We start from the raw sequence: 72,089 nt of genomic DNA on the forward strand, positions 1-72,089 counted from the left end.
ATTGCTCTCAGAATACCAAGTTAGTGTCCATGTTCCTGGTTGTTCGTTTTCCGACAGTCGCTTTATTCTCGGTAAGTCCCTCTCCAACTGGTAGACGGCTGAACTGTCGTGGATTAAATATGTACTACGCCTTTTAGAAAAAAAGCTGAATTAAATCATTTGTTTTCCGGTCCTCAAGTGTTGATGAGCACAACTAATATTCTAGTTTCACCCATCATAGAAAAATCAACGAGGCGTTTCTCTTGCAATGCTTCAAAGTCCTATAACCCAGTTCTGCCTAAAATGGGATACCAATAAAAAATTCTGTTTTACTAGGGAATTATGTGTTTAATAGAACTTTTCATGGACGTGTCACATCTGGGTTGGTTTACTCTTTCTAATCAGCGCAGTTGTTCCTTACACTGCTTGATTTTTTCGTAGCATCTTACCATCCATGGTAAATGTTCAATTTATCACTTTTCCATGTTTTAGATAGAATGAAACTTTAACTTCAAAACCAGTAAGAATGATTATTATTGTTAAGCTTATTACATTTCAATACCGCTTCTTTTTTTAAAACTAATCGATCGACCAGGAATCACGTATTTTAGGCATCTGGATGGTGCTTTCACCTTCCAAATAAGGTGTTAAAGTGTTTGTGACTCCAGCATCTAAACTAAAGTTTAACCACTTCTTAATAATTGGTCAATTCAGTTTTTGAAATGTGATTCTTAAAATCGAGGTTGTATTTATATATATGTATATAGTTTTTAATTGTCTGTTTTCATTTTACTACAAAATTTACCAGCCTTATTAGCTTATCATCGTCAAATCGATCGTCAAGGGTTCTATGTTTTCTTCGTTGAGCTTAGGGAAATAACACTTTTATCTCCTGTTGTTCAGTTATGTGAAGAGTATCAAATGTTCGTAGTTGTGGTTAAACAAGGTGCTCAACCTACTTAGCTTTATTGTCACATCATTATGGAAGCCTCAGGAGAGTTCTGCGTTTACGAGGTAATTAGAGCAGCATATTAAATATGTCATTCAGGTAAAACCTGGAGATTCACTGTCGGCTATCGCCGCCCAGTTGGGTTTTGTAACCCCAACTCAGATTGCTAGAGCAAATCATTTGCCCCTCATGAGTTACGGCCTCCCTCCTGTTTTTCCTGGTCAACGTTTAATTATTCCAACAGCTGCACGTGCAAATTGCAGTGTAAGTTTATTATAATCTATTTTTTGGAGTGTGATGATTGACTTTGCTTATAAATGGCCATTAAAATATAGGACTAGTTGGAGAATAAGGAAAATTAATAGTAGTCTCAATGCTATATATGGACATCTATACTCTAATGAGCACTCTAGATTTAGCTTTGTTAGAAAATATTTCAATTAAACCATATAAATCAATGAGCCGTGTCTCTTTTGATGGATTTCATTAATATTATTTGTAGTTGAATAAATAAAAAGTTAATGATCAACTGGGCATCTATATATAAATCAAAAGGACTGTAAGTTAGTTCAGTGGGACTCATTTGCATGTAGAATTCTTCGATGTGCTTGGAAAAATCCCACATTAAAATTTATCGCAATCGTATCCTGAGCTCAATCTTTGTAGTTAAAAAGTTTCACATAAAATTTCATTGCTACTACATTGAGCACAGAATAAATGAAGTGTTTATCATCACTTGTAGTTTATAAAGGAATTTATTACTTACGCCTGTTACTCCTCGTCGAGGAGCATAGGGCGCTCACCAGCATTCTCCATCAAACTCTGTCCTGGGCAATCCTCTCCAGTTGTGTCCAGTCGCTATTCATCCTTTCAATGTCTGCTTCCAGTTCTCGACGTAGTGTGTTGTTTGGTCTTCCTGTTTTCAGTTTCCATTCAAGTTACCAAGTTAGAGCTTGCCTCGTGATGCAGTCTGATGATTTATGTAACGTATGTTCTATCAAATTTCAACGTATTTTCCTTATTTCCTCTTATGGTTGTGGTAGTTCTCCAAGTTTCAGCCCCATACAGTAGAACTGTGTTGACGTTTGTATTAAAGATTGTAACTTTGATGTTGGGTGACAGAAAGTTAAGCTTTGTATGTTGTTCAACTGTAGAAACGCAGCCCTTACTTCGCTAATCATTTCCTTTACATCTGCATCGGGTACTCCTTGTTCATCGATGATGCTGTTCAGGTACGTGAAAGATTCCACCACTCCCGTGTTGTATTTGAGGATCCCGGTTTTCCCCTTGTGTATGTTGAGGCCTACTGATGCAGACGCTACTGATACACTGTTTTTCATCTGCATTTATTTGTGTGTATGGGATGGAAAGGCTAGGTCATCTTCGAAGTCCGAATCGTTTTGTTATATCTAAGCCGTCCATTGTATTCCGTGCTTTTCTTCAGATGTGGAGGTCTTCATAATCCAGCCAACCACTAGAAAAAACAAAAAGAACAAGAGTGATCGGCCTTGTGAGATTTCAGTCTGTCAGCTGTCCTCCATACACGACTTTTCGCTGTAGTCCGTCTTATGAATTCCGGATGGTGTTGACGATTTTCTCACCTACACCGTAGTGTTGAAGAAGGTTCCATGAGGTTCTCCCATCCACACTATCAATACTTCCTCATAGTCAATGAAGTTGGTGTGTGGTGTCGAATTCAATTCAATTGATTGTTCAACGATGATCTGTAGTGTAGCAGTTCGGTCTGTGCACGACCAGTCCTTATGGAATCCGTCCTGTTGATCTCGAAGCTGTACGTCTACTGAATCTTTCATCCGATTCAGCAACACTCTGTTGAAAACTTTTCCTGGCACTGACGGTAGTGTGATGCCTCTATAGTTCTCACATTCGCTCGAATCTACTTTCTTTGGTATCTTGATGAGATATCCTTCTTTTCAGTCTGTCACCGGTATTTTTTCTTCCTCCCAAATCCTCCTGAGTAGAATATGAAGCATGTTCGCAGTCACTTCTATGTATGACTTCAGTGCTTTGACTAGTATATTGTCAGGTCCTACTGCTTTCTCACTCTTGATTTGTCTGATTGCCATCCTGATTTCTTCGATTGTTGGTGGAGTGACATCAATAGGAAGGTCTGTGGGTGCTGCTTTGATATCCTGTGGACTCAATGGAACTGGTCTTTTCAAGAGTTCCTCAAAGTGTTCCTGACATCCGTTCCTCTGTCCTTGAATTCCAGTGATTGTCCTACCTCCTTTGTCCTTGACCGGTCTCTCTGGTTTTCTATTATTCCGTCAGTTTCTTCGTTGTGTCATATAGTTGTCCTATATTTCCTTCTCTTGCAGCTTTTCCTGCTGTTGTTGCTAGGTCGTCCACATATTTCTGCCTATTAGCTCTAGTGTTCTTCACGTGCTTGTTTACTTCTCTGTATTCAGCCTGTGCCTTGAATTTCTCTGTTCTTTTCCTACTGTTGTTAATTGCCGTCATATTCTTATTATTATTTCCTTCTTGAATCTTGTCTAAGGTTTCGATACAGATGGATTCCTTATGCTGATGTTTGTTGTGACCAAGCACCTCCTGACGCATTGAAGTCAATGCTTCTTTCATCCCTTTCCAGTTGTCCCCCACAATAGTTTCTTCTTTGAGTAGATATTGTAAGGCTTCGAACCTATTGTTGAGAGTTGTCTTGAATTCGTTGAGTTTGTTAGTATCTCACAGGAAGTCTGTATTAAACCTTTGTAGTGTTGTTTCCTCAGTTTCCCAGTGCTTTTTCAGCCTCAGTTTCGTCCTAGCAACCATCAGGCGGTGATCTCAAGTTATGTCAGCTCCTCTCCTGGTTCTCACATCTTCCATTGACCTTCTAATTTTTTTTAGTGATGCAAATATGACCGATCCGATTCTGTGTAGTGTGATCAGATGAGACCCATGTAGCTTTGTTTATGCGTTTATGTGGGAATATTATGCCGCCTATAACAATTTTTTTAAATGCACATAAATTTTCAAATGTCACTACTCTCGTTCCTTTCTCCTAGTCAATCCATGTCATCCGATGATATCTTGATACCTGGTGTTTTCCATTCCGACTTTCGCGTTTAGGTCTCCTCTCAGAATGGCCAGGTCGTTTCCTGATCACTTCGCTATGATCGATTACAGCCTCTCATAAAACATGTTTATCGTGGTCGTTGCTATTATTGGTGGGTGCATAACACTGGATGACATTTATTGTAATTCCCTCCTTTTTTGTTTCGAAAAATGACGATGATTCTGAGTCCATGAGATCCCCATCATACCAGTGCATTACACGCTTCTTTGAAAAGCATTTTCTTCTTCGTGGCCAGAGTACATCAGCATCTCTCCTGAATCTATCCTTTTCTGTCCAGCTTGGGTCCAATGGGTTTCACTTATTCCGAGCGCCGTCAAGCTGTTCCCTGATTTCCACAACTATTTGATCAGTCCTCCCGGTCTCCTACATTGTTCGACTATTCCATGTATTTGTGTTAATTGTTGCTTTAGCTATTAGAAGGGTAATCGGCCTCGTGACTTTCGGAGAATCTCGGCTTTCACCATGAGGCGTGATAATTGTTCTTAATGAAGATCGTTTAACTCGGAGAACAGAGTTTAAATGTTTTGTTCTAATTAGCGTTTTTTAGCAAGGTTTTTTCTACGGGATGGGTTTTCTGACTTCATACCCATCCTTCCTCCTTCATTTGTGCTTGGGACTGACAGTAACTCTAGAAGAGCCACGGGTGGAGTTAAAGGAATTTATTGGGACATCTGAAATTTTAACATACTTGCACTAATGTGTATAAATTCACAAAAGCATTGAAGTCCAACCAATTGAGAATGAATGTATTTTTTTACAGTTGATTCAATACTTCCTTTTATTTATCTTTTAAAATTTCTCTTTACATATTAATATGGAGTGTAACAATTTAACAGAATGGGGGTTTGTGGAGATTGTAGTAATTTAATAGTTGAATTCATGATTTGACCACCATGGAAAACCTGGAAGCACTGGAAGGCCGTGTCGTCCTAGTATGGGACTCCTCAGCGGTGTGCATCCACGACCCCGCATGCGGGACTCGAATCCAGAACCTTCAGTTCTAACGACTTAAGCCAACTCACATGTTCATCATATCCTACACCTTATTAAATCATTTAGCCAATGAAGTTGATCATAGCGTCAGGTCGTTGCTTTCATATTTTAATCTCTCTTAAATCTCTTTCAATTAGCTTTCTTATCTGAAATAATCTTTCTAAATGAATATTCAGCACATACGCATAATAATACACACATCTCATCAATAAATTCTGATCATTTAACTGAATAGAGACCTTCCCTTAATAAGCACCACAAGTCAAACCCTGTTGTTTTTGGTGTAGTTTTTTCACCAGCATTAGTGGTCAAACCTTTTCTATATCATTTTTATGCAGGTCCATTTAATAGGATTGCATACTATTGTCTTGATGGTTTTGTCTGCTCTGCAATTTTCAGATGCTGATGAGGCTTATGACCTTTTAATTCGTTACATTATATTTAACGACATGGTTTACTCGACTGCAAATAAATACTTGCCATTAATTTTTTTCAATAACTAGTTAAGATGCAGTTAAGGATACATTCATATTTATGTGAATATTTTAAGTTTTAATATAGGTTCCTCATTTAATAAAGAATATTTACATATCTTTCATTTGAACTAAGAATGATGGTTTTATAACTATACGAGCATTACAGTTAGGTAATATTTTAAAACAGATTTCACTCAGGATTCAGCATAAGAAGATTATTTTCATACACTCCATCCTTTATTTTGTGATTCCAGTCAACTAAAATAAAGCATCTTCCTGGTGTTGCGTTGCGCATAGAGGATATGGATAAGCAAAATGTCGATACTACAAGTGCGGGATTTCTAGCTGTTCAGCCCTTCTTTTATACAACACGTGTTTTGAATCCTAATAAATCTTATCCCATTGATGATGATGCCCTAGAACGCCAATTTGTTAAAGTGAATGCCTTTCGTGTTCTAAAAAGTCTTGATGTGAGTTTTACCAGTATCTAAATTTTTATCTTTCTGTTATATGGCTGGACACTTCATTACTGTCAATATGCTCTTAAGAATCTGTAGTCCTAGGAATTCTCATCAGTGGTAATCTAGGAATCATATCTGTTGTTCATAATAAGAAATGCTAGTTGTAAGTTACAAAGAAATGGGATACGACGGAGTGTTAAGTGAATGCCATAACATCTGGAATATTAACTGGAACTTTATTGTGATTCAATGTCGATCTCATCTTTTTTACAACCCATCAGGTTTGCGATGCTTTTTTATACGTAATGGTAATTCACAACTCCAGATAATTGGACCCGATTAGTGGGCATTAAATAACTAGCATTTAATATCTATTTTCATTCATTATGAAAGCTTGCAGTCTTATGGATGCTCATTATCCTTTTGAAATTCAAAGTCTTGTAGTTCAATGTCATAGCTCATGGTTTTAAGTTTAAGTTGCTTGATTCATGGCCGAACTTTTCAGGAGTAGATTATTTATCTAAATCGATTTTATGACTATTGTCCCGTCATCCACTTTAGTGGGCATATTTAACTTTTGGCTATCAAAATTCAGAAATAAACACCCGGAATTTAACATTTGGTTCCTGATTTAATATTAATAATTAATGTATAATAGCAGAATATCGACTAAACAAAAATCGTTCTCTTATTTAAATTATCCAATATCGAAGTTTTTGGATTGTATCTGTGGTTTTTTTTATTTCTCTCTCTCTCTAGAATTTGATAGATGGTGTTTTGTTGGTTACACCTGAATCTTTATGTTTCGACGCAAGTCAAACTGCAGTAGCACAAAAGCAGGCTTATATAGCTTCTCATTCTGAATTATCTTCAAGTGATTATAACATTGATGCTACTCATAACAAAACGATTGAATCATATCATGACTCTGAAGATAAATCATCCACCTGCCATGATAATAATGCTGAGCTTTCTTGTTGTCACATTCCTCAAGAACTACTAAATTTAGGATTATGCATTCCATTAGATTCAATTGTTGCTATGAAAACGCTTGTTGAAAACGATGTTATACATATTTTAAAGTCAGTGTTTGTTTATATGCTTTAATTATTATCACTTTCATACCACGTACTTATTATATTTAAATAAAACGATAGGTCATATGGAACGTAAAATCCAAAGTACAAAGCCACAGTATAAATCACTTGTATGAAATCAATATGCCTAACCCGAAGTAGATGGAATAGATGTGAACCTTTAATTATATGATTGTTGGTTGGATACTCTATTCCAATAGACCATATAAATGAATATTTAGAATTCTCTTTCCTTATTTTATTTTGTACAGTATCTGACACAAATATTTATTAGTTCAAGTCATATAGTTCAATTCACATAGGCATAACAATGATAGATTGACAAGACAAACAATAGAACAGTAGATTTAGTTATTCTAATAGTAACAGGACACTAAACAACCCATAAAGACAAAATAGATGAATCGAAATAGTGAGGGGAAAAAAGAAGTAGAATGATTATTGTGTTCTAGATTTAGAGAACTATTTTTTCTAAAGCCATATCATTAGATTTAATCATCAAGAGTAAATGGTGTAACTACTAAGATAAATGCTTCACCATCGGGATTGTTACAAAAAAGGATTATAAGTATGATATATCGTGTTACAATCTCAATATGTTTTTATTCTTATTATTAAGACTAACATTCTGTTGACAGTATTTATTCATATTTAAATCATTTTTTCTGTCATTATGCGTCAGTAAATAAAATTCATCTTTAATCTTCATCCAAAACAGTTGTAGGCTGAAAAAATGCATGAAATTTAAGCTTAAGTATCTATATAATAGTCTATTTACTCTTTGTTTTTTCGTTGACCTTATAAATATCATATATAGTTGTTCAATCGATCTAAAATAAACATAGGTTTCTTTAATGTTAAAAATTGGTGTAAAACTCAACAACTAAGTATAAATGTTGGCAATCACCTTTTGAGATACATCTTTTAGATGGAATGAGGTTTGAGATTGGAATATAAGGATTAAAAGTCAAATCAGTCAGTCAGTCACAACGTAGAACTTCGTACGTACGTACATCAGTTCAAGTTGCCATACCATATTAGCACAGAGATGCAGTTGTCGATTCAAATCCCATGGTGGTAGAAGTAGTAAAAGTATAAGCATTATGTGAAAAATTAGGGTTTAAAGATGTTATTGAAGGAGTATAATCCAATGAAATAAATTTGGAAAGAGAAAGAAGATAGGGACATGAAGAATCCAGAAGATTAGAATTTGGTAGGACACAAAGAGTGGATGCACCTTCGCCATTGCAAACGATTTTGATCCATGTCAAATGCCATCTAATAAAGGATTTAGTCGCATTTTGAATAACTTATGGTGTAATTATGCGAACTGTAAACATATTCAAAGAGATAGTGATAACATATAGACTGGGGATGCTTTCATTTCTTCATTTTACCAACATTACTGTGTAATGATTATTGAGCGACTTGAACGCATGGTATTTTTGTTATATTTAACTACATGTCATTTTTATCAAGGGTCATTGTTAGTAAAACTATTAACTCATTATTAGTCCAAGCATTTTTAGTTTCAAACATTAGGCCATAGATTATAAAGTATTCCATTTTCTTAAAATAGTAACCGGGTAGTACGTTAATCCTTACATAGCAATCTATTCATCAACTCACACATAATAGATTTATCAAGATAAATAAAATATCCTTTTGAAAACTAGAGAAAATTAAAACTTAGATAACTAGTAATACGAAATGGGCTTTTTATTAACTCTCAAAGTTTTTGTGTTGTATGGTATTATGTGAGTAAATATCTACCTTTGAATTCTCAAGAACTCATTTCTCTACGTCATTATTTTTTAAGTCAATTAAAATATTCACATAACGTAGTCCTGTTGCACTAAGCTGCTGTAAAAAGAAGACTTGTGAACTTTATAATTATCATATGAGGATGTCCTAGAAGCTTATCAAAGAGGAAAAAGTGTTTGTTTTGCAATTATTCTACACGAGTTCATTTTAAGCATAATTTGTTTCAATATACTAGCCGCGTTACGTCAAACATGATGCTCATACAAGGCAACATTTCTACCCGTTCTCTGTTCAATATCGAACAAGAGAAGTTATTCATTATCTGAAGAAGCAACTTACGCTAAGTTCTTAATTGTCAGGGATTTAGTTCTTATGCCCACCGGTATACTACAAATATATTATTTTATTATCACAAAAGTTGTGATATATTATTTATTTATTTATTTAAACACATAAATATTATTACAAAGGGGCACCGAATAAATATGCGCCACATAAGTTACTTGGTTTGTGTGTGGGCTGTGATGCTACTCGGGTCTCCAAACCGAAGCAGGTGGTTTTTTCAGGGGGCCACACCCCAAGCCTTCAACCTCAAGGTCTGATCCACAAGGCAGTGGAGCAACGTAAAGAGATGCAGTCCCATGGTATCCAGTGACCAACGATAGTTCCTCACGCCATTTGTTCCCTCAGGATCTTGGAGCCCGTGTACACCATTGGTTTTTAATCAGGGTTTCCCAACTCAGTTCAAGCTGTTTATAGAACTCGCTTTCTCTTGTATGTTTATCATCAAATAGAAAAGCAATTATTAGAGACTAAACGATATGATATGAGGCCGATCTCATTGAGGCTTTGAATATTAAACATGTTTTATTATCTTTCATTTAACATTCTTTGTTTTATAGTGTTTGTAGTTCTTTTTTACTGTCTTCATTACTGTGTACTGTTCCTTCGCCTTGCTATGTTGTCCTCAAAGCCAGTAACTTGGAACTGTGTGCTTTTTTAACAAATTTATTTTTGATTTTCCAAGCTCAATATCTTGAGCGGACAATCATGTTCTTTTCCTGAGAAGTGCGTTACTTCTAATTGATTTCAACAGATAAGGTCACAGAATTCTTAGTAAAATTAATATTGTGAGGAAGTAGTTCAGATAGCAATAGTAGCACTGGTACTGGTAGTCTTAAATAACTAGTATAGAAAGATCTTGAAGGTTCCCATGAAAGAGGCTATATATGATTAGTCGTATGAAAGAATGTCGAGAGGTAAAGTCAAGCCTCCCAACTTTTGGCTGTACCGCTACATTTTAGGATTGTTAATAATAGTGCTCTACTGGGCAATTTCAAATGAAAAAAGTCTTTTTTTTACTTTTACTCACCACTAGGTAGTTTACTGATTTGGGAAATAGTCTTTGAACACGCTGAAATTCGTTGGGTTGTCTTTTCTGTAGGCTGATGAAACACATCCTAATGTTTATAGATGAATTAAAAAATTTTCATTATTAAATTTGTGAATTATCCATTTCCTTAGTTTCTCACCTAAATTTATCGCTATAAGGATTTGTCACCTTTTTTGTAGGTCCGAAAGTAACGATAAATTAAATTTATTATCCAACTCAACTTTGCAAAATGAAAGGGCAGAAGAACATGACAATATGCAAAGTATAAATGAAAATGAGAAGTCAACTAATGAAAATACTGGCAAGTTTTCCATTTGTATATTGTTCATAGAGTTCAATTTTTACCTAAACAAGTCAAATGAATGAAAGAATATTTTATACTAAAAGACTATAAATGCATTTCAGCCTATTGGTGAATCACTTAAAATCGGTATCAATGAAGTGGGGCTAGATAGTTGCCCCAACCAGATGCAGACTACCTGGTTGGGGTCCGCGTGACTATCGTAACCAATGGTTGGAGACTCTAGGTGACATGACTCAGAATCGATCACAATGGCGTCGGTGTATACACTCTTTATCTTCCCTTAAACTATGAGATTAAAATTGCTTCATATCTGTCTTCCTTCCTATACTATATCCTTATATACAACTTATCTTTTATACACTACCACCACTAAATTAACTATTTCTATGAATCCGGTGTTCATTTTGTTGTGCTAACGAGGTATGGCAACTTGGACCGATGCATAAATGTGCCTGGTCCTACGTTGTAGCTGACTGACTGACTGACAACACTATGGAGTAGGATACTACGATGCAATGAACAAATTTGATTTTGTTCTTATAAGATGACATAGTATCTCAATTAAAGCACTTTATTTCTTCATTTGTATGTTTTTGATTATAATTCTATAAGTAGATTTATTTCAAACCATACGATATTCATAATTTTAATCATATGATGAAAATATTATCTATGGTTTTCCAATCTTTGTAAGTTAGATTTTCAATTATTCGTCTAAAGGTCGTTTGTACAGTCACTAACATACTACATGATTAATGATAACAAAGTTGTATGGTGTCTTTGTAACTGTTAAAACATATATGTATATACATACATATTGATAGGGTTGTTTTAGTTAAATAATTATAGATTGCGGACAGTAAATTCATAAGTGTTTTTTATCTGCAGAAAAAGTTAGGGATAAGTAACTCACAACGAAATTAACATAGAAGGTGGTCATTTAAAATCGTTCATGCATGTGTAACTAATCCTTTCACCTCACTATTAGCAGTTGACTTCATTGTATCGGACTATGGGGCTCCTATTCATCTATCAATTTGTCTGTTTGATAAAGATCATTTAAAAGCAGTTTAGTAAGTATAAATGAGATATCGCGATATTTTGATTGTAATGTATAGATCTAAATTAGCGTTTCCTTATTTAAAACTTGGAATAACTGCCCTGGTACGGCCGAGAGTGGGGAGAGTACGCTCTCCCTCTCCAAATGCTCTCACATGGCCACGCGTATATAACCTCTGCCAGGGAAGTCCTACTCACTGCCTTCTCGTGGTGGGGGTATTGTTTACGAAATTGAGAGGACGAAAAACAAATGTCCGGCACTTTAATCGGGTTGGTGGACACGGCGCGTCCACCTAGAGGAGTTGGAAAACCCTGATTCCAAACCATTGGTGCACATGAGCTCTAGTATCCTGAGGGAACAAATGGCGTATGAATCAATCGTCGGTCACCGGCTACCATGGGACTGCATCTCCTCATGATGCTCCACTGCCTTGTGGATCAGACCTTCAGGTCGAAGGCTCCGGGTGTGGGCTTCTAAGAAAACCACCTGTTTCAGTTTGGGCACCTGGTCAGTATCATAGCCCTCACACAAATCGAATGAGATTTGTGGGGCGCATATATATCTTGTACTTTTTTGTACCAATATTTATGTGTTTAAGTAAATAAATAAATTTATTTAGGCTATATATTCGCGTGGCCATGTGAGAGCATTTCGAGAGGGAGAGCGGACTCTCCCCACTCTTGGCCGTACCAGGGCATTTGGGGGCAAATAAATAAATAGATAAATAAATAACTGAAATCAAAACCAAAACATTGGCTAGTGTGGACAGCTAGTAAATTGGGAATTTATAATGAATGCCGTTTTGTCTTTATAGTTTGTAATAAAATTTTATGGGGTATATTTCGCTAAAAAGACTATTAATGAATATTGTTAAGTACTTCCTAGGTTGGATAGAATATTATTCTGGCACTTCTCTTATTTTAGTAGTTGAATTCATGGGGCTATCTAAACTAGGCCACCGTTGTAAACCTGAAAGCAGTGGACGGCCATCTCATTATTATAAAAACCATCTCATTTTTTAAAGTTTAGTGAAATTCCTTAATGAATATATTTAATCTAGTAAAACATCTGAGCATTGGTGAGTAAGGTTTTATGTCGAAATCAATCAAGCAAGTATTTTCCGTAACCCATAAAATTTTAAGACTTCTATTATGTGTTCATTCAAATTGCCTACCTTATTATTGAAAATCAAATTTTTATCGTAAAATTCCTTTTTCTTTCTTTCTGTTTAATTATTCAGATGATCAGCGAAATGATTCTAATTCACCCAGTAATCGTGATGACGAACAGCCTGACGAAACTAGTAAATCAATTATAAACGATAATTCCGTTAGTCTCTCCGATAACACTTATGCTGTCAATATTGATGAACAGTTGACAACTCATGAAATTCCCCCTGAAATCGAGACAACTTTGTCAGCGTCATCATCACCGCACCAACTACCGACAGCATCTTTAGAAACATTGAGTACATGTGAGAGTCAATTATTACAAAAGGAAAATAACAGTGAAGACAAAAATGTAACTAAGTTTACAAGCGATCTTTACTTGAAAATCACTCTAGTTGGAGATATAACTCATATATTTCGTCTTGCTGTTGATCGGTAAGCATAAGTCCTCTCAGTGATTACAGCAGTTTATTGATAATCAATATACAGTATCTTGCTTATTTGTCTTTATGTTATCAACTGAACAATCTAGCATATTTTTGAGCTACTTTCTGGGCTACAAATGATTTATTAGTTAGAAGGTTGGAAGTAGTCAACTAGAAACCCCACTTGACCTACATTTCGTGCTATCTAACAATCTTCATTAAGGCATGTTTGTACTCTCGAGGAAACTGATGGTCAGTGCCAATGTGTGCTACTCAGCCTCACAGTCTTAGACGTTACGGCTGTGACTGAGCTCCTCTAGAACTGAAGTACTTACAGCCGATTGGTGACGGAATAGTTCAACACATGTTTGTTTTCAATTAGATTGTCTTCAGGCTTTACTTTAATATACATGAATATTTACACGAAAATGTTAAACCAATCAAGGCAATTTGAGTCAATAATCACAATGAAATAGAATACGTCACCGAGCATAATAGTTAAAAGTATAAGTTGGTAGTGGGAACACAGGTGTACTGATAGTGGTAGGAATATTAAATTACGATAACAAAAGTCTTATCAATAGTTAAACATTGGGAATAGGAGGTTGAACGACGGAATAATGACTAATGTTGTGCTTGTGTAGACTTTTAGTGCTGATCGGATCCCTTATATCATATTACATTAACAGACATCTTGAAATGTCAATTAATAGATTAAGTAACAAGAATAAGTTGTTAAACCGTCTTTTATTATCATGATCAGCTTTATGAATTCGTCTTAATTTACCTCTATATAATTCTACAATTTTAGTGTTTTTAACTTTCAAACATACCTAGATATAAATCATAGAAAGTAGGATTGTTCTGTGTACGACCATCGAGTTATATTTAGATTTCTCAACGTGTAACAGGTCAATACATTAACGAGAACTTTAAAATTCAAACTAACTTGTCCCGTTTCTCAATATTCTACCAATATTGGTTAAAAAGTCGTTTTCAATGGAGTTCAATGATGTTAGGCATGAACCTATACATAACTGATTGTCATTAATAATAGTCATACACTATTGAGTATCGGTTGACATTACAAAATGAACCATTCAACGTCGATCCAGTGATCAAGAGTAAACGCTTTCACCACATAGATTAAATGGTTTAGGGTACTATCAGTGGTTAAGTAGTCAGTGCTAACTTAATAAATCTCCTACTAGTGTAAAACAACTTTTCAGTGTCCTCCTCTGGTTTTCAGTGGTCGCCTACCTAAAGTCAATCAATGATGTAAACTAAAAAACAGTTTATGACATTCCTGTATTTTTTTTTAAAATCTGTAAAATGGTCATTTAAACAATGGATTCATTTATTAAACGATTTTAGAAAGCATTAGACTCATTTAAGTATTATCTATTGCAAATATTAGTAGAAATATTTCTCGGAAAAATCGTTGCCATGACCTTAATTTCTATCATATATACATACATACATATACATGTACATATTATGAGGTCTTAAACTACCTAGTTTTATGAATAAATATCATAGTTTTATAATAATGTATTGTACTGTGCAGGTAAACTCATAAATTTAAATTATTTCACATAATTATAAACTCTTATCGTGAAATTTTAGCTTTATAGAAGTAGAATGTAAAAACATTGACAAAGATCACAAAGCTAAGTGTCATTCTAGTTTGATTCAGATGATGAAAGTTTCTTGTCTCAAGATTCATCAGCCTATTCACTTTTGCCTTTTTACGCCTACATCGTTGAAACTTATTTGACTCTGTAAAAATGACTAACAGAATACACTGTCTTCTAAACATCTACGAACTAATTCTTTCTCCCTGTATTATATCTTTATATACAGTCTTTCTTTTATGTATTGCTACCATTGAAGGAGATACTATGAATTTGGTGATCATCTTGTTCTAATGAGGTGTGGCAAGTTGAACCGATGCATATATGTACCTGGTCCTACGTTATTGGTGACTGACTGAAACATCTTCAATAGCAGTGTTAAGTTATTTTACACCCTTTCGGTGTTTCATATTGGCCTGGATTGACTATAATTCGAGAATTAAAGGATAACTTAAGTGAATTTTTCTATCACTTCATTTGAACATTAAATTAGCCTTAGTAAAACGTAAATTAGCGATATACTGGTCAACAGGCTTTCTCACCACTGGAACAATTGGGCCGTTTTCAATGCAGATAAATTATGCGAATACCTTTTGGTCATTGAAACTATATTTTAAAGGTGGAAAACGGAATAGGACAAACATAGATTACTTGGGTATTGTGTATTAGGCTAGGATGATTGATTCATATCAATCCCTAGTTGATGTTCATTTAGAGTTCTTCAAACTCCAATATTTTGTTTATTTATTTAAACTCAAACATTTTTATAAGGAGTTACCAAGTATATATGCGACACACAAATCATTCGATTTGGATGAGGGCTAGAATGCCCCCCGGGCTCCCAAACGGAGGCAGGTGGTTTTATTAGGAGGTCACGCCCCAAGCCTATGACTCAGAGGTCTAATCCACAAGGCAGTGGAGCAACGTAAGGAGATTGATAAGTCTTGCTAATTGAACGCTGTACTCTGTTCCTAAGCTATTCCCGTAAACCCCGAGCTAAAACTACATAGCAACTTGAACACCAGAGAAAAAGAGCAAAATATGCGAGAAGCACTTTACTCCAAAGGTTCATTTGTGTACAAAAAATACAGGGTTTTTATAGTAATTTAGAAGTTCTTGGGTTTTCCCGAAAATTCTGGAATGCTACTAAACATAGTAGCAGTAAAGTAATCAGCCAATCAGAAACTCTACATGTGAATTTTCATTTTCGTGATGTTTCTAGCAAAACATCTTGGAAACGCTGATTGGATAAAATGCTTCTCAATGTTTCCTGAGCCTTTCTTGTCTATTGTGAGAAGTTTTCTGGATCACTCCAACAGAGATGCAGTCCCATGGTAGCCGGTGACCAACAATAGGTCCATACGTTATTTGTCGTTTTAGGATCCTGGAGCTCATGTGCACCACTGGTTCGGAATCAGGGTTTCCCAACTCTCTCAGGTGGATCTTTCATATCCACTAACCTGGTTAAAGCGCTGGATATTCGCTTTTGTTCTTTCAATTTTGTAAAAAAAACACTTCATCGTTTGTTCGTCCTCAAATTCCAATAAACATACAATTCTCAATCTATGTACCATAGTTTATCTGATCTCTTGGCTGCAATTTGTTTTCATTTCATCATAATTTTCCATAATTCTACTCTATATTAGTTTAAATATAGAGTTTACGTTTCTGTTTTTCTGTTTACTATTAATTTGTCTAAATTATCCTATTACCGTTTGTTCCTTGTAGTATGATAGTTTTTTTTCACCTGAAAGCAGCATTTGACTCTGTAGACCGAGAGGTTCTGTGGCAGTGTCTGTCATTGAAAGGTGTACCTCAGAAGTACATAAACCTTGTGAAGGCTCTTTACTCGAACACCACTAGTCGAGTGAGAGCTTATGGCGAACTGTCATCTGATTTTACAACCTCAAGTGGTGTCCGACAAGGTTGTCCACTATCCCCATTTTTGTTTAACTTCATTATAGACCTGCTGCTGGAAATAACACTCTCTTCGACTGAATTTTCAGTATTGATCTCCTACCAGGAGGTTCACTTATCGACTTAGAATACGCAGATGACATAGTCCTGTTTGGTGAAGACGCTGGCAAAATGCAGAGTCTTCTGTTAGAACTGAGCAATAATGCCAGGATGTTTGGGATGCGTTTCTCCCCATCTAGATGTAAATTGTCACTCTAGGACTGGCCTGCGTCAATACCTGAACTAAGGATAGGGAGCGAAGTAGTCGAACGCGTCGACAACTTCATTTATCTTGGAAGTCTGATCAGCCCTAATGGGTTGGTGTCTGATGAAATCTCAGCACGGATTCAAAAAGCTCGTTTGGCTTTTGCCAAATTACATCACCTATGGCGAAGACGAGATATCCATCTATCGATTAAGGGACGAGTATACTGCACAGCAGTTCGCTCTGTTCTACCTTACGGATGTGAAACATGGCCAATTAGAGTAGAAGATACTCGCAAGTTACTAGTATTTGACCACAGATGTCTTAGAAATATTGCTCGCATCTGCTGGGATCACCGGGTAAGTAATGGTGAAGTTAGACACAGGGTATTAGGGAATGATAGAAAATCAGTTGATGAGGTGATGAATCTTCATCGACTGAGATGGTTGGGCCACGTGTTACGTATGACTGAACACCGATTACCACGACGCGCTATGCTGACTAGTGTAGGAGATGGTTGGAAAAGAGTTAGGAGCGGCCAAACCAAAGGGTGGGATCAGTCGTTGAAGTCACTAACTTCTAGTATAAGCCATGTTGGCAGATGCAGACTACTTGGTTGGGGTCCGCGTGACTATCGTAACCAATGGTTGGAGACTCTAGGTGACATGACTCAGAATCGATCACAATGGCGTCGGTGTATACACTCTTTATCTTCCCTTAAACCTTGAGATTAAAATTGCTTCATATCTGTCTTCCTTCCTATACTATATCCTTATATACAACCTATCTTTTATGTACTGCCACCACTAAATTAACTATTTCTATGAATCCGGTGTTCATTTTGTTGTGCTAACGAGGTATGCCAACTTGGACCGATGCATAAATGTGCCTGGTCCTACGTTGTACGTTGTAGCTGACTGACTGACTCCTTGTAGTATTTTATTCTAGGATTCTGTAACTTTAGCAAAATTACATTCTGTAACGCTGCCAATTTACTTTTGTTATTGTATCCCTTGATTACCTGTAAATTTGTATACATATGCCAGGTTTTACGTTGTGCCTCAATATTCGTTTGAAGAGATTATGATATCACCCAAACCAGCAAACGGAACGAGAGTCAGCAACACAACTACAGGACAAGCTAAACCATTCACTGCACTCCAGCTCTGCTGACCAGAGGGAGAAGACCTGATTCAGCGAGGGAAAAGTGTATTCCACAAGCATTTGAAAGCACAAACGAACAAACACACAGCTCAAGCGTATACATATACAGTATAAAAATGCCCTTGAGAAACTTCTCAAAATACCGTATTAAAAGAGGAAATGAACCAATTATATTTAAGATCCTTCCAAATAGAAGATACAAACTGAAGGTGAAAATGGGTGATTTTGGGTATGAAAATGTGAAATTCAAATTTTCAAAATAAAATTACAAAAATAAGACGTTTACCAAGTGATTTCTGGGAATCTAGCATCTTTAACAAAATGAGTGACTAATATTCGTTTGATATTTTATCTCTTTTTGTTACTATTTAACAGCTTAGTTAAAATATTGTGATTGGAATTCTACAAACTCCAGATAATCAAATAGATGATGAAACTAAATATCACTTGTCTTGATTTCTAACATATAACTTTTCGTTTACATACATACTTACGTACGCCTGTTGCTCCCTATGGAGCATAGGCCGCCGACCAGCATTCTCCAACCCACTCTGTCCTGGGCCTTCCTTTCTAGTTCTATCCAATTCTTGTTCATTCTTCTCATGTCTGTCTCCATTTTTTTCGTTTACATGTTGAGTTTTTAAAAATGACTAAATTTGACCAAATAAATGGATTAATGTCCTCTGAAAAGGAAAGTGGATGCTGAATATTTTTTTATGATTTTTGAAAGTAAAAACCATTTGTTTCTCATTAATTGTTGGTGAGTACAATAAAACATAACAATCGATTGCTTGATATTTAAAACAATAAAATATATTAGCTTCTTAGTGTAAACAACTGAAAAGGAAGGCCCAGGACAGAGAATGCTGGTGAGCGGCCTATGCTCCTCGACGAGGAGTAACAGGCGTAAGTAAGTAAAGTAAGTAAGTGTAGAGAAGGATTTTTTTTTATAGCTCTTCGAGACTAGACAATATTTTCCTTTTTTTGGAATATTTTTCTGATGCTGAGTATCATCAGTCAACTATCATCTTAATTCTTTATTTGTTTGTTTTAAAAGCCTCACTCAAGTCTACAGTTTTCTTTTACGTGCTGGTGTAGGCAGCTTAGACAAGCATATAGAAGTTAACAATGATTCTGAACAGGTCGCTATTGGAAATTCTGATAAAGTAAGAATTTTATATTGTAATTAGTAAGTATTTTCAAAGAAAGTCAAAAGTTCTTTTTGCCTAGTTTACCTTTGTATTGTATTTGCTTCTGAACTGATGTACATTTTTGAATTATCATCAATTTGATTACCGTACTTTGCATAATCTCATGTACTCTACTTCTTATCTTCTAAAAGTGGTTTAAGAAAACTGTTTGGCTGGTAATATTTTATCAATACTCAATAACACTGAACATAAACTCATATTAATAAGAGATCTTTTTTTCGTCTGTTTCCAACTATTCAATAGAATAATTTATTTATTTATTTATTTAAACACATAAATATTGGTACAAGGAAGCACCAGATACATATGCGCCATACAAATCTCATTCGATTTGCTTGAGGGCTGTGATACTGCCCAGGTGCCCGAACTGAAACAGGTGGTTTTCTTAGAAGCCCACACCCGGAGCCTTCGACCTGAAGGTCTGATTCACAAGGCAGTGGAGCATCATGAGGAGATGCAGTCCCATGGTAGCCGGTGATCAACGATTGATTCGCACTCCATTTGTTCCGTCAGGATACTGGAGCCCATGTGCACCATTGGTTTGGAATCAGGGTTTTCCAACTCCCTTAGGTGGACTCACCGTGTCCACCAACCCGGTTAAAGCGCCGGACATTGGCTTTTCATCCTTTCACTTTCGTAAACAACAGTATTGCCACGAGAAGGCAGTGAGTAGGACTTCCCTGGCAAAGGCTATATATTCGCTGGCTGTGTGAGAGCATTTGGAGAGGGAGAGCGTGCTCTCCCCACTCTCGGCCGTACCAGGGCATTTGGCGTTTTCAAGACTTATATAAATACAGATTTTCACACCTTATATATATTCTTCATTTCTTCATCAAATTAATCGTAGTGATATTGTGTATGTTTATAGTACAATCAAAATACTCCGAGGTTAAGAAAACAGCAAATGATTTTCTTTATTGTCAACTGTAAGTCTTAAATAAGAAATTTGGGGAAATTAAATGAATTTAGTGTATATTCGCTATCTGGAATTGACTCAAGATCACTCACAATGATCTAGATGCATTCACTTTTTACCTTACCCCGATCTTGAACCGTAGTATTCTTTCATGTATATTTATATACTGTGCCCTATATATGCGGACAAGCACAAGTAGTACGTAGCAGAAGTTAGAAGTAGAGTACTCACCATCAGACGATTAAAATAAAGAGAAGAGGAGGGAAAACAGAGAGCAATCGAAATAACAACAGCATGAGAAGACTAATGGAGTATCTGAAGTAAAACTCAGGGCAGATGTGCAAATGATGTATTTAATGTATGATTTTCATATTTTACAAGGATATGGGATTTTTTATGAATATATATATATATATATTATTGTAGAGCTATGATGAAAAACTAATTAAGAAGAAATATTTCTTCGTTCTGTTTGACGTTTCACGAAATTCCTAAATGGAAATTTTCACCGTAAATAATCAAATAATTTCACCCCAATTCTTTCATAGATTGTGTAAACAATGTTTTTATAATTATTGATTATGCTAGTGTATTCAACTCGTATTGTAAATACAGACAAAATTAGTATTTATAAACAAAGTCGGTAAAATCGATCGAAGATCATGTTGTATTTTTTTTCTAGCTTTATAATTCAACAACTTATTACTGTTTTAAATTCACATGGTATTGTTTGTTTGAATCTTCCCATTGATGTTTAGGACTGCAATTGGTCAGTCTCTTATTAGCATATGTGCATACTGTGCGTATTGCCTCGATATAGCCTTAATTCATAAGCATTGTTAGCAAAGATAGCAAGTGAATTCAAACTTCACCCCATCACATAAGCAAGTGGCTATCAGGACTCAGTAGCTGAGTGGATAACACGATAGCGTTTGAAGTGAAAGGTACTGGGTTCAAGTCCCAGAGTGAACATCAACTCTGAAATGCAGGAACATCCAGCTTACGAGTCCCAAATAGGACGAAACGCGCGTCCTGGATTCCACTGCCAGCCAATATCCATCTTTAACTTATTACTGTTTTGTTCTTAAATTCTTCAGTGTTTTTTTTTCATCCGATTACTTACTATTTCTTTTCTTAAGTGACTTTATCTTCTGTTCTCGAAGATCATATGTATTTACCGTTATACTGTTTAGTATGATGGTTTCTTTTTAAAGATAGTGAATTGCTTTTGTGTGTGTGTGACAAACAATCTTTCTTACCACATAAAATGTTGTTCATGAGCTAAATTGTTCATTTACACCTTTGCCATTTTCTAATTGTCACTTTACTCTTGTGAGCATCGATTATATTTTGTTCTGTTCTGGAAAGTTGAATGAAGAATTAAAAATCTAAGGACGAATCTAACGTAACTATTGTAAATCGAACGACTGATACTAAACCACACTTGATCAAAATGCAATCGCTTATAGAAATAAGACTAGTAATTGTGAAGATTTCTATATTTCTGAAAAATACAATCATTGAAGTAAACATGACTGGTTAAATACAACTTGCATGACTTTAGTAACAATGCTATAACAATGCTTGTGAATTAAGGCTATATCGAGGCAATACGCACAGTATGTACATATGCCAATAAGAGACTGGCCAGTAACAGTCCTAAGCATCGATGGGAAAATTCAAACAAACAATACTAAATGAATTTAAACTTCACCCCATCGCACAAGCAAATGGTTATCAGGACTCAGTGGCTGAGTGGATAACGCGATGGCGTTTGAAGCGAAAGGTACTGGGTTCGAGTCCCAGAGTGAACATCAACTCTGAAATGCAGGAACATCCAGCTTACGAGTCCCAAATAGGACGAAACGCGCGTCCTGGATTCTACTGCTAGCCACTATCCATCTTTGCTAATAATAAAATGGTTTATTAAGTAGTAACTTGACTTGAACATTGAAGAACGAGTTAAAAACAAACAAACATTGTTCTACTAGTTTTCTAGTCACGATATATGGTTACGTGAAAAGTGTGAAATAACAATTTCATTTCCTAACTAAACTTAATATCATTGTATCGTCAGTGTTAGGCTTCTATCATATGAAATGAAAGAAAAAAAAAAGTAACCCTTATAAAGATTTGTTATTTCTGCTGTGATTAAAAAAACAAAAAAAACATTTGGTAAATAGAACAATTAAATGACTTTAATTAAATGAATAGTACAGAGTCTAACTGATTCCAATGTTTAGCCTTTAATAAAAATTAGTTATTCATTTATGCATACAAATACAAATGCATTTTGCTCTCATTGTAAAAGTTTTTTTTTGTTTGTTGTTTAAATTGTTCATCTCACTTATGTGATATCGAAAATATTTTTTTTGTTTTAGATTATTTAAATAAAATTTATTTTAATTTTCTAGATTACAGATTTTATTTTTTTTATTTTTTTTTTGGAATTGAGTACATAGTTCAATTTGTCCTTTCACCGTTTATGAATTAAGTTTATACACATTTAAAATGTGAATAGAATATGGAAGATTCCCATTGTGAAAATTAGAAGAACACACATGCATGCTAACAATGTTGTTTTCAATTAGATCATCATCAGGCTTTACTCTAATATACATGACTGACTTCGAGAGGTAAAACCTGGAGTTCTAGTGAGAAGCAATGACCAGTGCAGTTCAAACCACATCTGTTGTGAGGTAGGAACTCACTGAAGACAATTGGTGGACGGTTGCTCAACTTCGTGGATTGGTCGGAGTTAGACATTAACACCTTCGGATGCCGGCTCAGTGGTCTATCGGTTAAGTGCTCTGGCGCGAGACTGGTAGGTCCTGGGTTCGAATCTTGCGAGGCGAGGTCGTGGATGCGCACTGCTGAAGAGTCCCATAATAGGACGAAACGGCCGTTCACTGCTTCCAGGTTTTCCTTGGTGTTCTGGCTTCAATTGACTCACGCTTTCAACTATGAAAATACTAAATCTCCACAAAACTCTTACTGATACATGAATATTTACGCGAAAATGTTAAACCAATCAAGGCAATTTGAGTCAATAATCACAATGAAATAGAATACATCACGGAGCATAATAGTTAAAAGTATAAGTTGGTAGTGGGGACACAGGTGTACTGATAGTGGTAGGAATATTGAATTACGATAACAAAAGTCTTATCAATAATTAAACATTGGAAATAGGAGGTCAAACGTGGATAAACAGACTAGGATAGTAATCACAAAACATTAAAATCATTACGTACTCTAAATTTACTTATTGTTGTTTGTTTGGATCTTCCGATTGATGTTTTTAGGACTGCAACTGGTCAGTCTCTAATTGGCATATGTGCATACTGTGTGTATTGCCTCGATATAGCCTAAATTCACAAGCATGGTAAGCAAAGATGAATAGTGGCTAGCAGTGGAATCCAGGACTTGTATTTCGTCCTATTTGGGACGTACTCTTACCTATTATGCTCGGTGACATATTCTATTTCATTGTGATCACTGACTCAAATAGCCTTGATTGGTCTAAAATGCTCGCATAAACATTCATGTATATTCGAGTTAAACCTGATGACGATCTAATTGAAAACAATTGTTCGTTTACATGTGTTGTTCTAATAGAATATTCAACAAACTTATTATTTTCTTGTGATTTATATTTTATTTATTTTTTTTGTTCCATGCAAAAGTTTATCTTGTTTATTTATTCTGATTGAAATGTTGAAATTGTTTACGAACAGATCTTGACTACAAAATAACCGTCAAGGTTTATGTGATTTTCATTGATTATATTAAGGAGAACAAAAAAACCATAAGTTATTCAAGTTTGTTTTTCCCTTACGGCAAAATGAAATAGCTAACTTTTTCCTAGATATAAATAATAAACTTTATTCAGATAAAGAAACCTCAATTATGGAGACTATACACAAACATTCATTGTTACGCGTGATTTTCCTTTCGATTTTGTTTTAGATATATGTTTCGTTAGGTAGTTTTACGGGTAGCCTTGACGATCCTGTTGAAGAAAAATCATGACTAATGTGTCTGAAACAAAAATTGAAAGTAAAATCACCAACGATACTATGAAAGGCTTCATTTCTTGAGATTACAGTTTACAAGTAATGAAACTAGCTAAATAGTAGTTCGACCTTTACAAAAGGAACCTTGGAAGTTACATTCAATGAAGTAACATTATGTCCTACTTTCTTCGATCAGACGATTGTGATTTTACGAAATAATGATAAATTGTTTGGTTCTTCTACCTCTGCGTGTATTCACCATTTCAGCTTCTCTTGCTGAGCTAGTTGTATTATGCTCACATCTAAACAAAGATATCGTCATATTTTTGAACATCACCCGTCATAGTTGACCGAAGAACATAAGAAAGTAATGAAAAGTTTTATCTGGAAGCATTTAGTTGACACTGGTCCTCACATAGATGAAACGTGAAGTTATTTACAAAATCCCACCGAGCCTACCTTATGGTTTCAGAACCCAACTCACATACAACAGAAACTATGGGAATACATTTACAAAAACAGCCTCTGTATACAGAAAAAGTTTTCACATCCTCTAGATTTAAGCTATCTATCCACGTAGTTACTATTATGTTTCTCAGAATTTTTGTATTTGTGTGATCATATTTTAATTAGGTTTAGCTTATTGCACATTATATTTTAATCATTAAATTATATCTTTTTAGTATGTCATTTAACCTTTTCAAGCTCTGCAGTCTTCTTTTACTGTTCTATTCCACATTTTAGATCTTCCTACTGTTTTTTTTAAAAAACCATATAGATCTTAATAAACTTTTCTGTATTATACCGGTATACACTCATATAAACTTTTGACCAATCCTCTCTTCATATCTATAAATTTATCTTAAACAACATTTGTAATTTACACATTGAAATGTTATTACAGGATGTCAACAGTTGATGAAGAAAAATTATTATTAAATAAAAAGACGCTCATGTTACAGCGCCTTTAAATTTTCTTCTTGTTATACCCAATATCATATTTATTACTTCCGAGTGTTATCGAAGTTTTCTATCTTCATGAAATGTTTCTTTACATAAAAAAGTACTACACTTTTTCAGTGTTATGTTGTTAAGCGACTAATATTTGGTGTTAAAAGGCGCTTGGATTGCTATGTATATATATTCTCACAACACTACAAGATTTTTTCTTAACTTCCTTAACATCTCTGTATGGAAAGATGAATGAAAGACACCGTTAGTTCATTGGGTAATTTTATATTATCAGTTTAATAATTATAAGGTTTTTATTATCATGTTTATATTCTTTGTGACTTTTTTGGTCAATAGGGACAGTCGTTAGATCCTGATTCCACAGTATGTCATCGTCGTAGTTTAGTTGAAGAAATGTTAGAAAGTCTGGAACAATCTATTCATGTACCAATACTCAATGGTGGTGAAAGCGGAATATTAACTAATGACATGCTAGTAGATGTAAGTTATTAAATGTCTTAATTAGAAGTAGTAGTTATAATCAAATATCTTTACTTTTTTGTGCTTATTAACATTTAAATGGAATCATTTATAAGATATTCAAACCTGGTTAGGTAAAGTACAGTTGCGTGCAATTCTGAGAAATTTCTATAACTGTGTACATGATAACACTAACTTCTGGTGTTTTTCATGGAACCTCTGACTCTGTAAATAGTTCATTCTATGAATAAAAAGACTCAAACAATTGGGGTTGTTATAATAATTATTTAGTTTTATAGTATTTTTCCTATCACAGATTTCTTCTTTATTTACTTCTATCAGAATGTTTGTTTACTCTATTCTCTGAGCAATCAACAGTTACGTTAGTCATGTTGTAAACAGGCTGGTGCTTCTTTAAAACTCTAGATTATTGTAAGATCCTGCAAAATTACATGTTAATTACAATATAATCCATTTCTGTAGATCTTATCTTCAAAGTTATCACTTTTAGTTCTCTAATTAACAGTCTTCAACAATTAAGCGATATTATTCTCTGAATCGACCAGGAATTCTAAACCGAATGTTTTGTAATTTTAAGTAATAGATTGTAAAAAAAATATGTTACATTTATATTTTAAAGAAAATCCCTTTATGTATAAGAAGAGATATGATAACTATCGTCAGTTGAATTTGTTGTGTTTGGAAAAATCATCGTATCTAACAGATTTTACATAAGCTCCAGTTTCTGAGGTATTGGTTAATTTGTCATATTAACTGGCCCAAACCACAAATAAAAATAATTTGAAAAGAAAACTTTCATAATCTTGGGTTGTTATTATTATACAATATTAGAGAGAATACATATCAAGAAAATACCATATGAATTGTGTTCTAATTAGAAACCAAACATATTCTAGAAAAATGTTACTAATGAGAGGTATTTTATACGGTTACAGAAGAAATAATATACTGTTTTTGTGTAAATATGGAAGGAAAATGTTATCACAATCAGTTTTAACTCATTACGATGTTCAGGTGCGTTCACAGTTGTTAGATGCTGTTTCAGTGGTCTAGAGGTTAAGCATTTTCGTCTCAGACCGAAGGTCTTCAGTTTGATTACCGCGTGCCGGATTGTGGGTGCACACGTCTAAGGAGCTCCATGATAAGACGAAATGACTCTCCGGGTTTTCAATGATGATCTAACATCGATTGGTTCATGATTTCAATGAAATAGTCACTAAGCCTGATTATACAATTTTAACAATGATTAACAATTCTCAATCCTTGTATTTTTCATCCAGTAATTAAAAATCAATACGAAAATATCGATACTTTACTGTTTTTATCCTTACTACACCACATATTCATTTTGTTTGTATTTCTAATCTTAAATTTAATTATCCCTTTACTTTCTAGCTTAGTGTTAACTTCCCTGCACATTGGACTAGTTCTAACTTAAATTCAATCTACAAATCTGAAGATGATGGCTATAGTTTAAACACAGTGTACAGAAAATGTAAAGATGTTGAAGGTAGTGTTCTATTGCTTATACGTGATACAATGGGTGTTGTATTTGGTGCTGTTATGTCGGAAACAATGAAATGTAGTAAACATTTTTATGGGACTGGTGAAACATTTGTCTTTCATTGGAAACCAACATTTAAAGTGAGTATTTTATGTCTTATTTTACACATCGTTCCATTATAGCATTATTATTATTACTACATTGTTTATTCAATATTTTATTGGTATGTTTTTGTTATAATGCGAAATATATAGGGTATTGCGATAGGACTACGCGAAATTCTACCGATTGACCAAATTCAGATATCCTAGTTCGACCCCAATACTGTTCCCCAACTCCAATAAATCAGAACACAGCCGTTAAATGAGAATTGTTTATGGGGTCAGCAGCAGAACAAAAATGGTTTACAGACAAGGCATATTTATACAGTTACGATGACTATTAACGGTAACCAATGGAAAGGAAGGACACGTGAAGGTTATAATTAGGACGACTCAAAATTGACCAATAGGGAAACGACACATGAAAGTCATAGTTAGGACACTGTAAATAATGGCCAATAGGAAATAACATGCGAATTATGTGAAGAGTCTGAAAACATACCATTTTACATTCGAGATAATTTTTGGGATATTCTTGTGAATATCCTAACACCTCCCCTTGGAAAAAATTAATAGCGACGCAATCGTGGGTTTACCTGAAAGTTCTTTGGTTTTCTGCGTTTGCGTGCCGACCTCCTTCGAGGTAACGACCGAGAACTTGAAGAATGTTCTGCTTGATTAGATGACTGAGTTGCCTCCGTTGTAGGTATTGGCGGAAGTTGGAAAGTATCCAGTAATAAATCGAGTGGGATGCGTTTCGTAACTTCAACTTTTTCCTTGGATTCTCTTGGCCTTAGTTGATTATGGTGCCTGGTCCAGATTTCTTTGTTTACTCTGACCTCATACATGACCTTCCCCTGTCTCTTTGCGACTTCACCCTCTATCCATCTATCATACCCATGTCTATAGTCCCGCACATACACTTTTGCGTCAACTTCGTAAGGAATTCGGGTATTCTTCATGTGAGGACTCTGTTGGGCTACTCGCCTGGGTGTCATTGCATTATGAATTGTTCGTAGCTTCCGTCCCATAAGTACCTCCGAAGGGGATTTGAAGTTCGGCAATAAATCATGAGGAGTCGTCCGGTACACAATTAGAAATCGTTCTATAATATCGTGTGTTGTTCCCTCCCCTCTTGCCTTAAGCATGGCACGTTTGAATGTATCGACGAAGCGTTCAGCTTGTCCATTAGATTGCGGATGGTAGGGCGGAGAACGGACATGATTGATCGAGTTTTGCGAGCAAAATTCTCGAAACTGACTGGATGTGAACTGCGAACCATTGTCTGTTACTATTGTTTCTGGCAGACCATGCAGAGCGAAGATCTGGTTAAGGAGTTGGATGGTTCGAGTTGTAGAGGGTGGTGCAATCGGCAATATCTCCGGCCATTTGGAGAAGGAGTCGACCAGTATCAGATATATGGTACCATCTAGGGGTCCGGCAAAATCAATGTGCACTCGCGACCAGGGTTTTTCTGACTTGGGCCAGGGTACTGGTGGCAACTTAGGAGAATGTTTCGCAGCTGTCTGACAATGTGGACATGTTTTGACGAAGTCGACAATTTGCTTGTCCATGTTCGGCCAGTATGCGTAACTACGAGCGATAGATTTCATACGGTTTATCCCTGGATGACCAGCGTGAAATTGGCGTAGGACCTTGGCACGCAGGGTTGTTGGAATTACTACACGGTCACCAAACATCAGACAGTCACTGACAACACAAAGAGCGCTGCGACGATTCGCTAGGTGTAGCATCTCACCACTGAACTGCTTAACTGGCCATCGGCTCTGAACATAAGTGATTGCTTCTCGAATAATCGGGTCGTTTCTGGTAGCTTCTCGAACGTTTTCAGCCGTAACAGGCATAGCTCGCACGGCATTCGCCAATAGTGTTGCACCAGAATCATCTTCCGTTGCTATTGTGGCTATGAGTATATCCTCATCAGTTGTAGAGTGCTTGCTGATAAGTCTGGACAATGCATCCGCTTGACCAAAATCTTCAGAACGTCGATACTGGATGTCGAAGTCGTAGCTCAGTAACGCCAACGCCCAACGTTGAAGACGATTAGCAGAATGAACAGGAATGCCTTTCTTTGATCCAAAAATTGACAACAGCGGCTTATGGTCTGTGAGCAAAGTGAAACGGCGCCCGTAAATGAATTTGTGGAAACGCCGGACAGCAAAAATCAGAGCCAAGGCTTCTTTCTCGATTTGACCATAACGTTTTTCAGTGGCTGTTAGTGTTCTCGAAGCATGCATCACTGCTTTCTCTGAACCATCGGGAAAAACATGCAGTAGTACGGCACCCAGTCCATGGGTTGAAGCGTCAGCAGCAACTACAATTGGTAGTTTCGGATTGTAGTGGGTTAACAGTAGTTTGGAGCTTAACATGGCTTTAAGTTTTGAAAAAGCTGATTCACATTGCGTGGACCAATTCCAAGTAGCATTCTTTTCTAGCAGATGATTTAATGGATATCGTACCTCATGTAGTGATGGTAGAAATGCTGAATAGTAGCTAACCATTCCCAAAAATGATCGCAGTGAAGAGACATCAGTGGGAGCAGGCATTTGCTGGATTGCATGAGTATTTTGAGGATCAGGATGTCGTCCAGAAGCATCAAAGATAAACCCCAGGTATTTAACGGAGCGTAGAAAGAATTGGCATTTCTCTGAACGAAGGCGAAAACCATTATCTTGGAGGCGTTGTAGAACTAAATATGTTCTGGAATGCAATTCATCAGCAGTTGAGCCGACAATAAGGACGTCGTCAAGATACGTAGCAACACCAGGAACATCTGCCAGAATAGTATCCATAATCTGCTGGAATATCGCTGGAGCAGTCTTGATACCAAAGGGTAATCGGGTATACTGGAAAAGACCTCGGTGAGTGTTGATTGTCAGCAGTTCTCTCGATTCGCGAGCGACAGGAATTTGAAGGTAAGCATCCGCGAGATCTAGCTTAGCGAAGTAGGTACCACCATTTAAAATAGTAAACAAATCATCTGGGATCGGCAGCGGATAATGATGCTGTTGTAGCGCCGCGTTGAGTCCTGTAGAGAAGTCTGCACAGATGCGTATGGAACCATTAGACTTTTTGACAACCACAATTGGTGCAGCCCATGAAGAATAAGAAACAGGTACAAGGACACCTTCAGTTTCCAAACGTTGCAGTTCAGCGTCGACCAGAGGTAGGGATGCATATGGGACTGGACGTTTTGGACGAAAAACTGGCGTAGCTTCTGGCTGAAGTTTCAAAACAGCTTCAGTTGTGGAACAAAGACCAAGACCAGGCTGAAAGAGTTCAATGAATCGTTTTTGGAGGTCTGCAGCATGCTGTTGTGTAGTAGCAGGAGTTTTTACTTGATTACAGATAGTGCTGATAGGTAGATTGGCAAGACCAAGTTCTTCGAACCAATCTAAACCCAGAAGATTGAGAGGGGATTTGGTGATGTAGCACGTACCATTGAAGGTTGTACCTCTGAACGAAATACAGCAGTTAAGTTCACCATGAAGGCGGAGATGACCACCACATGCACTAACGGCTGTCTGCGAAGATGGTTTGATGGGGGGTTGACCCAAGGTTCGCCAAGTTTCTTTTGACAGAATAGTGATATCTGATGCAGTGTCCAACTGCAATCGAACTGGCTGACCATTGATTGAGAGGGTAAGAAAGTTGCGTCGCGTGGCGGCATGAGTGTGAAAGACTGCTGCTAAACTCCCTGATGAGGGAACCGGCTTTTTAGGATAACGATGCTGCGTCTGTTCATTTCGACGGCTATTGGGTCGATGGGATTGACAAAAACCGCTTTTGTGACCAACTTTATGACAGCGATCGCACAGCTGCTGTTTGAATGGACAAAATTTCACATAATGCCAGGCTCCACAGTGCCAACATGGAGAGGGGGGCTTCTTGTGAACCGGTCTGGAGTGATTAGAGAAAGAAGGAGCATTGGCTTTCGTAGGACCACAGGTTGTTGATCTCGGAGATTTGTTCTGACGTTGGACAGCGTGAACTTCGCAACCACCCTGGCCCCCAGATTGGACCAAAGTGGTGTCACGCTGCAGGTTGACAATGCGTTGATACTCGTCGGCGATTGCATTAAGTGTCAGCGTAGGGTCTTGTTCAAGGCGGTTCAGCAATCGAGTTCTGATGTCGGAGAATTTGGGTGACTGAAGACTACATATGAATACGAGGGATTTGAATTGGTCGTCGGTAAGGGATTTGAGCTTGAACCGTTCGCACTCACGGTTGACAATGCCAACATGGGTTAAGAAGTCATCGGACTCGTTCATGACCAGTTTTAAACAGCGATAACGCGTATTGAAAAGTGAATGATGGTCACCAAAAAGTTGACTGAGAGTTTGAACAGTGGCATCGAAGGAACGGTCTCGTGGGTTCTGCGGTAGAATATAGTTGCAATACTTATCAAGCTCTGATGGACCAAGTTTTCGAAGAAGACGCACCTTCCACGAATCATCTCTGTCAGCAAGGTCGACTTTAAAAAGATCTTCATAACGTCTGAACCAGGTATCAAATGTAATATTGGCATCAGGATCATAAAGAAACTCTGAAATACTACTGGTAATACCGTCGACTGATTGAGGGATTGTTGGTGTACATGAGACTCGGGAAGAGATCTGCGTCTGAGTAAGCATCTCCATCAGCTTCAGCTGTTGCTTGAACAATTCTTCTAATTTAACTGGATCCATAGCTAGTCAGCAACTTGTTTGCAAAATCTCCGTCGCCAAATTGTTATAATGCGAATATAGCGTATTGCGATAGGACTACGCGAAATTCTACCGATTGACCAAATTCAGATATCCTAGTTCGACCCCAATACTGTTCCCCAACTCCAATAAATCAGAACACAGCCGTTAAATGAGAATTGTTTATGGGGTCAGCAGCAGAACAAAAATGGTTTACAGACAAGGCATATTTATACAGTTACGATGACTATTAACAGTAACCAATGGAAAGGAAGGACACGTGAAGGTTATAATTAGGACGACTCAAAATTGACCAATAGGGAAACGACACATGAAAGTCATAGTTAGGACACTGTAAATAATGGCCAATAGGAAATAACATGCGAATTATGTGAAGAGTCTGAAAACATACCATTTTACATTCGAGATAATTTTTGGGATATTCTTGTGAATATCCTAACAAGAGTTATCTGGGAATATGCTACGGATATATTGTCCGCGACTCTCTAAATCATGGGCGTGTCTAATTTTGGGATCTGGGTCGTTCGACTCTGGCAATTTGCTCAAAATAATATTTGATGAGATTAAATTCTTCGCAGTCACACTAGGGTAGCGTTTTGCCTTACTATCAGAGTGTGTTAGTGCATTGAGTGACTCAGAATGAGAGTTCCTCAATGACTTGCAGAGCAAGTGAGTATTATCTTTAGCTTTTTTGATTCGGAATTTTCAAAAGCAGACATTTTCCTTATATGTATCAGACGTAATGAAATAAAAAAATTAGAGCGCACATGACTTATTTTGGAAAGTTACATATGAACAAATAAGCACGAATGTCAGAAATTTTGTGGGGTTCAATTTGCCCTAAACACAGTCAGTAAAGTAAGTCAATGACAGGGACGCTGACCTCTTTAGTTTTTGCTGGACATACAAGAGTCGAACGTGCTCGATCACAAATCTGCGCGAGATTACGAATGTGAGTGTTGTGTTTCGCATCCCTCTAAACTATCAGGCAGATTAAGTCAAACGATTCTCAGAATATTGATACCTTCGCTGTCATTCATTCATTGCCTTTAATTTACCTGGATAGGTACCCTTCAATTATCAAGTTATCACGAAAATAGGTTCTGTCAATCCCTGAATATCTGTGGCTTTTATACCAGGTTCATTTCGCAGAAATCATTCTTATCAAAATGAGGATAGGTCTCCATGTCCATATGAATGATTTATTTCTCTATCGTCATCACATCCACTGGAAGATATAAATTTGATTTGCTACTTTCTTGATGTTTACCCATTTATACACTGGACGGAACGTGTCTCAATTCAGGATATGGCCTTGATAGGACTGACTTACATGTTTGATTTTGAAGCTAGAAATGAGTGAGTTCGATTGAAGACCAACGAGCTTGGGCAAAGAAACAAAAACTACTCTATTACCTGATCAGTTTCCTAGCCAAAGAGAGAGAAGATGATTCTCGTGGACTATAATTAACGTATGACCTTGTGGCTTCGAGAACGTCCATCCACTTACTCGGGCTAAATGGGGGATGCAAAGTAGTTTTAAGAATAATGATTATTACTTAAAACCGATAGTTAGAGTTAGGAACGAGTTTTATGTTATTCACCAAGAACTGACATCGGCCAAGATGAGTCAATAATCACAATGAAATAGAATATTCCGCCGAGCATAATCTTATTCAAAACAACTGTTCGCTTATATGTGTTGTTTTAATTTTCACAATGGTTATCTTTGATATTCTAAAATCACGCGAGGACCCTGTCGCATTTAAGGCATTGTGATGTTTAAATAAATCAATGACTTCTTCGTATTGATGACTGTTGTAATTTTGAATTCCAAATACAATACATTCGTTCGGGCTCATCTAATACTTCTTGATTACATTGCGTTATTCCGGGGATTACTAGTTTATACTACAATTCAAATACTTCTAATTATCATATTGGCGTCGCGATTGAGCCTGTAATGGAACGGTTGGATATAAATTCAGGTTTTAATGCTTTTGAGGAGTACATGGAGAGGTTCGAAATCTGGGCTATGACCAAGGAAGACGATGAGGATTTTAATATTGTGGCCCATTTCCTTACATTCATCGGGAAAGAAGCATACAGCCTTATAAAGATTTTGGCACTTCCAGACAAACCGATTTCACTCCCCTATGCAACTCTCAAGCAACTACTGTTGGATCATATAAAGTATACAAATTCCGGATGCGGTAAGAGAGAAAAATCCGATAAAATGACTCTCCAGAACTTCAGGAATTCCACTTTAATAAGTCGTCGCAGTTCGATGCGTAATCAAAGTTATTCAGATAATACTTCATTGAGCTGTGAAACAGTCCATGATGATGAGCACGAGTTTAGTAAATGCTTGTTCTGCGGCAAGTTTCACCCATGTAATTCATGTATATTTCGTAATTCTAAATGCTTTAAATGTGGTATAACTGGACACATTCAGTCAGTTTGTAATACCATGGTTCATTTCGCTGAAAGTAATGCTAAGATGGACGCTTCCAATGATCAGTTATCTTTATCTAGAAGTAGTATAACGTCATATAACAGTCCAGAGTTGAATGAAACCCAGAATCATTGTGAGACAAAAATTTTTAGTCAACAAACTTATCGGATTTCTCATGTTATTGTACCAAATATGGTTTGTCGTGATAATTCACATACTTCTGATGGAATTTCTTACAACTCTGAGAACAAAATGTTGAATGAGTCAAATCATGATCAAAAGCCAGATTCAGTTTTGGTAGATGCAGAATTCCCTGATGATCCATTATTCTCTAATGAAACTCTTATTCAATCTGAGGAAAATATTTCAGAGAAATCGAATTCTGATATCATGTCAAGTGTCAGTGGTCCTCACAATCAATTTATCTCTAATGATATTCCTAATGAATGTGACAAATATGTTTCTTATGAGTTGAATTCTAGTCATATTTCTGATGTTATTGTGTCATATGTTGGATACTCTCACGAACAATGCATGTTGAATAGAATCCCTAGTCAGGGGTATAATGAATCAGAGGGGATAACAAAATTTACCGAAATAATCAGAGAACCAGCTTGTCCAGAAGTGAAGTTTGCACAGACAGAGAATCCAAATCAATTCCAAGATTATCCTAATGAATATGAGGCAGATGAATGTTTTCTATTCGATTGTTTCGCAGGTAAATCAAGCCTAGTTAAATCACATGTGTTAATTACATATATCAATGCATATCCATCTGTATATTCTAATATGAATAACAAAAAGTATATGTATCATGATTTTTATTCAAGTCAAAGTCACAGGATGGAATACCTCAAATCATATATCAGTGTTTATTCCCAAATACTCACATGCAGTAGTCGATGCGTAAGATTTGAGAAGATAATGCAAATTGGGAACGTCATATTGGCTAAAACATTGCGAAGTAAGGACCCAACATTATTTCGTGGGGGAGGATATTGTTGGAAAGTCCATGATGCAAATTCTAAATATCAATGGTTTCACTACAAAGCCGGCATGCTGATTGTATACAATTCCAGAACCCAGGTGAGTCTGTTCCAATTTCGGTTGTTAATTCTAATACTAATGAGTGCATTCTAGATAATACAGAGTCTACATCCAATACACCGTCGGACAGATGTAAGATGAACTTAAGAAGAAGACGAGCAATCGATTACAGACACTTACACTCCAATTCGAGCTGTGGCGGATGTGATGTTTAAATAAATCAATGACTTCTTCGTATTGATGACTGTTGTAATTTTGAATTCCAAATACAATACATTCGTTCGGGCTCATCTAATACTTCTTGATTACATTGCGTTATTCCGGGGATTACTAGTTTATACTACAATTCAAATACTTCTAATTATCATACTTTTCCCACGTTAAAATTATCGCAGCTCGTTTTTGTTGTCGCAACCTTTGTACAGTCATGAGTGGACTCATGTTTAACGCAATCGCTCAATCTCGCTTGCAATAGGACCTCTTGTTAGGAAGTGAAACCAATTCAAGGTCATAGACATGAGTCAAAGAGATGATTGGCACGAGAACTCGACATCAATCCCGCTTGAACAATAGTTATCCGTAATTGAACAAAATTTTATGCATTATCTTTCGAAGGATCCGTACGTGATCTCTCGAGGAGGGATATGGTAACATTTACTTAGTGATAGGAACATTTACTTGTTGACGTTAATTTGATTGCTGACCAGGCAATTATTGGTTTGGATAACTGAGTAGTAATGTTTTTTGAGAACCTTCGTTTGTCTTATTACTCTGTTTTGGTTTTGACTGAGCGATAGTGAATATTTAAACCAACCCAGACTGCTATTCTCTATTCCAGACTCCTTTGGTGTGGAAACGACAATGATCTGAAAATGAAAACCGAAAATTTAAGTCTCTGGTGTAGACTATTTCGGTCGGTGGTTGCTTGGGAAGTGACTGAACTTTCGATAAGATGTCAAAACCACTCGTCATTAGGCATAAGCTTTTTATAACGTGAATGATTACGAACAGAAATTTCATTTTCGAAGTTGTCTCTGATTTCACTCATTTGTTTGCGCCCTAATTACATCATTCTACGACATTTCCCTAATGATAGCATCAATGTACACCTTGACTAATGACCCCAGACTCATTTCTGTTTCGAACGTTAAAAAGTAAACAACAGACTTTAACTTAACTCATGATTTTCAATATTCACCTTATATTATATGTGAGCCGACTACTTACTAGGTACGGAGAATGCACTTACTTTTAATCATGAAAGCAGCCTACAGCAATCATCAGCAGTTTGAAACTAAGAGAGATCGACAATTACAACCAGAAGTGTTAGAGAAAACTCTTTGATTCGTCGCAGTTGCCAAATATGGAAATGCACCGTACACCTTTTGTCCGAATATATACCAAATCTCTTGAAAAACAATTGGTTAGGGATTATAAATATAGTCCAAAACGGTTATTCTCGTATATAAAGAGGCGAACTCAGGGAAGTGATGGAATCCCATCACTTTTGATACAAGAAAATCCGTTAATTTTGGCAAGAAATGATACCGAAAAAGCCGAAGCTTTATCTGAATATTTGAGTAAAGTCTTTTCTACCCATAATGAGGAACGACCATTTATTCATTATGATTGTGGCGTCTTGTTGATGGACCCTGTAGTTATTGAGAAAGTTACTGTCTTAAGACTACTACAGCACCTTAAACCTGATAAGTCCAGTGGTCCTGATGATATTCATCCTAGGATTATGATAGCCTTATCAGATAAAATTGCTGAACCTTTAGCGGTACTGTTTGATATGTCCCTGAGGTAGTCCAAATTGCCCAGAGACTGAAAAGACGCGATAATCAGTGCGGTGTATAAGGCTGGGAGTAGAGATTTAGTTAGAACCTATCGACCCGTCAGCTTAACTAGTGCAGTTGTAAAACTGATGGAAAAAATTATTAGGATGGCTGTTATAAACTACGTGGAAAGGCACAATCTTTCTTCCAAGGAACAACATGGTTTTCGGAAAGGCTTATCATGTTTGACAAATCTTCTCATTGCAAGAGAAGATTGGGCTGAGGCGAAAGATCACAATATTCCTGCAGTTGTCATTTTCATAGTTCCAAGTAAAGCCTTTGATAAGGTTTCCCATTCTGGTCTTAAATTAAAACTGGAAAGTATTGGAATTCATTATGCAGTCATAGACTGGATAAGTGACTTTCTTCATGACAGGAGACAAAGGGTAAGAGTAAATGGCGCTCTCTCATTGTGGGGACCAGTGAAAAGTGGAGTCCCTCAAGGCACTATCCTAGGTCCTCTTCTCTTTTTACTTTATGTAAACGGATTACCAACTATAGCTAAGTCATCCGTCCTACTATTCGCCGATGACATAAAAATTTGGAGACCCATATATATCTTGTCAGACAGAATAGTATTACAGGAAGATCTTAACTCATTAGTAGCATGGATGAAAGGGTGGTCACTAGAAGTAAATCCTAACAAAAGTGTAGTGATGCAATTAAATAACTACGATGATTCGTATTACTACACATTATGTGGACTAGTGTTGCCCAAAGTAAGAAACTATAAAGATTTAGGGGTCATACTAAGTAATGATCTCAAAACAACCAGTCACTGTAAGGCTGCTGCTGCGAAAGGCTATTGTGGGTATTGTGGACTATTCGTAGATCTTTCCGGTATCTGGATGAGGAAATGTTTAGGTTATTATATCCAACTTTCGTACGGCCACATTTGGAATATGGGATTCAAGCAGCGAGTCCTTGTTTCAAATATGAGGCGGATATGTTGGAACGAGTATAACGCCGCTGGACAAAAGTGGTAAAAAGCCTATGCGGCCTATCTTATGAAGACAGATTGAGACACTTCGACTTATTTCCGTTATCTTACCGGCGAATACGGGGTGATCTAATATTGGCATATCGTATCCTGAACGATGACCTTGGCACTAACATGTCCTATCTTTTACTCCCATATAGAGCTAATCATTTGAGAGGATATTCGAAGAAAGTCCAAAAACCAAGATCAAATGGTCTACGTCTGGAGTTTCGTTTCTCGCACCGAGTAGTGAATTACTGGAATTCTCTACCAGAACACGTAATATCAGCACCTTCTGTTGATATATTCAAGACGAGATTGGACCTCCACAGTGTAACAAACTGCAAGGATTAATATAGGTCAATAGACCTCCTATCCTTATTACTGAAGACTGAAGACTGAAAGACCGGGAAGTATCAAGCCTGCGGTACGTCTGTTCGGTTGTTAGGTTTTGGATGTATCAGTCCTTTATTGTATTTATGGGCATTATGGCTTATAATTTGGTCTATATTTGCACATATTTTTCTTAAATGGACACGTTAAGTGACATTTATCGACTTCTGGGATGTCTCCAAGATTCTCGTGAGTGTCAGCACAACCGTACCCCAAATACGCCTCATGTTCTGTAAAATCGCTACACCGTTCACTGGGACTTCGACGACCTAATGCAGCCGTAACTTGGAATTCGGGCAAGAAAGCTAGTACAGTTTAGTACCTCATACACGAATGTAGTGCAATACTTGAGTTGAGTGTAGTTTGAATGCAGCTGAGGTACTAAGATTATGGAAACAACTTTATTTTTCGACTTGATCAGAAATTTGAATTATGGGTTTACTTGCAGTTGTCTCTGTTTTTCTGTTTCAGACACTAAGAACGATTTTTGTCAATTTGTAATGGTTTGTTCACCTGGATCCCAAAGATCTGTAAGCCGAAGTACAGCCCGCACTCATAGCGCAAGCCGAAGTCGATCTAGAAGCGGCAGTATTCGACGGAGTTATACACACTCGAACCGTAGCCGATCAGCAACTAGATCATTTTCTAGACGCAGTTCCCATTCACGTCGGAGCACTAGGTCCAAAAGTCATTCCAACTATTCTCGTTCACGTTCTGGCAGTCGACGTTCCAGATCATGGTCTAGATCACGTTCACGCTCTCATGATCGGTCAGCTTACTCGTCGCGTTCACGTTCTGCTAGTCGTTCCAGATCAAGATCTTATCGTAGTCGAAGAAAATCGTTTTTTAGAAGTAGAACAAGGAGTTGTTCGTATCACTCAGTTCGTTCACGATCACACAGCCCCAATTCAAGAAACGTTTCACCAAGTGCCAAATGTATCAAAGATCCGAGGGATCGTTCTAAGCGTGCACATTGGACAAATAATGTAATTATCTATTGAATTATTGCATTTGTTAACATTGAAATTTATTTTAATTAACTTTTTACTCTGTGATGCTATTCAAGCTTTCTATTGATGAACATCTCAACGTCATTCTACAAGTCGGTGTTTGTATAGTTTTTTTTCTTGAATAACACTACTGTAATTATACTACTACTAGTAATGGTGTGTATCCTACACACCTTTGCTTAGAGTCGGCTTGGTGAATCGCGTTGGGTAATGTAGTAGAATGAAATCCTGGATTGGTATTTTTAGAAGAGATTTTCACCGGTGTTGCATTGGGAAAGTGGAGACATTTTCATTTACATGAATCTGAAGAAATTCTTGTATTATTTCAATATGATATATAAATTAAGGGTCACATTTTTTTATGGGCATTCAGCCATTGAATAGAGATATAACAGTTTTTAGAAGATTCTGAACGTCTGGACAAAGGTATGAGATGTCTATAAAACCACTAACTTTTAGATCAATCCATGTAGGTAGGTTCAGACAAATTTGTTGGGGTCGTGGCGATTGTCGTAACTAGTGCTTGAAGACATTTGGTGGTTTAGCTCAGAAGCAGTCGCGGTAGAGCGAATGCATTCACTTTTTACCTTTCCTTAGATCATGAGTCTCAAAACTGTCTTTCACTTTTTACTTCCCAGGTTTATGCTTAAATCATATTCTCAACGCCTAATCTTTTCTACTACCATTGATATTGCCATTACTTTTACTACCCTGTCATTATGTTCGATAATTTCATCTCACTGCTGATTTAATATTTCAGCTTGGGTCGATGCAGATATGTCCCAGTTTCTGTTCCATATGACTGATTAATTGATTTGACTGTCATTCTTAACTTTCCGTTGTTGCATATCATTAACTCTTTCCACGCCATATTTCTCATATCTAGATCACTACAGTCGGCATTCATATTATCTCATCTTTGTTTCCCATCTTGTTAATTTCGTCTGTCGTTACGCTGATGTAATGTGCAGAATATCGATCTAACCTATCCACGTTCATACCAGATCCTACATTCACGATGGCTAACTATCTATTCAACTGTAGTTATATATCGATGGTGCACGCAAAAATAGCGTTAGCCGCAAATCTCATGATAGGACCATAACGACTAGATTCCAAATTGACTTCGTCGATTGACCTGTTTTTTTGTCATTCATCAACTAGGTCTGCAGTAGTACCATAGGCTCACGAATCACATCTCAGTGATATGTCGATCCGAAACGTTCACTATCATTATATTATAAAAGATATCAGGACAAAAAAATCTACTAGCATGAGGGATTTCTTAAAATTGATCTTCATAAGTATTTTCATGCCAGTAATAATGATAATAATAATCGAGTTCCCACTAGTAAATAGCTGTTCAATGAGTTCTTTGAAGTCCAGTGAGAAATTATAGCTAGTGTAGTTGAATATGAGACATTCCACTGATAAAAGTGAATAATAATCATGTAGTATTGCAAATTGTTTGGATTTGGAAATATGGTGCATTGAGTTTCAGGTAAGTGGTTTGAAGCTAATCTAAAGTAATCAATTCACAATAGGATCATAGGTGGATAGTTTCATAGATTCCTATACTAGAATCATGTCGACATCAATTAATTACTCCATGGTTTTCAATGACTGTCTAATTAGAGAATCTATCTATCCTATTTATTTCCTTCACCCGCTTTTTATTTTTATTCCTTACGAAATAGGTTTGGTTAGTTGGTGAAAAAGCAAAGGATACAGTTTTTCATTTTTGTGATATTTGTGATTTACCAATTGTAATCTATGGACGTTTGGTAGGTGGATCTATTTTGTCAATAATGTGCTTTTTTCTCCAAAATAGCTTCCTTGTAAGCATGTATTATGTTATACATGTGCTATGAATCTTATGAAAAAATGTAATAGGTAAGTTGATTTGCGCGTATGTCTGTACCTCACATACGTTGATATTTTTTAAATTCTTTTGACTGACAAGTGTACTTTGACACTGGATTCCAGATATTGTTTGGGCTAGTTATGCAGCAGAGCGAATAGATCATTTTCTTCATAATTATACAGTATCATATTTGTTGGCTGGGGTACTACTTAAGAGCCTAATCAGAAGCCGTGTTTTAGTGTGGGACTACTCTCCCAATCTTTTTCCTGGATATCTAATCCACGGGAAAGTGAATCAATGTCAGGAAACCTAATTCCCTGGTAGCCTGTTACTAAAATAAGTTTATACTCTATTCGTCCCACCAGGATCCCGGAGCACATATACACGGTTGGTTTGGAATCAGGATTTTCTAACTCATCTAAATGTATCCTCCAGATATTTGGTTTTCATTCCCTCACTTACGTAGAAACATCCCTTCGACATAAAGGGAGTGGGTTGGAATTTCATGGTAGGAGCTGCAAAATTATGATGTGTGAGAGCACTTCAGAAAAAAGCTATTTTCACCCTTGGGAAGATGTTTGGTATCTTTCTGTGCTTAATTGTCATTGTTCTTGAAGTGTTCCTGACACCCGTTAGCAACTTCATGTTAGTTATACTAAGGCTCGGCAGAATTGATAATAATTCAGTCATCATCCTGAAACATCGTCTTTGATCGCTTGAAATGTTTCACGAATATTATTCCAGCGGCTTCCACAATGTGGATTATTAGGTAACGCTTGGCTGGGTAGGAAAGCGTTAGAGGTATTCGGTTTTTTATATCGTTATTGATGTAGTTTTCTTTTACATCTTTCAGAGAAGTGAGATGAATTTGTAGTGTCTGGTACTATGTTAAGCCCATATGGGTAATTCTAGATTCCAGACACCGATTTACTCATCCATTACGAAACACATTTTAACCTTGCTAATTATTCGGTTATTAACTTTGTTTCTAGATGAGTGTATGTGTGCATTGCTTATCTTACTCATTAAATGTCTGTGACTTATTTTTGTATGACTATAAATATTCAGTCACGCTTGATCAAATCGGGTTATCTCACTCGTCTTCTCCGCTTCTTTTCTTATTCTGAATGTCTGTCTGGATAAACGAACGCTTAAAATAAATTCCTCCAACGCAATCCGTATTGAGCTTCTTATTATCGCTGCCGCACAAAGCATTGGCCCAGGTAATATACGGAGCTAAATGGAAGATTTATGCTTATAGCATTTTCGCACGGTCAAATCGGAGAGAGATCACAGCATCAACTCTTAACTAATCTGACTAGTAGTGTTTAAGTAGAGAGCTTTCACATGGTTTATGTACTCCATTGATCGGTCATACTGATGACTATTCAATGAGCAATTAATCTAGTTATTTCTATTTATCTATACAATGTATTCTTAATAATTTAATGTGTATATTCTTCTAATTAGATGTCAAAAGTCTATACAAACTGTGGAACGATGTTTAGTCGGAGGAATATTCATGTGCTTTGAAAGTGATGGTTGCCGACGTACATATCTCAGTCATCGTGATCTTCAAGCTCATATTGACCATCGACATCGTACTGGGTTAACTGCAACTACTTCGGTCGCTAATAATAACAGTAATAATAATACCAATAGTACGATGATAACTAAAAATGATATGGTTACACATCCAGAAATAATTACACCTTTGCCAAACCAAGTCAATTACACGGAAGAGGCGTCTCGGCTCTCCGGCGTTGTAAAAACTATAACAACAAATGCTAATCAAGTGACTACTCCTTTATCCGTAGATAAGACAACGACTGGTGTACCTCCTCCAATGTCTTTGTTAGGTCCATCACCAAGGTTAGTTATGAATACGATGATTCCACCAACTTGTGGGACAACTCAACCGAATATTTATATTAATAATCAGAAAAACAGTGGCCTTTTACCGTTACCGCCTGCACAGACCTCATCTTCAGCAATTTTTTCAAATCGACTTCCTATGGGAATACCTCGACCTCTTAGACTAAACAACAGTTGTAGTACTACTACTAACAATAATAGTAACAGTAATAATACTGTTACTAGTAATTTTCCTCAACTTCAACAATTCACAAACTGTCCTCCTCCTACACTTCCACCTCCACCGTCTATCGGGACACCGAATATTCGTGCACCACCACCAGGACCATTACAGCAAGCACCACCACCGTCTGCATTTCTTGCCAATTCACTTTCAATTCCGTCATCTTCGTCTACACAACATAATCAAAACTTTGGTGGCGCTTCAGCTGTTGCTGCTTTAGCTGCTGTTGTCTCAGCGGCGATGTCAGCAGCAGCTGCTGCCCAGTCGAAATCTGCTGGAATGACAGTAGTTGGTGGTACGAATAATCTATCTGGAGCAACAATTCAACAATCTTTGACTAGTAATCAAATGCAGGTAATTATGTATGAATATTTTATTTATTCATTTTACCAATCACTTATTTTGACTAATATCGTCATTTGTAGGTTAAATTCATAAGAGATTGAACTCATTTGGAGAGTGGTATTGAAAATTAGCGAACACTAAATAGCTATTTTGTCCTAGTATTTGCATCCTTGGCATCACGAACTCATGATATCGCCAGGGATGATAAACACGACCTATAGGTTTCGTGGCTAACACTTAGCCACTAGAATACGACCTACAAATTCAAGCAGTCTTCACAAAACCCACTGAGACATTGTCTTCGTTATATTCAGTGATAATTTTCACAATAAACTAAGGTTAAGCGTAAAAAAAACATTGAAAATGACAGGGTAGTGTTTCTTTTTAGTCCAGAACGTTTCTAGGCCTTTGACCTTAATCATAGTTTAACCTGAAACTTCGCTCTTATCTAATCTTTTACTGAAATTGAGCCTTTGAAAACTGAGGATAGTTGTGCAGTGTTAGTAATCAATTACCCAGTATATTTTCGAAGCATTGTTTGACTATAGTGTAATGTCGAGGCGTTGGGCTGGATAGTGGGTATTGATCGTCGGTTAGTTGATAGAGCTGTGAAATTCTATCGACATAAGTCATTGGCCATAAGTAGTGTATATAACAACTGTTTTTTTAAAGATAAACACTACCAATTCTCCACACAGTTTCAGTAATACGGAAGGATTGTCACTTCCAGGAGTACTTTTTTATTGTTATTGTTAACAAGGAATTTTTTTTTCAAGGGAGTTGAATTTGTTAGTGAGGGAAACTGGGTCAAGGATCAACTGAGACAGTTTATGAACTATAAATTTTACGTAAATAGACTGTAGTGTATAAGGTTGGGGCTATTTTTAATTCATCAAACAGAAAGGTGGCATTATTAAATCAAGAGGTATTGACTATTAGGTCAAACGTTATTGATATCTGCCCACTGAACCGGTAACTTGTTGATCAAAAGATATTTGGTTTTCACCTAGTAGATTACAATTTTGAACACTGTTCCATCTACTCTAGTTTGACCAACCTTCGAGTAACTAAAGCGTGATCCGAAACCGAGTTCTTGGTAAACTTATGAAACCAATTCAATCGAAATTAAATCAGTAATTCTTACATCACATTGGATAATGATCACATCAACTACCTGCTGACTAAATTGAAAATTATAAAACAATACATTTCCTTGCTTAGTACTGTAAATAAGTTATGGCTTATTTTGGATCTAGCGATCATCAGGTCTACCTGCTATGATAAGATCATAGGTTTACATTGGTCAGAAGCAGTAAACAAGGATGGAACATTTGTTCAGTTTTTTAATTTGACAGTTGTGTAGTGATTATATCATTATACGTACTGAAAATCGTTGGACCATCGGTTAAGTAATGCAGTTGTTAGGAAATGGATACTAGGTAAGCATGGCAAATCGATTGATGAAGTAGTGAAACTTCATCAGTTGAGATGGCTGGGACACGTGTTACTGTAGTATCAGTTTATATGTTCAACCCACATACTTTATTCTAGCTAGTGGCCAAGCTAATTCACCTATCCATTATGAGTCATATTTTGATCTTGTTCATTATTCGTTTATTAACCTTGACTATATTTTTTGTATGAGCGTATGTGTATGCACACTTCGTATCTTATTCAACATATGTCTGTCATTCATTTCTGTCTGACTATAAATGTTAATTAACGCTTGCTTAAAACGAGTTGGCTTCCCAGCCATCTCCAATGCATGACATTTATGTTTCGCTCGCTAACGTTTGCTTATGTGCTCACAGCTTTCTGGCCTTCGTCATTTGTCAATAAAATGTAATTGCCGCTTCCTCTCGCCTTCTGATTCTATACACCGTTAAGATTGGTATAATAACGGTTATCGAGGTGAACTATTAACGAAGCACGGTATAACATAATTGGAGGCCTCGCCGAGATTTAGGGACAACATTCGTTTGCCATATGTTTTGATATCTGATTTGTTCGCTGCTTTTAGAACTAATGACGTGTTAAGGTTTCTTTTATTGTCGCATACTGGGGGTACTAAGCTAATTTCCGCTCCCGTGTCCACCAAGAATTGTGTGCCTGTCATTCGGTCTTGTGTATAAAATAGGTGGCTGTTTGAGGGCTTTATGTTCGCTGCTGGCGTTGTCATGGACAATCGAGGGTATCGCTTACTTGCCGTGTTAAATCTACAAGGTTGTAAACATTTTCTTGCTCTATAACCATACCTTTGATGATACCAACATATCAGCGGAGTTGCGCATCTTCTGGAAGCTGATCGGCTTCTACCGCGCGTGCCATTTCGTGATAATTTTCGTGGTCTCTCGCTCTGGGTCAACTCTGTGAGTTTGCGACACAGAACATCTATCTCCTTCTGCAGAGTACTGATTCTATCATCTACTATCACGCTGTGTGATTGAGGGCTTGCTTGCTTTGCTCTTTCGTATACTCTATCAGCTATTTTTGCTATGTTGTCTATGTCAGCGTCAGTATCTCCAACGGCTAAGATTCGCTGAATACTGGACGGGAGTCGGCGAAGCCACAGTTGATAAAATAAGTTATTGTCTATTTTTCTATCACCTAGTAGACTTTTCATAAAAGTTTTTAACTGTGATGGAGTTCTATCCCCCATTTGTACTTGGTTGAGAAGCTGCTCAACAGCTTGTTGGTCACATAGTTAGACTGCTTTAATTACTGCCTGCTTTAATACATCGTATGGCCTTTCAGTGTCCGGTTTAGATAACGCCTCTCGTACGCTTTCTGCTACTTCGTCTGGGAGGAGAGTGCTTGTGAGGTCGAATTTATCTCTTTGTGTACTACTTAAAATTTTTTTTTAAGCATCTCTTCCGAAAATACTATGTCAAGTGTACAGCAAACTTCGTCCGTGAGAACTCTTAATCTTCCAGTCCCCTCTTTTAAGGTCACCAACCCGCAGCTGTGGTTCATTAGACTCGAAAACTATTTTCTGGCTAATCGTATTAACTTACAAAGAGACAGGCACATAATTCTTGGTGGACACGGGAGCGGAAATTAGCTTAGTACCCCCAGTATGCGACAATAAAAGAAACCTTAACACGTCATTAGTTCTAAAAGCAGCGAACAAATCAGATATCAAAACATATGGCAAACGAATGTTGTCCCTAAATCTCGGCGAGGCCTCCAATTATGTTATACCGTGCTTCGTTAATAGTTCACCTCGATAACCGTTATTATACCAATCTTAACGGTGTATAGAATCAGAAGGCGAGAGGAAGCGGCAATTACATTTTATTGACAAATGACGAAGGCCAGAAAGCTGTGAGCACATAAGCAAACGTTAGCGAGCGAAACATAAATGTCATGCATTGGAGATGGCTGGGAAGCCAACTCGTTTTAAGCAAGCGTTAATTAACATTTATAGTCAGACAGAAATGAATGACAGACATATGTTGAATAAGATACGAAGTGTGCATACACATACGCTCATACAAAAAATATAGTCAAGGTTAATAAACGAATAATGAACAAGATCAAAATATGACTCATAATGGATAGGTGAATTAGCTTGGCCACTAGCTAGAATAAAGTATGTGGGTTGAACATATAAACTGATACTACATTACGTTCGCCCAACCACCGACTGCCCCGACGAGCGATGTTTTATGTTATAGCAGTAGGCTGGAAGAAAGCTAGGTACGGTCAGACCAAAACGAGGCACAATGCCATGAAGTCACTGACAAGTGGACTGACCCATGCTGGTAGGTATAGACTACCTGGTCGGGATCCGTGAGATCAGAGCAATCGATGGTTAGAGACCTTGAATGACTTGGCTAAAAATCGTTTGTAATTGCGAAGGTACATCTTCTCTTTGTGTTCTGCCAAATTATAATCTTCTGAATTCTTCATGTCTCTATCTTTTTTCTCTCCAAATTTATTTCATTAGATTATACTCCTTCAATAACATCTTCAAACCCTAATCTTTCACATAACTGCTTATACTCTTACTACTTGTACCACTATGGGATTTGAATCGACAACTGCATCTGTGTGCTAATGTGGTATGGCAACTGGAACTGATCTATGTACGTACGTACGAAGTTCTACGTAGTGACTGACTGACTGATACCATTATACGAAACTTTATCTTTATTCATTTACCCAAACTTTTGAATTTATGTCGTTAAAATTTCCTTATAATTCATTTATCTTCTGATATATATTTATTTTCTAAATACTTTTCTTAGCCACCTAATCCATTGAATGCTTCATCATTAATTACAAATGCACTTCGAGCTGCTAACCCCAATTGGAATCCTATGGCTACTGGTGTATCGAATCCGTTGAATAACAGTAACAATAATAATAATACGAATAATAATCAGAATAATTTTAACACAAGATGTTTACCATTTCAATAAGAGAAATAATGTACTTGTATACATTTGAATGTAATGTTACTAAACTTTTTTTTATCACAATGTAACACAACTTTCAATATTTTTTTGTTCAATAAAAGACAAACTACTATGAGTAGTCAAGATTTTTAATCACAATTATTATTTTCCACCAAGATTTTATGGACCATTGACTAGTTCATTTATGAGTCAATTGAAGCTAGACTACCATGGAAAACCTGGAAGCAATGCTTGACAGCCGTTACGTCCTATTATGGGACTCCTCAGCGGTGCGCATCATTGATCTCGCCTCACGAGATTCGAACCCAGGTCTTACCAGTCTCGCGCGCTAGCGCCTAATCTCTAGACAGCTGAGCCGGCATCCAACAGTGTTAATGTCTAACTTCAACCAATCCACGACATCTGAGTAACCGTTCATCAATTTTCTTCAGTGAGTTGATATCTTTACAACAGACGTGGTTGAACTCCACTGGTCACTGCTTCCCACGGCCGTCCAGTGCTTCCAGGTTTTCCATGGTGGTCTAGCTTCAATTGACTCATGATTTCAACTATGAAAATACTGAAATCTCCACAAACCCCTTTCTGATCTAGTTCATTTATCTTGATGGATTTTTGTGTCACGTGGGAATATACCCCAGATGACTATGTTTCTGTTTGTTCAAGATTTGCTTAGTGTTTACAAGTAAGGAGGTAGGGGAAAACTAATTCAACCTGTTTAATCTTAGGAGGGAGAAAACAATCTCACCACAATTGTATTATGAAGTTGTAATTAGATTTGTCTAGTCAAACCTCAATAACAAGTAGTATGTTACACGAAGATGTTAGTCAATTGGATTTGTACTTATCATTTTATCGTTAATTTGATTACAGTTTACGTACTTGACTTCAAGATACAGCAAATGAATTAAGTTGAATGGGGTTCGGACGCAAAATCTCTGGTTGGAAGCCAAGTGGCTATGTGAATTCAAGTAGACCACTATTTGTCACCAGCTGTAAACCTAGCTGAAAATCTAAAGAATTCTTTCCATAAAGAAAACTTTGAAATACATACGACTTTCAAGTAGTTATAATGAAATAATCAATAGTGGGTTCCGGTTATGTTCAACTGATGAGTCCTAGATTTGACAACATCGCTAATATGGCATGCACTGCTAGCCTTTATTCATGTTAGAAACACGATACAGTGATGTGATTCACTTACTCTTCGTTTGAAAGGGTTTCAGTTCAAAGCTCTTTACAATAGTAATTGCTTATGTAATATGAAGTAAATTTAGTGTTTTCTAGTTTTATAAATAACAAAACTGGATACAATGTACGTTAAACTAAATTGCTACGGATCTCGTTAGCGCGATAGGATTGAGAATAATTAACAAAGGTAGAGATAAATTAAGCTTATGCGATGTAATTGAAATTCAGGGACTTATATATATTGAATTATATCAAACCTCAAATTCAGTGAAAGTTTTTCCTTGCCATTACCATCGATTCCAAGCAAATATAAACTAGTGTATCTAACTAGAAAGCCTTTGGTCACTCTAATTAAGGTGAGAATCTTTATTTCAGGGCTTGTTAATATACAGAAAACAACAGTATTGGTTTATCTGTAACCATTGATATCTAGAAATTTTTGGAAACATACCTAATTTCGTAACAGTGTGAATAATCATCCAGTCAGAGTATGATATATAATCCGTCAGTGCTCAAGAGGTTTCTGAGGCGTATGCTGATTAAAAGAATGTTCTTAGCACTTTTCTGGCTACTTAAGATTCTATAGAAAAATCGTGTCAGTATTGCAGCAATATAGATCTATCCTTTTGGACTAGATAAGGGTATATAGTCTCATACCTTGACTGAGTACATAAATGACATCTTTCAATACCTTACCTTGTTTAAAATCTCTTAACATTTGTCTCGGAGAATTCCTGTGAGCACATGCCCTTGATATGTTTAAACTCAACTGCCTTATTAATCGTAGCTATCATCTCTGAAGCTAGACTACCATGAAATCTTCTCATTGATGTTTAGGACTGCAATTGGTCATTAGTCTCTTTTTGGCATATGTGCATATTGTGCGTATTGTTATGATTTTTATGTCCGGCTTTTTATCACGAGTTATCCGCCAATTGGAATACGACTTGTCGAATTTTAACACTGTGCCAAATCAATGACGTTCGACCAGTATGAGCAGTCTAGCGTCCTTATTGGTCCCTTGGTCACCTAGCCCTTCCAATTGAGTCCAGAACACCGATTACAGCTTCTGCTATACGAATCATTTATTTCAAGCATACTTGGTTTATATACCAGACAGACAGACCGCATCACACCATAAAATAGAATATAATATTTGTACAAAACCAAGCCAAATGTGGCTGTGAACGTGGGATACAATCATCAATAAAACTGAATATAATTTAGGGACAGTAAATTGTATAATAATAATCCATAGGTCAAAATGAAGCTTATAATAAGATGAATATAGATATACACAATCTAATTACTCAATAGTTAAACAATAAGAATATATATAGAACAATCGTCCAATAATAGGTCCTGAGAGCTACCCATACTTATATCTTCTCTAGGATATAACACGTATTGCCTCGATATTAAGGCTATATAATATGCACATATTCCAATAAGAGACTAATCAATTTCAGTTCTAAACATCAATCGGAAGATTCATACAAACAATACTAAGTGAATTCAAACTTCACCCCACTGCACAAGCAAGTGACTATCAGGACTCAGTAGCTGAGTGGATGGAATTTGAAGCGAACGGTACTAGGTTTGAGTCCAAAAGTGAACATCAACTCTAAGATGCAGGTACATCCCACTGGCGAGTCCCAAATAGAACGAAACGCGCATCAAACTGGATTCCACTGCTAGCCACGATCCATCTCTGCTTATCATATTATTGTTATTATTATTATTATAAAGTGTATTCCATTAATTAATTCTTAAATTTAATGAACCATTTCATCATTTAATTCAATATTAATATTATCATTAGTATAATGATTATTCAACAATAAATGAACCTTTAACAGCCTGTTTGTTTGTGCATTGGAAACATGCATTTCCGGTAATATGCTTACCTAAACAATAACCATAAGCATATTGAATAGGCATCAATTAAATTAAATTTGATAAGGATAGATGTATGTATGTGTGGTAAATGTATAATTTCCTGTATCATATAATAATAGTTACCATAATTATAGTATATATAATGATAAATATAGAATAACTATGTATACATTGGAACTATTGTATTCAAATGAGATTAGAATTCTTCTATTTCAGTAATATAATTTGATTGATACATATATCTATATCAGAGAGGGTTTTGTGGAGAATTTAGTATTTTCACAGTTGAAATCATGAGTCAATTGAAGCTAGACCACCATGGAAAACCTGGAAGCACTGGATGGTCGTTTCATCCCATTATGGGACTCTTCAACAGCGCGCATCCACGACCATGCATCCGCGAGATTCGAACCAAGGACCTACCAGTCTCGAGTCGAAGCCCTTAACCGATAGACCACTGAGCTGGTCGATATCGTCAAGACCAATGTGGTGGAATTCTGTCTAACTTCAACCAATCCACGATTTTGAGCGACCGTTCACCAATTGTCTTCAGTGAGCTGATATCTCTACAACAGACTTGGTAGAACTCCACTGGCCACTGCTTCCCACTAGAACTCAAGGAAATATCTCTTGAAGTCAGTCACTAGTGAGCATATGATTATAGATCAAAGGGGGTTTTGTGGAGAATCTAGTATTTTCACAATTGAAATCGGGAGTCAATTGAAGCTAAACCACCATGGAAAACCTGAAAGCACTTGACGGCCGTTTCATCCTATGTAGGACTCCTCAGCAGTGCTTCCAGGTTTTCCATGATGGTTTAGCTTCAATTGACTCCCGATTTCAATTGTGAAAATACTAGATTCTCCACAAAACCCCCTTTGATCTATAATCATATGCTCACTAGTGACTGACTTCAAGAGATATTTCCTTGAGTTCTAGTGGGAAGCAGTGGCCAGTGGAGTTCTACCAAGTCTGTTGTAGAGATATCAGCTCACTGAAGACAATTGGTGAACGGTCGCTCAAAATCGTGGATTGGTTGAAGTTAGACATTAACACCGTTGGATGCCGGCTCAGTGGTCTATCGGTTAAGGGCTTCGGCTCGAGACTAGTAGGTCCTGGGTTGGTTGAATCTCGCGAGGTGGGATCGTGGATGTGCACTGCTAAGGAGTCCCATAATAGGACGAAACGGCCGTCTAGTGATTCCAGGTTTTCCGTGATAGTCTAGCTTTAGTTAGTTCATGATCTCGACTATTAAAATTCAAATTGAATAGTTGAAATCATGAGCCAATTGAAGCTAGACCACCGAGGAAAACCTGGAAGAACTGGACAACGGTTTCGTCTTATTGTGGGACTCCTCAGCAGTGCGCATCCATGATCATAACTGGTGAGATTCGAACCCAGGATCCACCAGTCTCGCGCCAGAGCGCTTAACCACTATATCACTGATCCGGCATCAGATGATTTCAACTATGAAAATTCTGAAATCTCCACAAAACCCTTTCTGATCAAATTGAATAGTTTATCAATTACTTTATTATAGTTGACTCACACTTTCAACTATAATAAATACTAAATCTCCACAAAACCCCTTCTATAATTACTTTATTGTTGAAATTTAGAAATTTATAACAAAATTATGAGAAAGTAGAACAAATTTTCAATCAATTAGATTATGGGTGATATAAATAAATGATTTATTACAAAAGGTTCAGATTAAGATTTAAAGTTAAGAATTGAGGTTATTCTTACTTACTTACCTACTTACTTACGCCTGTTACCCCTCATGGAGAAGCATAGGTCGCTCACCAGCATTCTCCATCCAACTCTGTCCCAAACATTCCTTTCCAGTTGTTATTCATCCTTTTCATATCTGCTTCTATTTCTCGGCATAGTGTGTTCTTTGGCCTTCCTCTTTTCCGCTTCCCTTGCGGATTCTAAGTTAGGGATTGCCTTGTAATGCACATTGATGATTTCCTTAATGTATATCTTATCCAGTGAATGTTGAGTATCTTGCGTAGACAACTGTTTATAAATACTTGTGCCTTCTTGACGATGGATGTAGTAGTTCTTCACGTTTCAGCTCCATACGTACAGTAGGACTGTCTTGATGTTCGTATTGAGGATTCTCACCTTGAAGTTAATTGACAGTTGTTTTGAGTTCCATATGTTCTTCAATTGTAGAAATGCTGCCCTTGCTTTCCCAATCCTCGCATTTACATCTGCATCATATCCTCCTTGTTTATCAACGATGCTTCCCAGGTACATGAATGTTTCCACCTCTTCCAGGGTTTCGCCATCAAGTGTGATGGCGTTATGATGAGGTTATAAGTTAGGGTTAATACTTTGGATTATTAGTTTGTGTGTAGGTTTGATGTTCTACTCATGTGTTTAGGTGAGTATTAAGAATTAAAGTTATCAGTCTGTTGGTTAACGTTACCAAATACCAAGCTTCATATAAAAGAATAATTTATTACATAAGAATCCATGAAAGTTCAGTTTAGGTGTGTGTTGTTTACAATTAGGATTTAGGATTATAATCAAAGATTAAAAGTTTAAGTTAAGATCAGTAGTTTGGATCAAGTTCCAGAGTTAGCATTACAAATTAGTGTCACAATCGAAATTCAAGTTTGTAATTACACTCCAACTATTTCAGTTCAAGAAACCTGACAGTATCGCGCTAGCTTTTGTGCTAAAGTCTTTACCTCTACAGAGAGTACATGGACGTGTGTCTAGTTAGGAGGTTTATGTAACTAATAACACTGGTCACAATTTTCCAGCATTATTAACTAATGGTAATGTACTTCTATTGGTCATGTTGATAATATGCATATTATCTGTATTTGATTGCATTATACAAATTCTGTAATCAATTCTGGCACATACTACTTATATCTGTCCATACAAGTAGTACATACTACACTGTTATACATTTAACAAACAATTATGATACTATTATATGTCGTTTGATCAAGGTGAACTGTGTTGTTCACTTGATATAATGACAGTCAGTGATTAGATGGATTAATGCCATGCTTATATCTGGCTACCTGTAATCTTAAGTAAATATATTTTGATGGAACCCAGTTTAGTATATCAGTGTAAGTGATGGGGATACTAAACTTTATCATTTCTCTCCGAAGCACTTAAGTCAATCTCATTATCGTTTATTCACTGCTTCGACTACAAGCAGTCAATGTTTCAATGTATCGTTGATCTGATACAGACAACTGTAGTGTATAATTCAGACCATATCTTTTTAATCATGTTAACTCGATTGAAGTTAAGCCGAATCGCTTGTGTGACAACTATTTATCTATCCAAACCAAAGTAAGTGAAGTGAATTTTAAATATGTAATCAATTGATTGGAAGCTAAAAGATTTAATTTACAACTGACTGATCACTGGGTGGTGATCAATGTCATGTATGTCAGGTCAGATCCTTCTTAGTGCAGATCGAATCCTATCGACCAAGTTGCAATATGGCAACTAGTCTATATGAATCGACATTGCGTGCTCTATCTTGAGATAAGACGGTGATTGCAAAAAGTCAATAGGAAACCCTGGACTGAGGTTTCGTGCTATTTACCACTCATTAGAAAGGTTTACCTATAATCTTGAGGTAATTGATACTCTCTGACTGATTCTATCTTGTGTCACCCAGTTTCACAGTCAGAGACCTTATCGCTGATCTATCCGGATACACCCCTCACTGATGAGTGCCACAGTAACATGAAACCTATGTCCAAGGTTTCCTGTTAACTACTTTCCACCAGCGTCCTAAGAGAGTGAACTAGTGAATGAGTCGTTTTTTTCAACTTATTCCTCTTTATAAACATTCTACAAATATTATATTAACTTTACTTACTTACGCCTGTTACTCCCAATGCAGCATAGGCCGCCTACCAACATTATCCAACCAACTATATCCTCCGCCTTCCTTTCTAGTTCTATCCAGTTTTTGTTCATTCTTCTCATATCTGTCTCCATTTCTCAGAGTAATGTGTTCTTTGGTCTTCCTCTTCTCCTTTGGCCTTCAGGATTCCATGTGGTGGCTTATCTTGTGACGCAGTTGGGTGATTTCCTCAATGTGTGTCCTATCCACTTCCAACGCTTCTTCCTGATTTCTTCCTCCACTGGATGGAATCTAGTTTGTTCTATTCCACAGTAGAATGTTGCTGATAGTGTCTGGCCATCGGAGCCGAAGTATGTTGCGTAGACAACTGTTAATAAACACCTGTATCTTCTGGATGATGGTTTTCGTAGTTCTCTACGTCTCTACCTCATACAGTAGAACTGTTTTGACATTTGTATTGAAAATTCTAACCTTGGTGTTGATTGACAATTGTTTTGAGTTCCAGATGTTTTTCAGTTGTGAATATGCTGCTCTTGTTTTGCCGATCCTCGCCCTCACATCTGCATCATTATATTATAATAACAGCTTGATTAAAATTATGAAATTGAATTTAAATAAAAAAAGAAAAAGAAATAAAACAAGAAAAAAAATTTTTTCTATTAATTAGGATAATTGAAATAAGAAAGTTCAAATTTATGGTATAGAAAAAAATCAGGGGGGGGGAGTGGGGGACAGTTTGCTTTTTTTCTTCATTTGGAAGAAGATTCATCAATTATAGATTGTACAAATTTAAAGATAAAAAAAGGTAACTAATTAACTGATTGTTTTACTGTAATTATTCACAATAAGAAAACATTACTGAAACGATATATAGAATTATTAGAAGGGAGGTTATTCTGGAGATTTTAGTAATTTTATATAGTTGAAATCATGAGTCAATTGAAGCTAGATCACCATGGAAAACCTGAAAGAACTGGACGGCCGTTTCGTCCTATTGTGAGACTCCTCAGCAGTGCGCATCCACGATCCCACCTCATGAGATTTGAACTCAGGACCTATCAGTCTCGCACGCGAGCGCTTAATCTCTAGAACCACTGAGCTGGCATCCAACGGTGTTAATATCTCACTTCAAATGATCATTATCAATTTGCCAAAGGATAATATAGACTATCAGGTTTCGCATTATTCATCCTCTCGGTCCTAATGAAAAGAGGACTTTCATATTATCTAGTCAAACGATCAAACAATCGGACTATACTATAGTCTAATCAGAACTAAAATACATAACATCGATAAGGATGTTATGGGCTTTTTAGCACTCTACTTTCCTTTTAAACTGACCACCTATTAACTCACATTCAATTCTTAATGAAATCTAGGCATTAGGAACGGTAGTCGTCATTCTCAAACTACCTTTTTTCTGTGTCACTGAAATCTGGTTTTCTTCTGAGGTGTTCGACACATATTCAAATAACTACAGTTACCTGCTCTATCGCTGAAACATGAATTTAGCTGTCTAATATATCCTCTAGATTGCCTAACAACTAATAAAGTGGGAAACAGTGTCCTCAATAGTTTTTCCGAATCGATCTGGATTTCAACCAACACCTCGAACTACAATCTATTCCTGGGATATGTATACAGATCCCTAGGAACCTTGGCTAATGTATAGGATTATTAATACGTTTATATGTGCCTCCACTGTAAATTCCACTGCGAAGTTCAGTGCAGGAGATTTCATTTGGCCTGGAATGATCAATAAATCGAGAACTTTCTATTCACGGAGGTGAATGAAGTGACATCAGTTTAATCAAACAACTATATGCAAGCAAATGAGTAGTATTATATTAAGAAATTTCACACAATGATAAAGAAACATACATCTATGTATGTATCTTTTCTAACCATATGATTATATTAACAATTGGGTAACTGAATAAATATTTACAACTGAAGAACATCTGGAATTCAAAACAATCGTCAATCAACACCAAGATCAGAATTTGCAGTACGAATCTCAAGACAGTTCTATTGTATGGTTCGGAAACCTGGAGAACAACGAAGTCCATCATCCAAAAGATACAAGTGTTTATTTACAGTTTTCTACGCAAGATACTTCAGATACGTTGGCCAGACACTATCAGCAACATTCTACTGTGGAATAGAACAAACTAGATTCCATCCAGTGGAGGAAGAAATCAGGAAGAAGCGCTGGATGTCGATAGGACACACATTGAGGAAATCGCCCGATTGCGTCACAAGACAAGACCTCACATGAAATCCTGAAGGTCAAAGGAAAAGAGGAAGACCAAAGAACACATTACGCCGAGAGATGGAGACAGACATGAGAAGAATGAACAAAAACTGGATAGAACTAGAAAGGAAGGCGGAGGATATAGTTGGTTGGATAATGTTGGTCGGCGGCCTATGCTGCATTGGGAGTAACAGGCGTAAGTAAGTAAGTAAGTAACTGAATAAAACATACTATGACATCGGAAAAAACGTTTTGTACTTCTATTTGGTGCACTTTTACGAGTTGACATATGTATTGTCATATGTATTGTTGTTGTCATATGTATTTAGTACAATGATCCAGTCACTTTAATAAATCACATTGTGAAGTTGTATCTTATATTAGATACATAGACATATGTCTGCATCAATGTAAATGAACTAGAAAGTGTTTAACTAACATAACATTAAAGCCAATCTTCTTGATACAAATCACTTATGAACATTTCAAGTCAACTTGCATAGAGATCTTGTTTGAAGCATCTCGAAAATCACTTCCAATCATTTCACATCAAAACACAAAATACAAAATGTCAAGTCATTTAGACTAGTGAGCACATTCCAACTTGATTAGTCGAAATTGATCAACAGTAATGACGAGATTCATTGGTCTGTTACTCACTAATCATTCAGTGAAGATATCTCATTAGTACAGGAAAACAGTCTCTATCTGATTACCTGAATTGTAACATTCTTCAAAGTTATATGTGATAGCTCGTCGTCAGACTTAATGGAACGTATACGTTCCTCCTAACCACAAACTAGCATGAATCCAAGCTCCATTCTATTTTACCTCCCAGTACACTTCATGCACACACAAGTACTAGAAACTCAAGTAAATATCACATGACGAAAATATAGTTTTGGCAATAATATTTGAAAAAAAAATTTTAATTTCAGAAATTAATTTATAATTGATCACATTGTTTGAGATCATGAATCAATCAATGTTAGACCACCAACGAAAAGATGGAATCATTCGACTACTGTTCCATCCTAGTATGGGATTTCTCAGTGGTCTCGCGTCCAAGATCGAAGGTCATGTGTTCGAATCCAAAGTTCTGGACTGTAGATGCGCACTACTCAGGAGTCCCATACTCAGGTGAAACAGCCATTCAATGCTTCCAGATTTCCAATGGTGGTCTAACATTGATCGATCCATCATCTACCTCATTCAAAACTCAACACTCTCCACTACCCTGTACTGATGATCACAATGTGTCGAATATCTAATCTGAAAATACTTAGCACGTCAAAATAACTATTACATTATTTAATGATGAACAAATACAGAACATTATGTTGCTGATAAGGTGAATGAATGCTATCAATGATGATAAACTTATCATTATTGACTCGACTTCTCACCATCTATACACATTCACTCACTCATTCACATACTCACTAACTAAGTAATTGGATCAAGGTAATAAATAGATAGTTATATAAGAATGATTCTCTTAATTACAAGCTCATTTTATACAATCTCACGGATAAAACATGTAATGAAATTGTTAAAGAAAACACAGAGGGGATAAGAAGTTAGACAATGAATGCTCATGACAACAATGGTGAATGGATGCTTTATTCATTTGTGTTTTTACATGGTCATCCTCATGATAACAATTTCTCAACACACATACATACACTCACACAGATACATCACTGACTGTCATATACGTACACAGTGACCATCGTCTTTGTTCTCACAGTTTTTTAAACAATATTTCTCTGAAGATCATGCTTCTATTTCTCATTCCACCACCCATTGAAACCTATTCGATTGACTAGTAGTCTCGTCAAAGTTTCATACTCTCAAGTAGTTTTTTTAAGAATATTGACAGATGAACGTGTATACCTGCTTGATGGGTTGTTTAACTCAGCATCAAATGAGTGGCTATGATGTTTTCAATATGGAAATAACTTAGTGCTTCATCATTCATATGACATAATCAATGTTGAATGGATACACGCAATGAAATAGATTTCATATTTCATGTTGGAAACAATTAAAAACACATTAGTAGTATAATGCAAATGTGTTGGGTTTGGTGAGAAATAAATTTCGTCAAAATAATAATTAGACTGAATTGTTGATCATAATGAATCTCAGGTGATTAAGGATTATCCAACATGCTGATACCGATTCACATCTCTACATGAAGAAGCATCTCTGACACTGGAGATTAGGAATGCTGATTTTAGTTTTTCACACAACCGTTGTTTTGATGGAGTTGTTCATTTCCGATGGATATACTGAGATACTATAGGGAATGAGGATACAGTGGAGGCAGCCAAATGGATTTGAATGCAAACTTACGGAAGATCTTGGTAGAATCTGATAATCATAGAGTAAATACTTCAATTGTAAAATAGCCATCAAATATCTCACTCTTCATTGTTCCTTCATTTCCTTATCAATCACTGTCTTCTCGTTCTGTTCTCCTCAAACTTCTCAACCCTCTAACTCCAAGAATTCCACTTTCGATTGATTGTACGTACTACTCATATCTATCGACATCAGAAAGACACACAACAATTTGACTAAGATTCTGATGTATACTTGCTGTTTCTGTAAGCTATGCAAATTGACAAGTGAGAAATTGTTATAAACCAATGGACTAAATTCCTACGATTTGTTATTCAACTACCTCTACAGTTCAACTACCAACTTGGTTACTCTATACTCAACACTGATTACTCACAATATGTTCACAGTAGACAATGTGTATGAACACATTTGACAATAATAACTCATTCTTGTTATATCTCTTCTTCAAATCAATCATGGTAATTAGTACCAGATGAGGTGTAGTTTCATCTCAAATCTCGATTAGATTTACTCGAATCAATCATATCAACCTTTATTAAAAACATTAATGAGAATAAGACAAATCACGCAATCATTTGAGAAGACATTGGATGATTCTGTTTTGTTTATTGAAGAATATCAAAACAAATTGAATTGTTCCCTGTTAGGTTTCCATATTGCAAATCATTCATTTTCAGCCTCCATTTTCACTCTTTCACTATCGTTGATTGAAACACGCATGTAATTAAGGAGGAATCACATTGAAACTTGAACGTGTATGGTGAAGTTTAAATCACGTAATCAATTTGATCAATCGTGTGTATGTAACATGATCTTTTAATGTAAAGAAAAATAAGGGTTGATCAACAAACTGTATTTTCATTTGAAAGGAATCTTACTTATGGAAGCTGGTTTGTGTTGATTAGTTTTCGAGTGGATCACATCACCAATGGCAATCGAACATACGGGAAAAATATCATGTTTGTCAACTGACTAAGAACATGACACGTGACAATTCGATGATCCTGTTAGAAGCCCAAGAATGGAAGTCGATGATAAGGTATTCGAGTTTTACGTGATGAGCACTTAATGTGACTGGACAAACCCAATGTTGTCATCAGTCAATAAGAAAGATACTCGGTGACACAAGTTTGAATTTTACATCAAACATTTATTGCCTTATGATTTATACGAACAATCGTTTGCAATCTAGAAAGTAATCAAAGGAAAAGTGTCTCACCCGATTTCCTTCACAACACCGAGGCTTGATAAACTGAAATGAATTCGTTCCTTAAACAAGACATGATATAAGATATTATCAAGTAATCGAATGAAGTCACTCTATGCTTCAAAAAACAAGAACATAAACAGTCAGTCTGGTTTACATCATGCTTAACAAAACTCCTAATTTCCATAGAGATCACAATGACAATAATAGTACTCATGATCGAGAAGTTTCTCATAACTAACTGAAATCGGTATAATAATAGTTCAGTAAATCATTTAATGAATTCATTGTTCGCTATCCACCTTTTCATAGATAATATGTATTTAGACGTGGAAATATTCCTCTCGTTTGTTACCTTCTACACACATTCAGTGATCTTACCAAATGTGTTATGTTACAATTAGTATCGTTATTAGTGTATAAGTAAATGGTCACAATTAGAACATCAATGGTCATTAGAGTTATGACAGGTTGTTCAAATGTTCAATGTACTTAGGTACGAGTCCCAAATAGGACGAAACGTGCGTCCTAGATTCCACTGCTAGCCACTATCCATCTTTACTTACAATGTTTGTGAACTAAGGCTATATCGAGGCAATACGCACAATATGCACATATGCCAATTAGAGACTGACCAGTTGCAGTCCTAAACATCATCAATGGAAAGATTCAAACAAACAATACTATTTGATATGTAACAATTAGTATCGTTATTAGTGTATAAGTAAGTGATCACAATGATAACATCAATAGTCATTAGAGTGATGACAGGTTATTCAAATGTTCCATATACTTAATGATAGGTGTTTCAATCCATTAATTGAAAGTCGATACATTGATATACAAGGATTGATAAGAAACAATAATAGAAATGTTAATGGATTGTATTTGTTGTTTAATTTGGATTTGATAATAACAACTCAATATTCTCTATGATATTGACAAAGTGAACAAACTTCATTGAGTTACTTGTTGTCAAATGGATCTTGATAATGTGGAACATAATGAAACTGTGAAGACAGATTTAGATGATTCCATGATCAACATTCTTACTTCTTTGTCTTCATTAGTTTTAATCAAAACAATCTGTCCAAACTGGGGAAGATTGTCAATGAACTAAAACAACTGTTGATTAGAGTTGTACAGTTGACTTGTTTCTCGTTTACTCTAACATTATCAACTGTTGATTTCAATAGAGATTGCAATGAATAGAAGATAAACTTCAATATGAATACACAACACAGTTAGAATTACTCAGACATTACTTACTTTCTTACTTACGACTGTTAACCCTCGTGGAGGAGCATAGGTCATCCACTAGCACTCCTCATCGAACACTGTCCTGGGAAATCCTATCCATTTAGTTCAACTTTCTATTCATCCTTTTCATATCTGCTTCTATTTCTTGACATAATATGTTCTTTGGTCTTTCTTTTTTCCGTTTCTCTTCAGGATTCCAAGTTAGTGCTTGTCTTGTGATGCAGTTTGATGTTTTCCGTAATGTATGTCCGATCCACTTCCAACATCTTTTCTTAATTTCTTATTCAGATATAAGTTGGTTTGTCCTCTCCCACAGAAGACTGTTGCTGATAGTATCCAGTCAATGAATGTTCAGTATTTAGCGTAGACAACTTTTAATAATTACTTGTACCCTCTTGACGATGGTTGTAGTTCTCCCCGTTTCAGTTCCTTACAGTAGGACAGTCTTGATGTTCGTATTGAAGATTCTGAGTTTGAGTTTGCTCAACATTTGTTTTGAGTTCCATATGTGCAACACTTAGCACTGTAGTCCGTTGTATGAGTTCTGGATAGTGTTGCCAATCTTCTGAGGAACTCCATAGTGTCGAAGAAGTTTCCATAATGTTATCCTGTCCACACTGTCAAACGCCTTCTCATAGTCAATGAAGTTGATGTACAGTGACAAATTCCACTCAACTGATTGTTCAAATGACCTTGAAAATGTCCATCTACTTACTACGGTTAAATGAGGGTTATGACTTTGTACGAGGAACTAAGAATAGGACTTATAGTTGAACATTGTGATTAGAAATTATATTTTATGTTCTCATCACTAACTGACATCAGCTATAATGCCGAAATGGTATTTGGCCGAATGAGTGGATGAATCTCACGCCAAAATCTCGATCTGCTATCTTAAATCTGATTGCTTCGTCTATAAATTAAAATCTCGCCGGCTAGAGGAAAAGGACCAATAAAGATTTAGAACTGATACAGTAAGAATATGTACGAAGTTAGTAAGGATACATATATTTCATCATTCGACGTTTTATGAGATCAAACAGGAAAACCAAAGTGGTAAGCCTTCTCGTACAATAGGACATAACCATTTCGATCAAAATTATTTGCACGGTTGTCCAATAGTCCAATCTTATTGCTCAAAATTACGTATTCATTAGTTCTCTATTCTAAAAAGCCTTGCGTTCATCTCATTTGTGATTACCTACCTAAACATTACAAACACTTTTCTCTGATAAACTGAGTCAGACAGTTTTACTTATCTGTAGCTTCCATCTCACGAACACACCTCGATCTGTTTAGTTCAACTTCACAGATGCTTAAGTGTATGTTACAGTATTCGACTGATGCGTCGTGCACGCAAGAAGACAAACACTTATTCGCATTATCATGGACAGGTGAAATACACACTATCAGATCCTTCGAAAACAGCAATATAGCAATCTAAAGTTATTTGACTATTTGTAGAAATCACGATTCATATGATTCACTGTGTTCACAATACAGATTTCTACTTGATTATCTTCTACAACCAAACAGTGAGATTTGGAATAACATTCATGCATGCAGTTCATACAATATCATCTATCATACGCAAAAATACGATAATCAGATGTATTCAGTTATTTGATTGTAGCGAATTTGTTTCTTTTCCATTAACATTCACTCCATTCAATGAAGGAAGTGAAACGTCGTTATTAATGAACGCGTGGCCCTGATAGTACAGATGTTCTTCTTTCCAAGTGTATTGATTAGAGAGAATGTTTCAGTATTCGTTTCAATACTATACCGTTTGAATTTGATTATCGAAGTTTCAGTTCCTTCTCATTCCTCGATCAAATTAATCCGGTTTATGATTTTCACTGAGCTTCCGTGTTGTGTATGGTTAAATATTCATTCAGAAATATTTTGTTACGTCCATGTCTGTGTATGAATTATAAAACAACACTTCACACCATTCTTGTATTCAATCTCCTTAGATAAACACTTGTGAAAACCGGTTTCATATCTATCACCAAACACCTCAAATTATCAATTTAGTTTCAATCGGTTATTTGAACTTCTCCAACTCAACGTAGGAAATGTAATGTTCAATTCTCAGTGATACTTTGAGTCAGGTACACATTCACACTGTGAACATACACATACTTGAGAATACATGTGTAGTGAATAACACACACTCACATACAATAACGCACACACACTTAGATCTAATCATCTAATTATCATCTTTAATAATCGAATATATAAACATTCCAATTCACAGGCAATAACTCACATTGAATTCCAATGATTGATCCTTTCACGTTCAATAATGATCAGCTCATTATTAATGATCACGCAATGTTGTAATTAATTAGTGAAGTTGTAGCCTGAGATAGATCATTTCGTCAATTCGGGGAAAGTGTATATTATTCAATGTGTTTGCTTAATCACTAATCATTCTCAGTAGATATATCAAATTAACTAGGGTTGGAAAGAACAGGAAATGGATATGTGACTGAAATATGTCTTTCCTTGATTAGTGTAAAACATTTCGACCAGTATCTTTGTCATATGCACAACATTTCTATAGTTACACATCAAAATTACCTGAAGAATCTTCTACCCATTTATATTGGATACAGTGGTTTAACGGGCTTCGTCATCCATACTAAGCATTTTTGTTTCAATGAAGTTGATTAGTTGAATATGCTGCATCAACCACGTTGATCAATTGCACTACCTATAACTCTGAGATTTATCTGACATGTTGCATGAATCCATATGAGTAGTGTCACATAACTCAACTACTGTCCACATCCAAATATATTTTTCCTTCCACAAGTCACCAACTTCTCACATGCTGCTCATTCAGATTCAATGTTTGATATAACATGAAATCACTATCGTTTGATAGTGCTATGTAAAGTCATCTTCACCATTCATTCATCATTCACCTGAGCACCATCTGGACATATCCGTTGAACTGTCGATGAAACGTAGTAAATACTTACATGGATAGAAAAAGAGACAATCAAAGTGTTGTCAACTGAATATGCAAACTCATTTATTCATCTTAACTAACATTGTGACCTTGTCACTGTTTGTATATGAGCGAATGTTTGAGTTTATCACTTACACCATTCATCATCACCACTTGTCTGTAGTTTATTTTTGTTTGACTACAAATAGTGGGTCACTCTTTATCACATGGAATTAGCACAATCGCCTTCTCTAGTCTTCCTCTCTCCTTTCGATTATCTCATTCTGTTTCGCCACCAATATTCATTCTCATATTTCACTCACTTTACGCAGTTATTCTTTAATGCGAACTAAGTCAATAATTGGAATCAGTGGTAGGCGGAATGCATATTTCGTAAACGTCATCATATCATCAAATCGGAGTCCACACATTTTTCACAGTTATCAATATTTTAGTTCATACCATCAGTTCAACATTCTGTTGAGCATGTTTTGCATTCTACAGAAGCATGCTCACATATATTACATTGTTAGTTCTATTCACATTTCAATTTCACATTTCAGTTCGCCAAGCAGTCTACACGATACAACTCAAAATATTAAATACTATTCCGTTATGCTCCCTCCTATACAATTTCAAATTGATGGATCCTATCACTGAATACACTACTACATTGCATGAATGCTTTCTCAGGTTTCCGTTTCTAATGTACTTTGACGGTTTGTTTCCAGGCGTGTGAGTGCGTGTTTGTGTGTGTTTACTTGATGGAGAAAGACAGAGAGACAGAGAGAGATTATCAGATGTACAATTTGAATGATATTTCCGTTCTATTCATCCGAACGTCTCTCTAACTATCTATCTATCTATCTGTTTATCTACTTTGCCTTTAACAATGTTATTGATAGAATATAAAGAAGGTAACAAACAGGATGAATTGATTTCCGGTTTATTGAATTACCTGTTTCAATCAATTCATTTGAAAATCTGAATTTGAATAGTTGTGTGGTATGCATATTGAAGAAAATATAATGTGATCAGATCACTCACTCAAAGAGACTAAGTCTCTTCTCTTGTTCATGTGTCATTGAATAATGGATCAGAATTTTGTGATGATACAAATTTTGATCGTACTATTCAAAACATTATTCAAATCACTAGATTCTTATAAGTAAGATTTTCACCAGTGTTGACAAGTCCTCGGATGAAGAGTAGTGGAGATACTGAGAACAATTGGAGAACTCAGTTGTTACTTTCGCAATATGTTTCTACAAGCTTGAGCAGAGCTACGATCAAGAATATCTTCAGGCAAACAACACGTTCCAACAAACATCTATCACATGAACTCAACACATTCCAACAGTGATAACAACACAACGCTATGTAGTTTGTCTCAGATTACTAAAACGTATCAACTCAACACTCAACATCGTTTCCCACATTCCACTGATGATTACTGACAAAATATTCAACAACATAATAGGAATACTGAATTATCATTGTTTTAATTTACACTCATCCTGCTAACATCGATTTCACTGACACGATTGTTAGATGTGAAGAATGGCTGACGAACTGAAAATGAAATGGTGGAGATTTCTATCTGAACATGATAATGGCCATAGAACACTTTTATCCTATCTGTTTTGTGTTTCAGTGAAAACTTTAAACAGCTGATCAAGTTTCACAAATAACCATCTGTCCATAATACACATTTGACAGATTGTCAAAACACACGTATACTAATCTGCTTTCAACAATGCCAAATAAACTATGTTCGACTAGTTTAAGTCCATATGTGGTCGTCTTTGAAGGTGTGTTACTAAACTCACAACTTCATTGAAAGATCAATTTGACTGAATCGGAGTTGAAATTTTCACTGTATAACAATTTCAGTTATAGGTAACCAAAAGTTAACATACTCATCCTTCGTGTCATTTACAACACTTCGACTAGAATGATAATAGATAAACAGATTTATTATTCATGTGTGTTTATGTTTGTGCATACATAGATTTTGTAGAAATCAATTATGTAATAATTTAGATGACGATGATCTGTTCCAACAAAACTGCATACACACTCATCTCCACATAACAGAAAATTGAATGTCAAATTGCATCATATCTCATCAACTATTTACAGTTGTCCAACACACCTTGCATCAATGCTATACTATACCACTCATAATGACTATGATACTACTGAACAGAAACCAAGTATAATATAATCGACGATAACTGCGTGCACACTGTTAAAATAATGTGTATAGTTCAGTTGAGACAATTGAAATAAACGAGTTTTTCAGCAATGGTAGTGTTGATGGTGATGATTGTGATGGGTTGTTTCAGGTTTACTCAATAGTCAACTGTCATTACTATTCAATCAATTAGTGAATGGAAATACAAGCAGATCGATTTGACAATGTTCAGATAATTTGATTCCTAAAACATGAATAAACATATAGCTTCAAGTTCAGTCTGATGAAATGAACGACAGACAGAATGTCAGTTTGGTCAATGAGAAACCCTGAACTGAAACACGATCAGTTTGATGCACAATGATGTCTGTGATCAGTTCGAGTAGTCCAATTTATTGACCGACAACCTACACAAAATATCCCAAAATACACCACATGTTGACGAATGTAAAATGACCGAGTGAACTGGATATACAATGAACTAGTCAATTGACATGTAAATAACATCCTAACAACGAATTCATCCATCATTCAACACAAATCATATCAGATTCATCTGTAAAGGAACACAAGCCACTCATGCAATGAGGACACTGACTTGTATTAGGTCTTTCCAATTCAGCTCTCACGTTACATTCTGGTTTGTGAAAGTGTTTGAACACTTAAGAAGGTGTGGTAATTCGATGAACAAGCGAATCTATTGAATAATGCATCTGTCAAATACATCCGACAAACCATAACTTGTGTAAGAAATATTACAACAAACACAAATCAAAACTGGAACTATGTGTTATCAATTTAAAATGTTAATTATCAGAAGGGGTTTTGTGGAGATTTAGTATTTTTCATAGTTGAAAACGTGAGTCAATTGAAGCGAGACCACCATGGAAAACCTGGAAACACTGGACGGCCGTTCGTCCTATTATGGGACTCCTCAGCAGTGCGCATCCACGAACCCGCACTTGCAAGAGCGTTTAACCGATAGACGACTGAGCTGGCATCCAACGGTGTTAATATCTAACTTCAACTGATCCACGAATTTGAGCAACCATTCACCAATTGTCTTCAGTGACTTCCTATCTCACGACAGACGTGGTTTGAACTTCACTGATCACTGCTTCTCACTCACGCTTTCAACTATGAAAAATTTATAATGTGTTTTATAGTCAACAGTTAACGTTCAATACACAGTCACAAATATAACCTGATCGATTCTCAAATTGATTCGAGTGAACTATCCAACTAACAATTACCACAATTCCTTTATTCACCTACAATCTATGAAACACTGTGTGCAAACTGTATTGTATCATTTGAAACACCAACAACAAAACACATTCACGTTGATCATGGTGACTAGGAGAGAATACACATCTTATGTCTAATATCTAATTTGAAACAGCTGTTATTCTTATCAATGTCTATAGATAGTTGATAATTATTATTATGTAGAGGAGTGAATATATCAGTGTGCAAATGTGTTTCACATCAACCAATTCATAGTTTGCATCATCAACACTGTGGTGGTGTTGGTGGTGGTGATAATACCATTACCGTGATTAAATGTGTCGATATTCAGTTCAATATTCATAGAACAGGAAGCTATAACTTGTAGTACGTAAAATACAACTGGGATTTGTACATTAGGACAACAAATGGTAATTCACAGTACTAAATATAACAAAATAGTTTATGCAGTAATAGCAATGTAATTGATCAATCGAGAGGTGATAAATTGGACAGCAATTGCTCTAATCCATTAATTGATTAAACTAAATTTTACTGATCAAAGAGACACAAGAGTTTCGATGCAGGAATACAGTGCATTGAATTACACATTCAACATTACTTCTTATATCACTGGCAATAATCAGTCACATGAGAGTGATGAGCATGCTTCAAAGTTGTACAGACGTAGAAACAAACTAATTTCAAATCGATTTTCATAACAACAAATTCCCTAACACGGAAACTACATGTGTCCTCATCATTTGATAAAATCAGAAGAGCAGTGAACGTTAATTAATATACTCAAAGATCCCGTTATTCATCTTAAATATGTCGGTCAACATGGAAATATTTGATGCTAATCAGTTGTGACACCTGGAAGTGGATAGTACACACATTGAGAAAATCATCCAACTGCGTCACAAGGCAAGCCCTCACATATAATGCTCAAAGCCAAAGGAAAAGAGGAAGACAAAAGATCACATTACTCAGAGAAATGGAGACAGTCATGAGAAAAATGAACAAAAGTTGGATAGAACTAGAAAGGATGGCGGAGGACTGAGTGGGTTGGAGAATGCAGGTCGGTGGCCTACGCTAGATTTGGAGTAACAGGCGTAAGTAAGTAAGTTGTGACACCAAATCACAAGTGATTCAGTGACAGTGAATTACCGTCTAAATAGTCATTATCAACAATTTGAACTCATCAAAAACGTTCAATTTTGTGATTATTGCCGTCACACACATTACCATTGACATACATCTCCTAACGATCCACGACAAGATCAATAAGATTCAATTGTCGATTCCATTAAAACGGTCTTATTCAAGAATGTAGATTCACTTTTCAATATCATGTGTTCACAATCACTTCACAATTAACCATGTTCAATTCAAGCTGAAATTAGTTTCCATTTCCTATGTATTGGAAACATTGATTTTAATACAGATATCGAAATTCGAAACAATTCATTTCACTACCACCTTCAATCTTCCAACTACAAAAAGTAGAAGAATCATCGATGTTTACTTCATCAATGATTTATCATTTTCAGACTAGAAAAGTTGTTTCGATAAATGAATGTCACACAGTGGAATATTGAACACATGATTCACAGTCCACACATCTGCATCGCAATACATGTCCATGCAATTACACCAATACATGCACCAATATTACCACACACTGTTTCTTTAGTCATATTAACTCGACAATCACCAAATCACATCTTTGATTTTGTGAATCAAGTTGAATTTCTATAGTTTACATCATGAGTCAATAAAAGCTAGACCACCATGGAAAACCTGTAAGCACTGGACGGCTGTTTCGTGCTAATATGGAACTCCTCAGTAGCGCGTATCCACGAACCCGCACTCTCGAGATTCGAACCCAGGACCTACCAGTCTCGTGTGGGATCGTGGATGCGTACTACTGAGGAGTTCCGCAATAGGACGAAATGGCAGTCCGGTGCTTCCAGGTTTTCCATGGTAGTCTAGCTTCAATTGACTCATGATTTCAACTATGAAAACATTTATAATCAGTTAAATAAATCTGCTAATTTGTAGTCCACAGATGTCTCATTGAAAATATTTCACTCTCTTGACCACTACAATAATATCTGATAGAAGTACTTACATTTCAATTCCACCTGAAGAAAAACATACATCTTGAACGAAACACGACACTACACTGTCACTCTCACTAAACAAAAACACACATTCGATATTACAGAGTACAAAAATAAACAAGGGGAATAGTGAATTTCATTCTTGAAATTCACCACCAATATTCCTGAGGGAAATTTAAACTTCCCTAACAAAAGATGATTCGATCAATGCAATGACACTGTTCATATTGAGTGTGAGTGATGGAGATGAGGAGGGAAATGGATGGAGAGAGCGACACAGAGTGGAAGAGAAGAAAAAAATAAAACAGACTGATAAGAATTAACATGTTGACAAGATAACCATTTCATCTTAACAGTTGCATGTTATGTATGTTTACATCTAAATTGGTATCAATCAATCAATCGAATCAACATGGGAATCAGTAAAATTTCGACGACAGAATCTTTCACACTAATGTGAATGTCACATTGACACACTGAAAGGAAATGTGTGATACACTACTAATGATGTCATCGACTTTGTGGTTGTATTAAGTCAAATTTGTCAGCATTTCTACACTAGCTCTACACTAGTTAACAACTACCCAGTATCATTCCTGGTATTGTATCATTACAGGTCACAATTTCTCAGAATATATCAACACATCAAATCAAACTGTCTATTTCCATTTACCAAAACAAAGGTTTTACGATGATACTATCTCCCATATAACGTACATACTTACTTAGTTATTTGCCCCCAAATGCCCTGGTGGGGAGAGTCCGCTCTCCCTCTCCAAATGCTCTCACATGGCCACGCGAATATATAGCCTCTTCCAGGGAAGTCCTACTCACTGCCTTCTCGTGGCGGGCGTGTTGTTTACGAAATTGAGAGGACGAAAAGCGAATGTCCGGCGCTTTAACCGGGTTGGTGGACAAGGCGAGTCCACCTAGGGGAGTTGAAAAACCTGATTCCAAACCAATGGTGCACATGGGCTCCAGTATCCTGAGGGAACAAATGGCGTATGAATCAATTGTTGGTCAACGGCTACCATGAGACTGCA

At 36.3% G+C, this 72,089-nt stretch overlaps 3 protein-coding genes and 1 non-coding gene across 4 annotated transcripts; all 4 read left to right on the plus strand.

Annotated features, from left to right (window-relative positions):
• Positions 1–787: 787 nt before the first annotated feature.
• Smp_197020 (putative nucleolar protein c7c) lies at positions 788–27,407 on the plus strand (the record flags this gene model as incomplete). The annotated part of the gene is made up of 9 exons (XM_018795148.1): positions 788–993; positions 1,028–1,192; positions 5,749–5,964; positions 6,715–7,037; positions 10,389–10,525; positions 12,814–13,177; positions 19,184–19,292; positions 25,578–25,721; positions 27,117–27,407. Exons 1-9 carry the CDS (start codon positions 961–963, stop codon positions 27,405–27,407), a joined length of 1,782 nt encoding a protein of 593 aa, XP_018649490.1. The 5' UTR covers positions 788–960.
• On the plus strand, positions 21,999–22,065 carry Smp_tRNA_01628_Gln_TTG.1.1. Its single transcript has one exon. It is a non-coding gene (tRNA).
• Positions 27,408–35,297: 7,890 nt separating the features above from the next.
• Positions 35,298–35,648, plus strand: Smp_200230 (uncharacterized protein; the record flags this gene model as incomplete). The annotated part of the gene is made up of 1 exon (XM_018795149.1): positions 35,298–35,648. The coding sequence occupies one exon, from the start codon at positions 35,298–35,300 to the stop codon at positions 35,646–35,648; it is 351 nt and encodes a 116-aa protein (XP_018649491.1).
• Positions 35,649–39,265: 3,617 nt separating this feature from the next.
• Positions 39,266–48,506, plus strand: Smp_196220 (putative zinc finger protein; the record flags this gene model as incomplete). Its single annotated transcript, XM_018795150.1, has 5 exons — positions 39,266–39,751; positions 41,473–41,559; positions 41,607–41,668; positions 43,110–44,091; positions 48,333–48,506. 5 exons carry the CDS (start codon positions 39,266–39,268, stop codon positions 48,504–48,506), a joined length of 1,791 nt encoding a protein of 596 aa, XP_018649492.1.
• Positions 48,507–72,089: the final 23,583 nt, after the last annotated feature.

This window comes from Schistosoma mansoni, chromosome 1 (assembly GCF_000237925.1).
Source record: "Schistosoma mansoni strain Puerto Rico chromosome 1, complete genome".
Classification (NCBI taxonomy): Eukaryota; Metazoa; Platyhelminthes; class Trematoda; order Strigeidida; family Schistosomatidae; genus Schistosoma; species Schistosoma mansoni.